Genomic DNA, 72,089 nt, shown 5'->3' on the forward strand with positions numbered 1-72,089 from the left:
GTCAGTTCAAACTGCCACAGGAAGGGTGAGTGTCTCTTCAAACTGTCACAGGACAGAGAATGTCAGTTCAAACCGTCAGAGGACAGGAGAGCATCCGTTCAAACTGTCTCAGGACAGGAGAGTGCCGGTTCAAACTGTCACAGGACGGAAGAGTGTCAGTTCAAACTGTCACAGTTCAGTAGAGTGTCAGTTCACTTGTCACAGAACGGGAGAGTGTCAGTTCATACTGTCACAGGATGGGAGATTGTCAGTTCAAACTGACACAGGATGGGAGAGTCTGAGTTCAACCAGTCACAGGACAGAGAGTGTCATTTCAAACTGTCACAGGACAGAGAGTGTAAGTTCAAACTGTCACAGGATGGGAGAGTTACAGAACAAACAGTCACATGATGGAGAGTGCCAGTTCAAACTGTCACAGAATGGGAGAGATTCAGTTCAAGCTGTCACAGGATGGGAGCGTGTGAGTTCAAACTGTTACAGGACGGGACAGTGTTACTTCAAAATGTCACAGCCCGGGAGATTGTCAGTTCAAACTGTCACAGGACAGAGAGTGTAAGTTCAAACTGTCACAGGACAGAGAGTGTCAGTTTGAACTGTCACAGGACGGGAGAGTGTAAGTTCAAATTGGCACAGGACAGAGAATGTCAGTTCAAACTGCCACATGACGGAGAGTATCAGCTCAAACAGTCACAGGATGGGAGGGAGTCAGTTCAATCTGTCACAGGATGGGAGCGTGTGAATTCAAACTGACACAGGACGGGAGAGTGTCAGTTCAAATAGTCACAGACGGGAGAGTGTCAGTTCAAACAATCACAGAATGGAGGAATGTCAGTTGAAACTGTCACAGGACAGGAGAGTGTCAGTTCAAACAGTCACAGGACGGGGGAGTGTCAGTTCAAACTGTCACAGGACGGGAGAGTGTCAGTTCGAACTGTCACAGGACGGGAGAGTGCGGAGCAAACTGTCACAGGACGGATGAGTGTCGGTTCAAACTGTCACAGGACAGTAGAATGTCAGTCCAAACTGTCACAGGACGGGAGAGTGTCAGTTCAAACTGTCACAGGACGGGAGAGTGTCAGTTCAAACTGTCACAGGACGGGAGAGTGTCAGATCAAACTGTCACAGGACAGAGAATGTCAGTTCAAACAGACACAGGATGGGAGAGTGTCAGTTCAAACTGTCACGGGATGGGAGAGTGTCACTTTAAACTGTCACAGGACGTTAGAGTCTCAGTTCAAACTGTCACAGGACGGGAGAGTGTCACTTCAAACTGTCACAGGATGGGAGAGAGTCAGTTCAAACTGTCACAGGACAGACAGTGTCATTTGAATCTGTCACTGGACAGCAGATCGTCAGTTTAAAATGTCACAGGACGGGTGAGTGTCAGGTCAAACTGTCACAGGACGGGAGAGTGTCAGTTCTAACTGCCACAGGAAGGGTGAGTGTCTCTTCAAACTGTCACAGGACAGAGAGTGTCAGTTCAAACCGTCAGAGGACAGGAGAGCGTCCGTTCAAACTGTCTCAGGACAGGAGAGTGCCGGTTCAAACTGTCACAGGATGGAAGAGTGTCGGTTCAAACTGTCACAGTTCAGTAGAGTGTCAGTTCACACTGTCACAGAACGGGAGAGTGTCAGTTCATACTGTCACAGGATGGGAGATTGTCAGTTCAAACTGACACAGGATGGGAGAGTCTGAGTTCAACCAGTCACAGGACAGAGAGTGTCATTTCAAACTGTCACAGGACAGAGAGTGTAAGTTCAAACTGTCACAGGATGGGAGAGTTACAGAACAAACTGTCACATGACGGAGAGTGTCAGTTCAAACTGTCACAGAATGGGAGAGATTCAGTTCAAGCTGTCACAGGATGGGAGCGTGTGAGTTCAAACTGTTACAGGACGGGACAGTGTTACTTCAAAATGTCACAGCCCGGGAGATTGTCAGTTCAAACTGTCACAGGACAGAGAGTGTAAGTTCAAACTGTCACAGGACAGAGAGTGTCGGTTTGAACTGTCACAGGACGGGAGAGTGTAAGTTCAAATTGGCACAGGACAGAGAATGTCAGCTCAAACTGCCACATGACGGAGAATATCAGTTCAAACTGTCACAGGATGGGAGGGAGTCAGTTCAAGCTGTCACAGGATGGGAGCGTTTGAGTTCAAACTGACACAGGACGGGAGAGTGTCAGTTCAAATAGTCACACACGGGAGAGTGTCAGTTCAAACTGTCACAGAATGGGAGAATGTCAGTTGAAACTGTCACAGGATGGGAGAGTGTCAGTTCAAACTGTCACAGGACGGGAGAGTGTCAGATCAAACAGTCACAGGACAGAGACTGCCAGTTCGAACTGACACAGGACGGGAGAGTGTCAGTTCAAAATGTCACAGGACGGGAGACAGTCAGTTCAAGCTGTCACAGGATGGGAGCGTGTGAGTTCAAACTGTCACAGGACGGGAGAGTGTTACTTCAAACTGTCACAGGACGGGAGATTGTCAATTCAACTGTCACAGGATGGGAGAGTGTCAGTTCAAACTGTCACAGGACAGAGTGTCAGTTGAAACTGTCACAGGGCAGAGAGAGTCAGTTCAAATTGTCACAGGACGGGAGCATGCCGTTTCAGTCTGTCATATGGCGGGAGAATGTCAGTTGAAAGTGTCACAGGAAGGAAGAATGTCGGACCAAACTGCCACAGGACAGTAGACTGTCAGTTCAAACTCTCACAGAACGGGAGAGTGTCAGCTCAAACTGTCACAGGATGGGAGAGTGTCAGTTCAAATAGTCACAGACGGGAGATTGTCAGTTCAAACTGTCACAGGACGGGAGAGTGCCGGTCTAAACTGTCACAGGACAGGAGAGTGTCACTTCAAACTGTCACAGGACAGAGAGTGTCAGTTCAAACTGTCACAGGACAGGAGAGTGTCAGTTCAAACTCTCACACGATGTGTGAGTGACAGTTCAAAGTGTCACTGGACGGGAGGGTGTCAGTTCATACAGTCACAGGAGGGGAGAGAGTCAGTTGAAAATGTCACAGGACGGGAGAGTATCAGACCAAACTGTCACATGCCAGAGAGTGTCAGTTCCAACTGTCACAGTACAGAGAGTGTCAGGTCAAACTGTCACAGGACGGGAGAGTGTCTGTTCAAACTTTCACAGAACAGAGAGTGTCAGTTCAAACTGTCACAGGACAGAGAGTGTCAGGTCAAACTGTCACACGCCGGGAGCGTGCCGGGTCAGACTGTCACAGGATGGGAGAGTGTCAGTTGAAACTGTCACAGGATGGGAGAATGCTGGATCAATCTGTCACAGGATGGAAGAGTGACAGTTCAATCTGTCACAGGACAGTAGAACGTCAGTTCAAACTGTCACAGGACGGGAGAGTGTCAGTTCAAACTGTCACAGGACGGGGGAGTGTCAGTTCAAACTTTCACAGGACGGGAGAGTGTCAGATCAAACTGTCACAGGACAGAGAGTGTCAGTTCCAACTGTCATAGAACAGAGAGTGTCAGGTCAAACTGTCAAAGGACTGGAGAGTGTTTGTTCAAAATTTCAAAGGACAGAGAGTGTCAGTTCAAACTGTCACAGGACAGAGAGTGTCAGGTCAAACTGTCCCAGGACAGAGAATGTCAGTTCAAACTGACACAGGACGGGAGAGTGTCAGTTCAAACTGTCACGGGACGGGAGAGAGTCACTTTAAACTGTCACAGGACGTTAGAGTCTCAGTTCAAACTGTCACAGGACGGGAGAGTGTCACTTCAAACTGTCACAGGATGGGAGAGAGTCAGATCAAACTGTCACAGGATGGGAGTGTGTCAGTTCAAACTTTCACAGGACGGTTGAGTGTCAGTTCCATCTGTCACAGGACAGACAGTGTCATTTGAATCTGTCACTGGACAGCAGATCATCAGTTCAAAATGTCACAGGATGGGTGAGTGTCAGTTCAAACTGTCACAGGACAGGAGAGTGTCGGTTCAAACTGCCACAGGACAATAGAGTGTCAGTTCAAACTGTCACAGGACGGGAGAGTGTCAGTGCAAACTGTCACAGGACGGGAGAGTGTCAGTTCAAATCGACACAGGATGGCAGAGTCTCAGTTCATACCGTAACAGGACAGAGTGTGTCAGTTCAAACTGTCACAGGACAGAGAGTGTCAGTTCAAACTGTCACAGGACGGGAGAGTGTAAGGTCAAACTGTCACAGGATGGGAGAGTGTAAGTTCAAACTGTCACAGGACGGGAGAGTGTCAGTTCGAACTGTCACAGGACAGAGAATGTCAGTCCAAACTGTCACATGATGGAGAGTGTCAGTTCAAACTGTCACAGGATGGGAGACAGTCAGTTCAAGCTGTCACAGGATCGTAGCGTGTGAGTTCAAACTGTCACAGGACGGGAGAGTGTCACTTCAAACTGTCACAAGATGGGAGATTGTAAATTCAAACTGTCACAAGATGGGGGAGTGTCAGATCAAGCTGTTACAGGATAGAGAGTGTCAGTTCACATTGTCACAGGACAGAGAGTGTCAGATCAAATTTTCACAGGACAGGAGCATGCCGGTTCAGACTGTCAGAGGACGGGAGAGTGTCAGTTGAAACTGTCACAGGATGGGAGAGTGCCGGATCAAACTGTCACTGGACGGAAGAGTGTCGGTTCAAACTGTCACAGGTCAGTAGACTGTCAGTTCAAACTGTCACAGGACGGGAGAGTCTCATGTCAAACTGTCACAGGATGGGAGCGTGTGAGTTCAAACTGTCACAGAACGGGACAGATTTACTTCAAACTGTCACAGAATGGGAGATTGTCAGTTCAAACTGTCACAGGATGGGAGAGTGTCAGTTTGAACTGTCACAGGACGGGAGAACTTCAGTTCAAACTGTCACTGCACGGAGATTGCCAGTTAAACTGTCACAGGACGGGAGAGTGTCAGTTCAAACTGTCACAGGACAGGAGAATGTCAGTTCAAACTGTCACAGGATGTGTGAGTGACAGTTCAAACTGTCACTGGACGGGAGAGTGTCAGATCAAACTATCACAGGATGGGAGAATGTCAGTTCAAACTATCACTGGACGGGAGAGTGTCAGATCAAACTCTCACAGGACAGAGAGTGTCAGTTCCAACAGTCACAGTACAGAGAGGGCAGTTCAAAGTGACACATGACGGAGAGTGGCAGTTCAAACTGTCACAGGATGGAAGAGAGTCAGTTCAAACTGTCACAGGACGGGAGAGTGCGGAGCACACTGTCACAGGACGGAAGAGTGTTGGTTCAAACTGTCACAGGACAGTAGAATGTCAGTCCAAACAGTCACTGGACGGGAGATTGTCAGTTCAAACTGTCACAGGACGGGAGACTGTCAGTTCAAACTGTCACAGGATGGGAGAGTCTCACTTCAAACTGTCACAGGACAGAGTGTGTCAGTTCAAACTGTCGCAGCACAGAGAGTGTCAGTTCAAACTGTCACAGGATGGGAGAGTTTAAGTTCAAACTGTCACAGGATGGGACAGTGTCAGTTCGAAATGTCACAGGACGGGAGAGTGTAAGTTTGAACTGTCACAGGACAGAGAATGTCAGTTCAAACTGTCACATGATGGAGATTGTCAGTTCAAACTTCCACAGGATGGGAGAGAGTCAGTTGAAGCTATCACAAGATGGGAGCGTGTCAGTTCAAACTGTCACAGGACGTGAGAGTGTCACTTCAAACTTGCACAGGATGGGAGGGCGTCAGTTCAAACTGTCACAGCACAGAGAGTGCCGGTCTAAACTGTCACAGGATGGCAGAGTGTCAGTTCCAACTGTCACAGGACAGAGAGTGTTAGTTCAAACTCTCACAGAACAGGAGAATGTCAGTTAAAACTGTCACAGAATGGGAGAATGTCAGTTCAAACAGTCACAGGACGGGAGAGTGTCAGTTCAAACTGTCACAGGACAGGAGAGTGCGGAGCAAACTGTCACAGGACAGAAGAGTGTTGGTTCAAACTGTCACAGGACAGTAGAATGTCAGTCCAAACTGTCACAGGACGGGAGAGTGTCAGTTCAAACTGTCACAGGACGGGAGAGTCTCAGTTCAAACTGTCACAGGACGGGAGAGTGTCACTTCAAACTGTCACAGGATGGGAGAGAGTCAGATCAAACTGTCACAGGATGGGAGAGTGTCAGTTCAAACTTTCACAGGACGGGTGAGTGTCAGTTCCATCTGTCACAGGACAGACAGTGTCATTTGAATCTGTCACTGGACAGCAGATCGTCAGTTCAAAATGTCACAGGATGGGTGAGTGTCAGTTCAAACTGTCACAGGATGGGAGAGTGTCAGTTCAAACTGCCACAGGAAGGGTGAGTGTCTCTTCAAACTGTCGCAGGACGGGAGAGTGTCAGATCAAAGTGTCACAGGATGGGAGAGTATCAATTCAAACTGTCGCAGGAAAGGAGAGTGTCAGTTCAATCTGTCACAGGACAGAGAGTGTCAGTTCAAACCATCACAGGACAGGAGAGCGTCCGTTCAAACTGTCTCAGGACAGGAGAGTGCCGGTTCAAACTGTCACAGGACGGAAGAGTGTCGGTTCAAACTGTCACAGTTCAGTAGACTGTCAGTTCACACTGTCGCAGGACGGGAGAGTGTCAGTTCAAACTGTCACTGGATGGGAGATTGTCAGTTCAAACTGACACAGGATGGGAGAGTCTCAGTTCAACCAGTCACAGGACAGAGAGTGTCATTTCAAACTGTCAAAGGACAGAGAGTGTCAGTTCAAACTGTCACAGGATGGGAGAGCTACAGAACAAACTGTCATATGACGGAGAGTGTCAGTTCAAACTGTCACAGAATGGGAGAGAGTCAGTTCAAGCTGTCACAGGATGGGAGCGTTTGAGTTCAAACTGTCACAGGACGGGACAGAGTTACTTCAAACTGTCACAGACCGGGAGATTGTCAGTTCAAACTGTCACAGGACAGAGAAGGTCAGTTCAAACTGTCACAGGACAGAGAGTGTCAGTTCGAACTGTCACAGGACGGGAGAGTGTAAGTTCAAATTGGCACAGGACAGAGAATGTCAGTTCAAACTGCCACATGACGGAGAGTATCAGTTCAAACTGTCACAGGATCGGAGGGAGTCAGTTCAAGCTGTCACAGGACGGGAGCGTGTGAGTTCAAACTGTCACAGGACGGGAGAGTGTCAGTTCAAATAGTCACAGACGGGAGAATGCCAGTTCAAACTGTCACAGAATGGGAGAATGTCAGTTGAAACTGTCACAGGACGGGAGAGTGTCAGTTCAAACTGTCACAGGACAGAAATTGTCAGTACCAACTGTCACAGGACGGGAGAGGTGCAGTTCAAATTGTCACAGGACGGGAGAGTGTCAGTTCAAACTGTCACAGGACAGAGACTGCCAGTTGGAACTGACACAGGACGGGAGAATGTCAGTTCAAACTGTCACAGGACGGGAGACAGTCAGTTCAAGCTGTCACAGGATGGGAGCGTGTGAGTTCAAACTGTCACAGGACGGGAGATTGTCAGTTCAAAGTGTCACAGGACGGGAGAGTCTCAATTCATACTGTCACAGGACAGAGTGTGTCAATTCAAACTGTCGCAGGACAGAGAATGTCAGTTCAAACTGTCACAGGATGGGAGAGTGTAAGTTCAAAATGTCACAGGATGGTGGAGTGTCAGTTCGAACTGTCACAGGACGCAAGAGTGTAAATTCAAACTGTCACAGGACAGAGAATGTCAGTTCAATCTGTCACAGTAGAGAGAGTGTCAGGTCAATCTGTCACAGGACAGAGAGTGCCAGGTCAAACTGTCACAGGACAGGAGCGTGCCGGTTGAGACTGTCACAGGATGGGAGAGTGTCAGTTGAAACTGTCACAGGACGGGAGAGTGTCCGTTGTAACTGTCACAGGATGGGAGAGTGTCAGTTCAAACTGAAACAGGACGGGAGAATGTCAGTTCATACTGTCACAGTAGGGGAGAGAATCAGTTGAAACTGTCACAGGACGGGAGAGGTTCAGTTCAAACTGACACAGGACGGGAGAGTGTCAGTTCATACTGTCACACGAGGGGAGAGAGTCAGTTCAAACTTTCACAGGACGGGAGAGTGTCAGATCAAACTGTCACAGGACAGAGAGTGTCAGGTCAAACTGTCACAGGATGGGAGACAGTCAGTTCAAGCTGTCACAGGATCGTAGCGTGTGAGTTCAAACTGTCACAGGATGGGAGAGTGTCACTTCAAACTGTCACAGGATGGGAGATTGTAAATTCAAACTGTCACAAGATGGGGGAGTGTCAGATCAAGCTGTTACAGGATAGAGAGTGTCAGTTCACATTGTCACAGGACAGAGAGTGTCAGATCAAACTTTCACAGGACAGGAGCATGCCGGTTCAGACTGTCAGAGGATGGGAGAGTGTCAGTTGAAACTGTCACAGGATGGGAGAGTGCCGGATCAAACTGTCACTGGACGGAAGAGTGTCGGTTCAAACCGTCACAGGTCAGTAGACTGTCACTTCAAACTGTCACAGGACGGGAGAGTCTCATGTCAAACTGTCACAGGATGGGAGCGTGTGAGTTCAAACTGTCACAGAACGGGACAGATTTACTTCAAACTGTCACAGAATGGGAGATTGTCAGTTCAAACTGTCACAGGATGGGAGAGTGTCAATTTGAACTGTCACAGGACGGGAGAACTTCAGTTCAAACTGTCACTGCACGGAGATTGCCGGTCTAAACTGTCACAGGACGGGAGAGTGTCAGTTCAAACTGTCACAGGACAGGAGAATGTCAATTCAAACTGTCACAGGATGTGTGAGTGACAGTTCAAACTGTCACTGGACGGGAGAGTGTCAGATCAAACTATCACAGGACGGGAGAATGTCAGTTCAAACTATCACTGGACGGGAGAGTGTCAGATCAAACTATCACAGGACAGAGAGTGTCAGTTCCAACTGTCACAGTACAGAGAGGGCAGTTCAAAGTGACACATGACGGAGAGTGGCAGTTCAAACTGTCACAGGATGGGAGAGAGTGAGTTGAAGCTGTCACAGGATGGGAGTGTATCAGTTCAAACTGTCACAGGACGGGAGTGTGCGGAGCACACTGTCACAGGACGGAAGAGTGTCGGTTCAAACTGTCACAGGACAGTAGAATGTCAGTCCAAACAGTCACAGGACGGGAGAGTGTCAGTTCAAACTGTCACAGGACGGGAGACTGTCAGTTCAAACTGTCACAGGATGGGAGAGTCTCACTTCAAACTGTCACAGGACAGAGTGTGTCAGTTCAAACTGTCACAGCACAGAGAGTGTCAGTTCAAACTGTCACAGGATGGGAGAGTTTAAGTTCAAACTGTCACAGGATGGGACAGTGTCAGTTCGAAATGTCACAGGACGGGAGAGTGTAAGTTTGAACTGTCACAGGACAGAGAATGTCAGTTCAAACTGTCACATGATGGAGAGTGTCAGTTCAAACTTCCACAGGATGGGAGAGAGTCAGTTGAAGCTAGCACAAGATGGGAGCGTGTCAGTTCAGAATGTCACAGGACGTGAGAGTGTCACTTCAAACTTGCACAGGATGGGAGCGTGACAGTTGAAATAGTCACAGGACGGGAGAGTGTCAGTTCAAACTGTCACAGGATGGGAGGGCGTCAGTTCAAACTGTCACAGCACAGAGAGTGCCGGTCTAAACTGTCACAGGATGGCAGAGTGTCAGTTCCAACTGTCACAGGACAGAGAGTGTTAGTTCAAACTCTCACAGAACAGGAGAATGTCAGTTAAAATTGTCACAGAATGGGAGAATGTCAGTCCAAACAGTCACAGGACGGGAGAGTGTCAGTTCAAACTGTCACAGGACAGGAGAGTGCGGAGCAAACTGTCACAGGACAGAAGAGTGTCGGTTCAAACTGTCACAGGACAGTAGAATGTCAGTCCAAACTGTCACAGGACGGGAGAGTGTCAGTTCAAACTGTCACAGGATGGGAGAGTGTCAGTTCAAACTGTCACGGGACGGGAGAGAGTCACTTTAAACTGTCACAGGATGTTAGAGTCTCAGTTCAAACTGTCACAGGACGGGAGAGTGTCACTTCAAACTGTCACAGGATGGGAGAGAGTCAGATCAAACTGTCACAGGATGGGAGAGTGTCAGTTCAAACTTTCACAGGACGGGTGAGTGTCAGTTCCATCTGTCACAGGACAGACAGTGTCATTTGAATCTGTCACTGGACAGCAGATCGTCAGTTCAAAATGTCACAGGATGGGTGAGTGTCAGTTCAAACTGTCACAGGACGGGAGAGTGTCAGTTCAAACTGCCACAGGAAGGGTGAGTGTCTCTTCAAACTGTCGCAGGACGGGAGAGTGTCAGATCAAAGTGTCACAGGATGGGAGAGTATCAATTCAAACTGTCGCAGGAAAGGAGAGTGTCAGTTCAAACTGTCACAGGACAGAGAGTGTCAGATCAAACTTTCACAGGACAGGAGCATGCCGGTTCAGACTGTCAGAGGACGGGAGAGTGTCAGTTGAAACTGTCACAGGATGGGAGCGTGCCGGATCAAACTGTCACTGGACGGAGGAGTGTCGGTTCAAACTGTCACAGGTCAGTAGACTGTCAGTTCAAACTGTCACAGGACGGGAGAGTGTCATGTCAAACTGTCACAGGATGGGAGCGTTTGAGTTCAAACTGTCACAGAACGGGACAGATTTACTTCAAACTGTCACAGAATGGGAGATTGTCAGTTCAAACTGCCACAGGATGGGAGAGTGTCAGTTTGAACTGTCACAGGACGGGAGAACTTCAGTTCAAACTGTCACTGCACGGAGATTGCCGGTCTAAACTGTCACAGGACGGGAGAGTGTCAGTTCAAACTGTCACAGGACAGGAGAATGTCAGTTCAAACTGTCACAGGATGTGTGAGTGACAGTTCAAACTGTCACTGGACGGGAGAGTGTCAGATCAAACTATCATAGGACAGGAGAATGTCAGTTCAAACTATCACTGGACGGGAGATTGTCAGATCAAACTGTCACAGGACAGAGAGTGTCAGTTCCAACTGTCACAGTACAGAGAGGGCAGTTCAAAGTGACACATGACGGAGATTGGCAGTTCAAACTGTCACAGGATGGGAGAGAGTCAGTTCAAGCTGTCACAGGATGGGAGTGTGTCAGTTCAAACTGTCACAGGACGGGAGAGTGCGGAGCAAACTGTCACAGGACGGAAGAGTGTCGGTTCAAACTGTCACAGGACAGTAGAATGTCAGTCCAAACAGTCACAGGACGGGAGACTGTCAGTTCAAACTGTCACAGGACGGGAGACTGTCAGTTCAAACTGTCACAGGATGGGAGACTGTCAGTTCAAACTGTCACAGGATGGGAGAGTCTCACTTCAAACTGTCACAGGATGGGAGAGTCTCACTTCAAACTGTCACAGGACAGAGTGTGTCAGTTCAAACTGTCGCAGCACAGGGAGTGTCAGTTCAAACTGTCACAGGATGGGAGAGTTTAAGTTCAAACTGTCACAGGATGGGACAGTGTCAGTTCGAACTGTCACAGGACGGGAGAGTGTAAGTTTGAACTGTCACAGGACAGAGAATGTCAGTTCAAACTGTCACATGATGGGAGAGAGTCAGTTGAAGCTATCACAAGATGGGAGCGTGTAAGTTCAAACTGTCACAGGACGGGAGAGTGTCAGTTCAAATAGTCACAGACGGGAGAGTGCCAGTTGAAACTGTCACAGAATGGGAGAATGTCAGTTGAAACTGTCACAGGACGGGAGAGTGTCAGTTCAAACTGTCACAGGACAGAGAGTGTCAGTACCAACTGTCACAGGACGGGAGAGGTGCAGTTCAAATTGTCACAGGACGGGAGAGTGTCAGTTCAAACTGTCACAGGACAGAGACTGCCAGTTGGAACTGACATAGGACGGGAGAATGTCAGTTCAAACTGTCACAGGACGGGAGACAGACAGTTCAAGCTGTCACAGGATGGGAGCGTGTGAGTACAAACTGTCACAGGACGGGAGATTGTCAGTTCAAAGTGTCACAGGACGGGAGAGTCTCAATTCAAACTGTCACAGGACAGAGTGTGTCAGTTCAAACTGTCACAGGACAGAGAGTGTCAGTTCAAACTGTCACAGGACGGGAGAGTGTAAGGTCAAACTGTCACAGGATGGGAGAGTGTCAGTTCAAACTGTCACAGGACGGGAGAGTGTCAGTTCGAACTGTCACAGGACAGAGAATGTCAGTTCAAACTGTCACATGATGGAGAGTGCCAGTTCAAACTGTCACAGGATGGGAGACAGTCAGTTCAAGCTGTCACAGGATCGTAGCGTGTGAGTTCAAATTGTCACAGGACGGGAGAGTGTCACTTCAAACTGTCACAGGATGGGAGATTGTAAATTCAAACTGTCACAAGATGGGGGAGTGCCAGTTCAAGCTGTTACAGGATAGAGAGTGTCAGTTCACATTGTCACAGGACAGAGAGTGTCAGATCAAACATTCACAGGACAGGAGCATGCCGGTTCAGACTGTCAGAGGACGGGAGAGTGTCAGTTGAAACTGTCACAGGATGTGAGCGTGCCGGATCAAACTGTCACTGGACGGAAGAGTGTCGGTTCAAACTGTCACAGGTCAGTAGACTGTCAGTTCAAACTGTCACAGGACGGGAGAGTGTCATGTCAAACTGTCACAGGATGGGAGCGTCTGAGTTCAAACTGTCACAGAACGGGACAGATTTACTTCAAACTGTCACAGAATGGGAGATTGTCAGTTCAAACTGTCACAGGATGGGAGAGTGTCAGTTTGAAATGTCACAGGACGGGAGAACTTCAGTTCAAACTGTCACTGCACGGAGATTGCCGGTCTAAACTGTCACAGGACGGGAGAGTGTCAGTTCAAACTGTCACAGGATGTGTGAGTGACAGTTCAAACTGTCACTGGACGGGAGAGTGTCAGATCAAACTTATCACAGGACGGGAGAATGTCACTTCAAACTATCACTGGACGGGAGAGTGTCAGATCAAACTGTCACAGGACAGAGAGTGTCAGTTCCAACTGTCACAGTACAGAGAGGGCAGTTCAAAGTGACACATGACGGAGAGTGGCAGTTCAAACTGTCACAGGATGGGAGAGAGTCAGTTCAAGCTGTCACAGGATGGGAGTGTGTCAGTTCAAACTGTCACAGGACGGGAGAGTGCGGAGCAAACTGTCACAGGACGGAAGAGTGTCGGTTCAAACTGTCACAGGACAGTAGAATGTCAGTCCAAGCAGTCACAGGACGGGTGACCGTCAGTTCAAACTGTCACAGGACGGGAGACTGTCAGTTCAAACTGTCACAGGACGGGAGAGTCTCACTTCAAACTGTCACAGGACAGAGTGTGTCAGTTCAAACTGTCGCAGCACAGAGAGTGTCAGTTCAAACTGTCACAGGATGGGAGAGTTTAAGTTCAAACTGTCACAGGATGGGACAGTGTCAGTTCGAACTGTCACAGGATGGGAGAGTGTAAGTTTGAACTGTCACAGGACAGAGAATGTCAGTTCATACTGTCACACGAGGGGAGAGTGTCAGTTCAAACTTTCACAGGACGGGAGAGTGTCAGATCAAACTGTCACAGGACAGAGAGTGTCAGTTCCAACTGTCATAGAACAGAGAGTGTCAGGTCAAACTGTCACAGGACGGGAGAGAGTTTGTTCAAACTTTCACAGGACTGAGAATGTCAGTTTAAACTGTCACAGGACAGAGAGTGTCAGGTCAAACTGTCACAGGATGGGAGTCTGCCGGATCAAACTGTCACAGGATGGAAGAGTGTCGGTTCAATCTGTCACAGGACAGTATAATGTCAGTTCAAACTGTCACAGGACGGGAGAGTGTCAGTTCAAACTGTCACAGGACGGGAGAGTATCAGCTCAAACTGTCACAGGGTGGGAGAGTCTCACTTCAAACTGTCACAGGACAGAGTGTGTCAGTTCAAACTGTTGCAGGACAGAGAGTGTCAGTTCAAACTGTCACAGGACGGGAGAGTGTAAGTTCAAACTGTCACAGGACGGGAGAGTGTCAGTTCGAACTGTCACAGGACAGAGAATGTCAGTTCAAACTGTCACATGATGGAGAGTGTCAGTTCAAACTGTCACAGGATGGGAGACAGTCAGTTCAAGCTGTCACAGGATCGTAGCGTGTGACTTCAAACTGTCACAGGATGGGAGATTGTAAATTCAAACTGTCACAAGATGGGGGAGTGCCAGTTCAAGCTGTTACAGGATAGAGATTGTCAGTTCACATTGTCACAGGACAGAGAGTGTCAGATCAAACATTCACAGGACAGGAGCATGCCGGTTCAGACTGTCAGAGGACGGGAGAGTGTCAGTTGAAACTGTCACAGGATGGGAGCGTGCCGGATCAAACTGTCACTGGACGGAAGAGTGTCGGTTCAAACTGTCACAGGTCAGTAGTCTGTCAGTTCAAACTGTCACAGGACGGGAGAGTGTCATGTCAAACTGTCACAGGATGGGAGCATGTGAGTTCAAACTGTCACAGAACGGGACAGATTTACTTCAAACTGTCACAGAATGGGAGATTGTCAGTTCAAACTGTCACAGGATGGGAGAGTGTCAGTTTGAACTGTCACAGGACGGGAGAACTTCAGTTCAAACTGTCACTGCACGGAGATTGCCGGTCTAAACTGTCACAGGACGGGAGAGTGTCAGTTCAAACTGTCACAGGACAGGAGAATGTCAGTTCAAACTGTCACAGGATGTGTGAGTGACAGTTCAAACTGTCACTGGACGGGAGAGTGTCAGATCAAACTTATCACAGGACGGGAGAATGTCACTTCAAACTATCACTGGACGGGAGAGTGTCAGATCAAACTGTCACAGGACAGAGAGTGACAGTTCCAACTGTCACAGTACAGAGAGGGCAGTTCAAAGTGACACATGACGGAGAGTGGCAGTTCAAACTGTCACAGGATGGGAGAGAGTCAGTTCAAGCTGTCACAGGATGGGAGTGTGTCAGTTCAAACTGTCACAGGACGGGAGAGTGCGGAGCAAACTGTCACAGGACGGAAGAGTGTCGGTTCAAACTGTCACAGGACAGTAGAATGTCAGTCCAAACAGTCACAGGACGGGAGACTGTCAGTTCAAACTGTCACAGGATGGGAGACTGTCAGTTCAAACTGTCACAGGATGGGAGAGTCTCACTTCAAACTGTCACAGGACAGAATGTGTCAGTTCAAACTGTCGCAGCACAGAGAGTGTCAGTTCAAACTGTCACAGGATGGGAGAGTTTAAGTTCAAACTGTCACAGGATGGGACAGTGTCAGTTCGAACTGTCACAGGATGGGAGAGTGTAAGTTTGAACTGTCACAGGACAGAGAATGTCAGTTCAAACTGTCACATGATGGAGAGTGTCAGTTCAAACTTCCAAAGGATTGGAGAGAGTCTGTTGAAGCTATCACAAGATGGGAGCGTGTGAGTTCAAACTGTCACAGGACGGGAGAGTGTCAGTTCAAATAGTCACAGATGGGAGAGTGCCAGTTCAAACTGTCACAGAATGGGAGAATGTCAGTTGAAACTGTCACAGGACGGGAGAGTGTCAGTTCAAACTTTCACAGGACAGAGAGTGTCAGTACCAACTGTCACAGGACGGGAGAGGTGCAGTTCAAATTGTCACAGGACGGGAGAGTGTCAGTTCAAACTGTCACAGGACAGAGACTGCCAGTTGGAACTGACACAGGACGGGAGAATGTCAGTTCAAACTGTCACAGGACGGGAGACAGTCAGTTCAAGCAGTCACAGGATGGGAGCGTGTGAGTTCAAACTGTCACAGGATGGGAGATTGTCAGTTCAAAGTGTCACAGGACGGGAGAGTCTCAATTCAAACTGTCACAGGACAGAGTGTGTCAATTCAAACTGTCGCAGGACAGAGAATGTCAGTTCAAACTGTCACAGGACGGGAGAGTTCAAGTTCAAACTGTAACAGGATGGTGGAGTGTCAGTTCGAACTGTCACAGGACGGGAGAGTGTAAATTCAAACTGTCACAGGACAGAGAATGTCAGTTCAATCTGTCACAGTAGAGAGAGTGTCAGGTCAATCTGTCACAGGACAGAGAGTGCCAGGTCAAACTGTCACAGGACAGGAGCGTGCCGGTTGAGACTGTCACAGGATGGGAGAGTGTCAGTTGAAACTGTCACAGGATGGGAGAGTGTCAGTTCAAACTGAAACAGGACGGGAGAATGTCAGTTCATACTGTCACAGTAGGGGAGAGTGTCAGTTGAAACTGTCACAGGACGGGAGAGGTTCAATTCAAACTGACACAGGACGGGAGAGTGTCAGTTCATACTGTCACAGGACAGAGAGTGTCAGTTCCAACTGTCATAGAACAGAGAGTGTCAGGTCAAACTGTCACAGGACGGGAGAGAGTCTGTTCAAACTTTCACAGGACTGAGAATGTCAGTTTAAACTGTCACAGGACAGAGAGTGTCAGGTCAAACTGTCACAGGATGGGAGTGTGCCGGATCAAACTGTCACAGGGTGGAAGAGCGTCGGTTCAATCTGTCACAGGACAGTATAATGTCAGTTCAAACTGTAACAGGACGGGAGAGTGTCAGTTCAAACTGTCACAGGACGGGAGAGTATCAGTTCAAACTGTCACAGGGTGGGAGAGTCTCACTTCAAACTGTCACAGGACCGAGTGTGTCAGTTCAAACTGTTGCAGGACAGAGAGTGTCAGTTCAAACTGTCACAGGACGGGAGAGTGTAAGTTCAAACTGTCACAGGATGGGGGAGTGTCAGTTCGAACTGTCACAGGACGGGAGAGTGTAAATTCAAACTGTCACAGGACAGAGAATGTCAGTTCAAACTGTTATATGATGGAGAGTGGCAGTTCAAACTGTCACAGGATGGGAGAGAGTCAGTTCAAACTGTCACAGGACGGGAGACTGTCAGTTCAATCTGCCACAGGACGGGAGAGTCTCACTTCAGACTGTCACAGGACAGAGTGTGTCAGTTCAAACTGTCGCAGCACAGAGAGTGTCAGTTCAAACTGTCACAGGATGGGAGAGTTTAAGTTCAAACTGTCACAGGATGGGACAGTGTCAGTTCGAACTGTCACAGGACGGGAGAGTGTAAGTTTGAACTGTCACAGGACAGAGAATGTCAGTTCAAACTGTCACATGATGGAGAGTGTCAGTTCAAACTTCCACAGGATGGGAGAGAGTCAGTTGAAGCTATCACTAGATGGGAGCGTGTCAGTTCAAACTGTCACAGGACGGGAGAGTGTCAGTTCAAACTGTCACAGGATGGGAGGGCGTCAGTTCAAACTGTCACAGCACAGAGAGTGCCGGCCTAAAGAGTCACAGGTTGGCAGAGTGTCAGTTCCAACTGTCACAGGACAGAGAGTGTTAGTTCAAACTGTCACAGAACAGGAGAATGTCAGTTAAAACTGTCACAGAATGGGAGAATGTCAATTCAAACAGTCACAGGACGGGAGAGTGTCAGTTCAAACTGTCACAGGACAGGAGAGTGCGGAGCAAACTGTCACAGGACAGAAGAGTGTCGGTTCAAACTGTCACAGGACAGTAGAATGTCAGTCCAAACTGTCACAGGACGGGAGAGTGTCAGTTCAAACTGTCACAGGATGGGAGAGTGTCAGTTCAAACTGTCACAGGACGGGAGAGTCTCACTTCAAACTGTCACAGGACAGAGTGTGTCAGTTCAAACTGTCGCAGTACAGAGAGTGTCAGTTCAAACTGTCACAGGATGAGAGAGTTTAAGTTCAAACTGTCACAGGATGGGACAGTGACAGTTCGAACTGTCACAGGACGGGAGAGTGTAAGTTTGAACTGTGACAGGACAGAGAATGTCAGTTCGAACTGACACATGATGGAGAGTGTCAGTTCAAAATTTCACAGGATGGGAGGGAGTCAGTTGAAGCTGTCACAGGACGGGAGCGTGTCAGTTCAAACTTGCACAGGATGGGAGCATGACAGTTCAAATAGGCACAGACGGGTGAGTGTCAGTACAAACTGTCACAGGTCGGGGGAGCGTCAGTTCAAACTGTCACAGCACAGAGAGTGCCGGTCTAAACTGTCACAGGATGGCAGAGTGTCAGTTCCAACTGTCATAGGACAGAGAGTGTTAGTTCAAACTGTCACAGAACAGGAGAGTGTCAGTCATAACTGTCACAGAATGGGAGATTGTCAGTTCAAACTGTCACAGGATAGAGTGTTTCAGTTCCAACTGTGACAGGACGGGAGAGGTTCAGTTCAAACTGTCACAGGACGGGAGAGTGTCAGTTCAAACTGTCACAGGACGGGAGAGTGTCAGTTCGAACTGTCACAGAACAGAGAATGTCAGTTCAAACTGTCACATGATGGAGAGTGTCAGTTCAAAATTTCACAGGATGGGAGGGAGTCAGTTGAAGCTGTCACAGGACGGGAGCGTGTCAGTTCAAACTTGCACAGGATGGGAGCATGACAGTTCAAATAGGCACAGACGGGTGAGTGTCAGTACAAACTGTCACAGGTCGGGGGAGCGTCAGTTCAAACTGTCACAGCACAGAGAGTGCCGGTCTAAACTGTCACAGGATGGCAGAGTGTCAGTTCCAACTGTCATAGGACAGAGAGTGTTAGTTCAAACTGTCACAGAACAGGAGAGTGTCAGTCATAACTGTCACAGAATGGGAGATTGTCAGTTCAAACTGTCACAGGATAGAGTGTTTCAGTTCCAACTGTGACAGGACGGGAGAGGTTCAGTTCAAACTGTCACAGGACGGGAGAGTGTCAGTTCAAACTGTCACAGGACGGGAGAGTGTCAGTTCGAACTGTCACAGAACAGAGAATGTCAGTTCAAACTGTCACATGATGGAGAGTGTCAGTTCAAACTGTCACAGGATGGGAGACAGTCAGTTCAAGCTGTCACAGGATCACAGCGTGTGAGTTCAAACTGTCACAGGACGGGAGAGTGTCACTTCAAACTGTCACAGGATGGGAGATTGTTTGTTCAAACTGTCACAAGATGGGGGACTCTCAGTTCAAGCTGTTACAGGACAGAGAGTGTCAGTTCAAATTGTCACAGGACAGAGAGTGTCAGATCAAACTTTCACAGGACTGGAGCATGCTGGTTCAGACTGTCAGAGGACGGGAGAGTGTCAGTTGAAACTGTCACAGGATGGGAGAATGCCGGATCAAACTGTCACTGGACGGAAGAGTGTTGGTTCAAACTGTCACAGGTCAGTAGACTGTCAGTTCAAACTGTCACAGGACGGGAGAGTGTCATGTCAAACTGTCACAGGATGGGAGCGTGTGAGTTCAAACTGTCACAGGACGGGACAGATTTACTTCAAACTGTCACAGGATGGGAGAGTGTCAGTTTGAACTGTCACAGGACGGGAGAGCTTCAGTTCAAACTGTCACTGCATGGAGATTGCCTGTCTAAACTGTCACAGGACGGGACAGTGTCAGTTCAAACTGTCACAGGACAGGAGAATGTCAGTTCAAACTGTCACAGAATGTGTGAGTGACAGTTCAAACTGTCACTGGATGGGAGAGTGTCAGATCAAACTATCACAGGACGGGAGAATGTCAGTTCAAACTATCAATGGACGGGAGAGTGTCAGATCAAACTGTCACAGGACAGAGAGTGTCAGTTCCAACTGTCACAGTACAGAGAGGGCAGTTCAAAGTGTCACATGACGGAGAGTGGCAGTTCAAACTGTCACAGGATGGGAGAGAGTCAGTTCAAGCTGTCACAGGATGGGAGTGTGTCGGTTCAAACTGTCACAGGACGGGAGAGTGCGGAGCAAACTGTCACAGGACGGAAGAGTGTCAGTTCAAACTGTCACAGGACAGTAGAATGTCAGTCCAAACAGTCACAGGACGGGAGAGTGTCAGTTCAAACTGTCACAGGACGGGAGACTGTCAGTTCAAACTGTCACAGGACGGGAGAGTCTCACTTCAAACTGTCACAGGACAGAGTGTGTCAGTTCATACTGTCGCAGTACAGAGAGTGTCAGTTCAAACTGTCACAGGATGGGAGAGTTTAAGTTCAAACTGTCACAGGATGGGACAGTGTCAGTTCGAACTGTCACAGGACGGGAGATTGTAAGTTTGAACTGTCACAGGACAGAGAATGTCAGTTCAAACTGTCACATGATGGAGAGTGTCAGTTCAAACTTCCACAGGATGGGAGAGAGTCAGTTGAAGCTATCACAGGATGGGAGCGTGTCAGTTCAAACTGTCACAGGACGGGAGAGTGTTACTTTAAATTGTCACAGGAAGTGAGAGTGTCACTTCAAACTTGCACAGGATGGGAGTGTGACATTTGAAATAGTCACAGACGGGAGAGTGTCAGTACAAACTGTCACAGGACGGGAGAGTGTCAGTTCAAACTGTCACAGGATGGGAGGGCGTCAGTTCAAACTGTCACAGCACAGAGAGTGCCGGTCTAAACTGTCACAGGATGGCAGAGTGTCAGTTCCAACTGTCACAGGACAGAGAGTGTTAGTTCAAACTGTCACAGAACAGGAGAATGTCAGTTAAAACTGTCACAGAATGGGAGAATGTCAGTTCAAACAGTCACAGGACGGGAGAGTGTCAGTTCAAACTGTCACAGGACAGGAGAGTGCGGAGCAATTTGTTACAGGATGGAAGAGTGTCGGTTCAAACTGTCACAGGACAGTAGAATGTCAGTCCAAACTTTCACAGGACGGGAGAGTGTCAGTTCAAACTGTCACAGGACGTGAGAGTGTCAGTTCAAACTGTCACAGGACGGGAGAGTCTCACTTCAAACTGTCACAGGACAGAGTGTGTCAGTTCAAACTGTCGCAGTACAGAGAGTGTCAGTTCAAACTGTCACAGGATGGGAGAGTTTAAGTTCAAACTGTCACAGGATGGGACAGTGTCAGTTCGAACTGTCACAGGACGGGAGAGTGTAAGTTTGAACTGTGACAGGACAGAGAATGTCAGTTCAAACTGTCACATGATGGAGAGTGTCAGTTCAAACTTTCACAGGATGGGAGAGAGTCAGTTGAAGCTGTCACAGGACGGGAGCGTGTCAGTTCAAACTTGCACAGGATGGGAGCATGACAGTTCAAATAGTCACAGACGGGAGAGTGTCAGTACAAACTGTCACAGGTCAGGGGAGTGTAAGTTCAAACTGTCACAGGATGGGAGAGCGTCAGTTCAAACTGTCACAGCACAGAGAGTGCCGGTCTAAACTGTCACAGGATGGCAGAGTGTCAGTTCCAACTGTCACAGGACAGAGAGTGTTAGTTCAAACTGTCACAGAACAGGAGAGTGTAAGTCAAAAATGTCACAGAATGGGAGATTGTCAGTTCAAACTGTCACAGGATAGAGTGTTTCAGTTCCAACTGTGACAGGACGGGAGAGGTTCAGTTCAAACTGTCACAGGACGGGAGAGTGTCAGTTCAAACTGTCACAGGATGGGAGAGTGTCAGTTCGAACTGTCACAGGACAGAGAATGTCAGTTCAAACTGTCACATGATGGAGAGTGTCAGTTCAAACTGTCACAGGATTGGAGACAGTCAGTTCAAGCTGTCACAGGATCATAGCGTGTGAGTTCAAACTGTCACAGGACGGGAGAGTGTCACTTCAAACTGTCACAGGATGGGAGATTGTAAATTCAAACTGTCACAAGATGGGTGACTGTCAGTTCAAGCTGTTACAGGACAGAGAGTGTCAGTTCAAATTGTCACAGGAAAGAGAGTGTCAGATCAAACTTTCACAGGACAGGAGCATGCCGGTTCAGACTGTCAGAGGACGGGAGAGTGTCAGTTGAAGCTGTCACAGGATGGGAGAGTGCCGGATCAAACTGTCACTGGACGGAAGTGTGTCGGTTCAAACTGTCACAGGTCAGTAGACTGTCAGATCAAACTGTCACAGGACGGGAGAGTGTCATGTCAAACTGTCACAGGTCAGTAGACTGTCAGATCAAACTGTCACTGGACGGGAGAGTGTCAGATCAAACTGTCACAGGACAGAGAGTGTCAGTTCCAACTGTCACAGTACAGAGAGGGCAGTTCAAAGTGACACATGACGGAGAGTGGCAGTTCAAACTGTCACAGGATGGGAGAGAGTCAGTTCAAGCTGTCACAGGATGGGAGTGTGTCAGTTCAAACTGTCACAGGACGGGAGAGTGCGGAGCAAACTGTCACAGGACGGAAGAGTGTCGGTTCAAACTGTCACAGGACAGTAGAATGTCAGTCCAAGCAGTCACAGGACGGGTGACCGTCAGTTCAAACTGTCACAGGACGGGAGACTGTCAGTTCAAACTGTCACAGGACGGGAGAGTCTCACTTCAAACTGTCACAGGACAGAGTGTGTCAGTTCAAACTGTCGCAGCACAGAGAGTGTCAGTTCAAACTGTCACAGGATGGGAGAGTTTAAGTTCAAACTGTCACAGGATGGGACAGTGTCAGTTCGAACTGTCACAGGATGGGAGAGTGTAAGTTTGAACTGTCACAGGACAGAGAATGTCAGTTCATACTGTCACACGAGGGGAGAGTGTCAGTTCAAACTTTCACAGGACGGGAGAGTGTCAGATCAAACTGTCACAGGACAGAGAGTGTCAGTTCCAACTGTCATAGAACAGAGAGTGTCAGGTCAAACTGTCACAGGACGGGAGAGAGTTTGTTCAAACTTTCACAGGACTGAGAATGTCAGTTTAAACTGTCACAGGACAGAGAGTGTCAGGTCAAACTGTCACAGGATGGGAGTCTGCCGGATCAAACTGTCACAGGATGGAAGAGTGTCGGTTCAATCTGTCACAGGACAGTATAATGTCAGTTCAAACTGTCACAGGACGGGAGAGTGTCAGTTCAAACTGTCACAGGACGGGAGAGTATCAGCTCAAACTGTCACAGGGTGGGAGAGTCTCACTTCAAACTGTCACAGGACAGAGTGTGTCAGTTCAAACTGTTGCAGGACAGAGAGTGTCAGTTCAAACTGTCACAGGACGGGAGAGTGTAAGTTCAAACTGTCACAGGACGGGAGAGTGTCAGTTCGAACTGTCACAGGACAGAGAATGTCAGTTCAAACTGTCACATGATGGAGAGTGTCAGTTCAAACTGTCACAGGATGGGAGACAGTCAGTTCAAGCTGTCACAGGATCGTAGCGTGTGACTTCAAACTGTCACAGGATGGGAGATTGTAAATTCAAACTGTCACAAGATGGGGGAGTGCCAGTTCAAGCTGTTACAGGATAGAGATTGTCAGTTCACATTGTCACAGGACAGAGAGTGTCAGATCAAACATTCACAGGACAGGAGCATGCCGGTTCAGACTGTCAGAGGACGGGAGAGTGTCAGTTGAAACTGTCACAGGATGGGAGCGTGCCGGATCAAACTGTCACTGGACGGAAGAGTGTCGGTTCAAACTGTCACAGGTCAGTAGTCTGTCAGTTCAAACTGTCACAGGACGGGAGAGTGTCATGTCAAACTGTCACAGGATGGGAGCATGTGAGTTCAAACTGTCACAGAACGGGACAGATTTACTTCAAACTGTCACAGAATGGGAGATTGTCAGTTCAAACTGTCACAGGATGGGAGAGTGTCAGTTTGAACTGTCACAGGACGGGAGAACTTCAGTTCAAACTGTCACTGCACGGAGATTGCCGGTCTAAACTGTCACAGGACGGGAGAGTGTCAGTTCAAACTGTCACAGGACAGGAGAATGTCAGTTCAAACTGTCACAGGATGTGTGAGTGACAGTTCAAACTGTCACTGGACGGGAGAGTGTCAGATCAAACTTATCACAGGACGGGAGAATGTCACTTCAAACTATCACTGGACGGGAGAGTGTCAGATCAAACTGTCACAGGACAGAGAGTGACAGTTCCAACTGTCACAGTACAGAGAGGGCAGTTCAAAGTGACACATGACGGAGAGTGGCAGTTCAAACTGTCACAGGATGGGAGAGAGTCAGTTCAAGCTGTCACAGGATGGGAGTGTGTCAGTTCAAACTGTCACAGGACGGGAGAGTGCGGAGCAAACTGTCACAGGACGGAAGAGTGTCGGTTCAAACTGTCACAGGACAGTAGAATGTCAGTCCAAACAGTCACAGGACGGGAGACTGTCAGTTCAAACTGTCACAGGATGGGAGACTGTCAGTTCAAACTGTCACAGGATGGGAGAGTCTCACTTCAAACTGTCACAGGACAGAATGTGTCAGTTCAAACTGTCGCAGCACAGAGAGTGTCAGTTCAAACTGTCACAGGATGGGAGAGTTTAAGTTCAAACTGTCACAGGATGGGACAGTGTCAGTTCGAACTGTCACAGGATGGGAGAGTGTAAGTTTGAACTGTCACAGGACAGAGAATGTCAGTTCAAACTGTCACATGATGGAGAGTGTCAGTTCAAACTTCCAAAGGATTGGAGAGAGTCTGTTGAAGCTATCACAAGATGGGAGCGTGTGAGTTCAAACTGTCACAGGACGGGAGAGTGTCAGTTCAAATAGTCACAGATGGGAGAGTGCCAGTTCAAACTGTCACAGAATGGGAGAATGTCAGTTGAAACTGTCACAGGACGGGAGAGTGTCAGTTCAAACTTTCACAGGACAGAGAGTGTCAGTACCAACTGTCACAGGACGGGAGAGGTGCAGTTCAAATTGTCACAGGACGGGAGAGTGTCAGTTCAAACTGTCACAGGACAGAGACTGCCAGTTGGAACTGACACAGGACGGGAGAATGTCAGTTCAAACTGTCACAGGACGGGAGACAGTCAGTTCAAGCAGTCACAGGATGGGAGCGTGTGAGTTCAAACTGTCACAGGATGGGAGATTGTCAGTTCAAAGTGTCACAGGACGGGAGAGTCTCAATTCAAACTGTCACAGGACAGAGTGTGTCAATTCAAACTGTCGCAGGACAGAGAATGTCAGTTCAAACTGTCACAGGACGGGAGAGTTCAAGTTCAAACTGTAACAGGATGGTGGAGTGTCAGTTCGAACTGTCACAGGACGGGAGAGTGTAAATTCAAACTGTCACAGGACAGAGAATGTCAGTTCAATCTGTCACAGTAGAGAGAGTGTCAGGTCAATCTGTCACAGGACAGAGAGTGCCAGGTCAAACTGTCACAGGACAGGAGCGTGCCGGTTGAGACTGTCACAGGATGGGAGAGTGTCAGTTGAAACTGTCACAGGACGGGAGAGTGTCAGTTGAAACTGTCACAGGATGGGAGAGTGTCAGTTCAAACTGAAACAGGACGGGAGAATGTCAGTTCATACTGTCACAGTAGGGGAGAGTGTCAGTTGAAACTGTCACAGGACGGGAGAGGTTCAATTCAAACTGACACAGGATGGGAGAGTGTCAGTTCATACTGTCACAGGACAGAGAGTGTCAGTTCCAACTGTCATAGAACAGAGAGTGTCAGGTCAAACTGTCACAGGACGGGAGAGAGTCTGTTCAAACTTTCACAGGACTGAGAATGTCAGTTTAAACTGTCACAGGACAGAGAGTGTCAGGTCAAACTGTCACAGGATGGGAGTGTGCCGGATCAAACTGTCACAGGGTGGAAGAGCGTCGGTTCAATCTGTCACAGGACAGTATAATGTCAGTTCAAACTGTAACAGGACGGGAGAGTGTCAGTTCAAACTGTCACAGGACGGGAGAGTATCAGTTCAAACTGTCACAGGGTGGGAGAGTCTCACTTCAAACTGTCACAGGACCGAGTGTGTCAGTTCAAACTGTTGCAGGACAGAGAGTGTCAGTTCAAACTGTCACAGGACGGGAGAGTGTAAGTTCAAACTGTCACAGGATGGGGGAGTGTCAGTTCGAACTGTCACAGGACGGGAGAGTGTAAATTCAAACTGTCACAGGACAGAGAATGTCAGTTCAAACTGTTATATGATGGAGAGTGGCAGTTCAAACTGTCACAGGATGGGAGAGAGTCAGTTCAAACTGTCACAGGACGGGAGACTGTCAGTTCAAACTGCCACAGGACGGGAGAGTCTCACTTCAGACTGTCACAGGACAGAGTGTGTCAGTTCAAACTGTCGCAGCACAGAGAGTGTCAGTTCAAACTGTCACAGGATGGGAGAGTTTAAGTTCAAACTGTCACAGGATGGGACAGTGTCAGTTCGAACTGTCACAGGACGGGAGAGTGTAAGTTTGAACTGTCACAGGACAGAGAATGTCAGTTCAAACTGTCACATGATGGAGAGTGTCAGTTCAAACTTCCACAGGATGGGAGAGAGTCAGTTGAAGCTATCACTAGATGGGAGCGTGTCAGTTCAAACTGTCACAGGACGGGAGAGTGTCAGTTCAAACTGTCACAGGATGGGAGGGCGTCAGTTCAAACTGTCACAGCACAGAGAGTGCCGGCCTAAAGAGTCACAGGTTGGCAGAGTGTCAGTTCCAACTGTCACAGGACAGAGAGTGTTAGTTCAAACTGTCACAGAACAGGAGAATGTCAGTTAAAACTGTCACAGAATGGGAGAATGTCAATTCAAACAGTCACAGGACGGGAGAGTGTCAGTTCAAACTGTCACAGGACAGGAGAGTGCGGAGCAAACTGTCACAGGACAGAAGAGTGTCGGTTCAAACTGTCACAGGACAGTAGAATGTCAGTCCAAACTGTCACAGGACGGGAGAGTGTCAGTTCAAACTGTCACAGGATGGGAGAGTGTCAGTTCAAACTGTCACAGGACGGGAGAGTCTCACTTCAAACTGTCACAGGACAGAGTGTGTCAGTTCAAACTGTCGCAGTACAGAGAGTGTCAGTTCAAACTGTCACAGGATGAGAGAGTTTAAGTTCAAACTGTCACAGGATGGGACAGTGACAGTTCGAACTGTCACAGGACGGGAGAGTGTAAGTTTGAACTGTGACAGGACAGAGAATGTCAGTTCGAACTGTCACATGATGGAGAGTGTCAGTTCAAAATTTCACAGGATGGGAGGGAGTCAGTTGAAGCTGTCACAGGACGGGAGCGTGTCAGTTCAAACTTGCACAGGATGGGAGCATGACAGTTCAAATAGGCACAGACGGGTGAGTGTCAGTACAAACTGTCACAGGTCGGGGGAGCGTCAGTTCAAACTGTCACAGCACAGAGAGTGCCGGTCTAAACTGTCACAGGATGGCAGAGTGTCAGTTCCAACTGTCATAGGACAGAGAGTGTTAGTTCAAACTGTCACAGAACAGGAGAGTGTCAGTCATAACTGTCACAGAATGGGAGATTGTCAGTTCAAACTGTCACAGGATAGAGTGTTTCAGTTCCAACTGTGACAGGACGGGAGAGGTTCAGTTCAAACTGTCACAGGACGGGAGAGTGTCAGTTCAAACTGTCACAGGACGGGAGAGTGTCAGTTCGAACTGTCACAGAACAGAGAATGTCAGTTCAAACTGTCACATGATGGAGAGTGTCAGTTCAAAATTTCACAGGATGGGAGGGAGTCAGTTGAAGCTGTCACAGGACGGGAGCGTGTCAGTTCAAACTTGCACAGGATGGGAGCATGACAGTTCAAATAGGCACAGACGGGTGAGTGTCAGTACAAACTGTCACAGGTCGGGGGAGCGTCAGTTCAAACTGTCACAGCACAGAGATTGCCGGTCTAAACTGTCACAGGATGGCAGAGTGTCAGTTCCAACTGTCATAGGACAGAGAGTGTTAGTTCAAACTGTCACAGAACAGTAGAGTGTCAGTCATAACTGTCACAGAATGGGAGATTGTCAGTTCAAACTGTCACAGGATAGAGTGTTTCAGTTCCAACTGTGACAGGACGGGAGAGGTTCAGTTCAAACTGTCACAGGACGGGAGAGTGTCAGTTCAAACTGTCACAGGACGGGAGAGTGTCAGTTCGAACTGTCACAGAACAGAGAATGTCAGTTCAAACTGTCACATGATGGAGAGTGTCAGTTCAAACTGTCACAGGATGGGAGACAGTCAGTTCAAGCTGTCACAGGATCACAGCGTGTGAGTTCAAACTGTCACAGGACGGGAGAGTGTCACTTCAAACTGTCACAGGATGGGAGATTGTTTGTTCAAACTGTCACAAGATGGGGGACTCTCAGTTCAAGCTGTTACAGGACAGAGAGTGTCAGTTCAAATTGTCACAGGACAGAGAGTGTCAGATCAAACTTTCACAGGACTGGAGCATGCTGGTTCAGACTGTCAGAGGACGGGAGAGTGTCAGTTGAAACTGTCACAGGATGGGAGAATGCCGGATCAAACTGTCACTGGACGGAAGAGTGTTGGTTCAAACTGTCACAGGTCAGTAGACTGTCAGTTCAAACTGTCACAGGACGGGAGAGTGTCATGTCAAACTGTCACAGGATGGGAGCGTGTGAGTTCAAACTGTCACAGGACGGGACAGATTTACTTCAAACTGTCACAGGATGGGAGAGTGTCAGTTTGAACTGTCACAGGACGGGAGAGCTTCAGTTCAAACTGTCACTGCATGGAGATTGCCTGTCTAAACTGTCACAGGACGGGACAGTGTCAGTTCAAACTGTCACAGGACAGGAGAATGTCAGTTCAAACTGTCACAGAATGTGTGAGTGACAGTTCAAACTGTCACTGGATGGGAGAGTGTCAGATCAAACTATCACAGGACGGGAGAATGTCAGTTCAAACTATCAATGGACGGGAGAGTGTCAGATCAAACTGTCACAGGACAGAGAGTGTCAGTTCCAACTGTCACAGTACAGAGAGGGCAGTTCAAAGTGTCACATGACGGAGAGTGGCAGTTCAAACTGTCACAGGATGGGAGAGAGTCAGTTCAAGCTGTCACAGGATGGGAGTGTGTCGGTTCAAACTGTCACAGGACGGGAGAGTGCGGAGCAAACTGTCACAGGACGGAAGAGTGTCAGTTCAAACTGTCACAGGACAGTAGAATGTCAGTCCAAACAGTCACAGGACGGGAGAGTGTCAGTTCAAACTGTCACAGGACGGGAGACTGTCAGTTCAAACTGTCACAGGACGGGAGAGTCTCACTTCAAACTGTCACAGGACAGAGTGTGTCAGTTCAAACTGTCGCAGTACAGAGAGTGTCAGTTCAAACTGTCACAGGATGGGAGAGTTTAAGTTCAAACTGTCACAGGATGGGACAGTGTCAGTTCGAACTGTCACAGGACGGGAGATTGTAAGTTTGAACTGTCACAGGACAGAGAATGTCAGTTCAAACTGTCACATGATGGAGAGTGTCAGTTCAAACTTCCACAGGATGGGAGAGAGTCAGTTGAAGCTATCACAGGATGGGAGCGTGTCAGTTCAAACTGTCACAGGACGGGAGAGTGTTACTTTAAATTGTCACAGGACGTGAGAGTGTCACTTCAAACTTGCACAGGATGGGAGTGTGACATTTGAAATAGTCACAGACGGGAGAGTGTCAGTACAAACTGTCACAGGACGGGAGAGTGTCAGTTCAAACTGTCACAGGATGGGAGGGCGTCAGTTCAAACTGTCACAGCACAGAGAGTGCCGGTCTAAACTGTCACAGGATGGCAGAGTGTCAGTTCCAACTGTCACAGGACAGAGAGTGTTAGTTCAAACTGTCACAGAACAGGAGAATGTCAGTTAAAACTGTCACAGAATGGGAGAATGTCAGTTCAAACAGTCACAGGACGGGAGAGTGTCAGTTCAAACTGTCACAGGACAGGAGAGTGCGGAGCAATTTGTTACAGGATGGAAGAGTGTCGGTTCAAACTGTCACAGGACAGTAGAATGTCAGTCCAAACTTTCACAGGACGGGAGAGTGTCAGTTCAAACTGTCACAGGACGTGAGAGTGTCAGTTCAAACTGTCACAGGACGGGAGAGTCTCACTTCAAACTGTCACAGGACAGAGTGTGTCAGTTCAAACTGTCGCAGTACAGAGAGTGTCAGTTCAAACTGTCACAGGATGGGAGAGTTTAAGTTCAAACTGTCACAGGATGGGACAGTGTCAGTTCGAACTGTCACAGGACGGGAGAGTGTAAGTTTGAACTGTGACAGGACAGAGAATGTCAGTTCAAACTGTCACATGATGGAGAGTGTCAGTTCAAACTTTCACAGGATGGGAGAGAGTCAGTTGAAGCTGTCACAGGACGGGAGCGTGTCAGTTCAAACTTGCACAGGATGGGAGCATGACAGTTCAAATAGTCACAGACGGGAGAGTGTCAGTACAAACTGTCACAGGTCAGGGGAGTGTAAGTTCAAACTGTCACAGGATGGGAGAGCGTCAGTTCAAACTGTCACAGCACAGAGAGTGCCGGTCTAAACTGTCACAGGATGGCAGAGTGTCAGTTCCAACTGTCACAGGACAGAGAGTGTTAGTTCAAACTGTCACAGAACAGGAGAGTGTCAGTCAAAAATGTCACAGAATGGGAGATTGTCAGTTCAAACTGTCACAGGATAGAGTGTTTCAGTTCCAACTGTGACAGGACGGGAGAGGTTCAGTTCAAACTGTCACAGGACGGGAGAGTGTCAGTTCAAACTGTCACAGGATGGGAGAGTGTCAGTTCGAACTGTCACAGGACAGAGAATGTCAGTTCAAACTGTCACATGATGGAGAGTGTCAGTTCAAACTGTCACAGGATTGGAGACAGTCAGTTCAAGCTGTCACAGGATCATAGCGTGTGAGTTCAAACTGTCACAGGACGGGAGAGTGTCACTTCAAACTGTCACAGGATGGGAGATTGTAAATTCAAACTGTCACAAGATGGGTGACTGTCAGTTCAAGCTGTTACAGGACAGAGAGTGTCAGTTCAAATTGTCACAGGAAAGAGAGTGTCAGATCAAACTTTCACAGGACAGGAGCATGCCGGTTCAGACTGTCAGAGGATGGGAGAGTGTCAGTTGAAGCTGTCACAGGATGGGAGAGTGCCGGATCAAACTGTCACTGGACGGAAGTGTGTCGGTTCAAACTGTCACAGGTCAGTAGACTGTCAGATCAAACTGTCACAGGACGGGAGAGTGTCATGTCAAACTGTCACAGGATGGGAGCGTGTGAGTTCAAACTGTCACAGGACGGGACAGATTTACTTCAAACTGTCACAGAATGGGAGACTGTCAGTTCAAACTGTCACAGGATGGGAGAGTGTCAGTTGGAACTGTCACAGGACGGGAGAGCTTCAGTTCAAACTGTCACTGCACGGAGATTGCCAGTCTAAACTGTCACAGGACGGGAGAGTGTCAGTTCAAACTGTCACAGGACAGGAGAATGTCAGTTCAAACTGTCACAGGATGTGTGAGTGACAGTTCAAACTGTCACTGGACGGGAGAGTGTCAGATCAAACTATCACAGGACGGGAGAATGTCAGTTCAAACTATCACTGGACGGGAGAGTGACAGATCAAACTGTCACAGGACAGAGAGTGTCAGTTCCAACTGTCACAGTACAGAGAGGGCAGTTCAAAGTGTCACATGACGGAGAGTGGCAGTTCAAACTGTCACAGGATGGGAGAGAGTCAGTTCAAGCAGTCACAGGATGGGAGTGTGTCGGTTCAAACTGTCACAGGACGGGAGAGTGCGGAGCAAACTGTCACAGGACGGAAGAGTGTCAGTTCAAACTGTCACAGGACAGTAGAATGTCAGTCCAAACAGTCACAGGACGGGAGAGTGTCAGTTCAAACTGTCTCAGGACGGGAGACTGTCAGTTCAAACTGTCACAGGACGGGAGAGTCTCACTTCAAACTGTCACAGGACAGAGTGTGTCAGTTCAAACTGTCGCAGTACAGAGAGTGTCAGTTCAAACTGTCACAGGATGGGAGAGTTTAAGTTCAAACTGTCACAGGATGGGACAGTGTCAGTTCGAACTGCCACAGGACGGGCGATTGTAAGATTGAACTGTCACAGGACAGAGAATGTCAGTTCAAACTGTCACATGATGGAGAGTGTCACTTCAAACTTCCACAGGATGGGAGAGAGTCAGTTGAAGCTATCACAGGATGGGAGCGTGTCAGTTCAAACTGTCACAGGATGGGAGAGTGTTACTTTAAATTGTCACAGGACGTGAGAGTGTCGCTTCAAACTTGCACAGGATGGGAGTGTGACATTTGAAATAGTCACAGACGGGAGAGTGTCAGTACAAACTGTCACAGGACGGGAGAGTGTCAGTTCAAACTGTCACAGGATGGGAGGGCGTCAGTTCAAACTGTCACAGCACAGAGAGTGCCGGTCTAAATTGTCACAGGATGGCAGAGTGTAAGTTCCAACTGTCACAGGACAGAGAGTGTTAGTTCAAACTGTCACAGAACAGGAGAATGTCAGTTAAAACTGTCACAGAATGGGAGAATGTCAGTTCAAACAGTCACAGGACGGGAGAGTGTCAGTTCAAACTGTCACAGGACAGGAGAGTGCGGAGCAAACTGTCACAGGACGGAAGAGTGTCGGTTCAAACTGTCACAGGACAGTAGAATGTCAGTCCAAAATTTCACAGGACGGGAGAGTGTCAGTTCAAACTGTCACAGGACATGGGAGAGTCAGTTCAAACTGTCACAGGACGGGAGAGACTCACTTCAAACTGTCACAGGACAGAGTGTGTCAGTTCAAACTGTCGCAGTACAGAGAGTGTCAGTTCAAACTGTCACAGGATGGGAGAGTTTAAGTTCAAACTGTCACAGGATGGGACAGTGTCAGTTCGAACTGTCACAGGACGGGAGAGTGTAAGTTTGAACTGTGACAGGACAGAGAATGTCAGTTCAAACTGTCACATGATGGAGAGTGTCAGTTCAAACTTTTACAGGATGGGATAGAGTCAGTTGAAGCTGTCACAGGACGGAAGCGTGTCAGTTCAAACTTGCACAGAATGGGAGCATGACAGTTCAAATAGTCACAGACGGGAGAGTGTCAGTACAAACTGTCACAGGTCGGGGGTGTGTAAGTTCAAACTGTCACAGGATGAGAGAGCGTCAGTTCAAACTGTCACAGCACAGAGAGTGCCGGTCTAAACTGCCACAGGATGGCAGAGTGTCAGTTCCAACTGTCACAGGACAGAGAGTGTTAGTTCAAACTGTCACAGAACAGGAGAGTGTCAGTCAAAACTGTCACAGAATGGGAGATTGTCAGTTCAAACTGTCACAGGATAGAGAGTTTCAGTTCCAACTGTGACAGGATGGGAGAGGTTCAGTTCAAACTGTCACAGGACGGGAGAGTGTCAGTTCAAACAGTCACAGGACAGAGAATGTCAGTTCAAACTGACACAGGACGGGAGAGTGTCAGTTCAAACTGTCACGGGACGGGAGAGAGTCACTTTAAACTGTCACAGGACGTTAGAGTCTCAGTTCAAACTGTCACAGGATGGGAGAGTGTCACTTCAAACTGTCACAGGATGGGAGAGAGTCAGATCAAACTGTCACAGGATGGGAGAGTGTCAGTTCAAACTTTCACAGGACGGGTGAGTGTCAGTTCCATCTGTCACGGGACAGACAGTGTCATTTGAATCTGTCACTGGACAGCAGATCGTCAGTTCAAAATGTCACAGGACGGTTGAGTGTCAGTTCAAACTGTCACAGGACGGGAGAGTGTCAGTTCAAACTGCCACAGGAAGGGTGAGTGTCTCTTCAAACTGTCGCTGGACGGGAGAGTGTCAGATCAAAGTGTCACAGGAAGGGAGAGTATCAATTCAAACTGTCGCAGGAAAGGAGAGTGTCAGTTCAATCTGTCACAGGACAGAGAGTGTCAGTTCAAACCGTCAAAGGACAGGAGAGTGTCAGTTCAAACTGTCACAGAATGGGAGAGAGTCAGTTCAAGCTGTCACAGGATGGGAGCGTTTGAGTTCAAACTGTCACAGGACGGGACAGAGTTACTTCAAACTTTCACAGACCGGGAGATTGTCAGTTCAAACTGTCACAGGACAGAGAAGGTCAGTTCAAACTGTCACAGGACAGAGAGTGTCAGTTCGAACTGTCACAGGACGGGAGAGTGTAAGTTCAAATTGGCACAGGACAGAAAATGTCAGTTCAAACTGCCACATGACGGAGAGTATCAGTTCAAACTGTCACAGGATGGGAGGGGGTCAGTTCAAGCTGTCACAGGACGGGAGCGTGTGAGTTCAAACTGTCACAGGCCGGGAAAGTGTCAGTTGAAATAGTCACAGACGGGAGAGTGTCAGGTCAAACTGTCACATAATGGGAGAATGTCAGTTGAAACTGTCACAGGACGGGAGAGTGTCAGTTCAAACTGTCACAGGACAGAGAGTGTCAGTACCAACTGTCACAGGACGGGAGAGGTGCAGTTCAAACTGTCACAGGACAGAGACTGCCAGTTGGAACTGACACAGGACGGGAGAATGTCAGTTCAAACTGTCACAGGACGGGAGACAGTCAGTTCAAGCTGTCACAGGATGGGAGCATGTGAGTTCAAACTGTCACAGGACGGGAGAGAGTTACTTCAAACTGTCACAGGACGGGAGATTGTCAATTCAACTGTCACAGGATGGTAGAGTGTCAGTTCAAACTGTCACAGGACAGAGTGTCAGTTCAAACTGTCACAGGGCCGAGAGTGTCAGTTCAAATTGTCACAGGACGGGAGCATGCCGTTTCAGTCTGTCATATGACGGGAGAATGTCAGTTGAAACTGTCACAGGAAGGAAGAGTGTCGGTCCAAACTGCCACAGGACAGTAGACTGTCAGTTCAAACTCTCACAGAACGGGAGAGTGTCAGTTCAAACTGTCACAGGATGGGAGAGTGTCAGTTCAAATAGTCACAGACGGGAGATTGTCAGTTCAAACTGTCACAGGACGGGAGAGTGCCGGTCTAAACTGTCACAGGACGGAAGAGTGTCAGTTCAAACTGTCACAGGACAGAGAGTGTCAGTTCAAACTGTCACAGGACAGGTGAGTGTCAGTTCAAACTCTCACACGATGTGTGAGTGACAGTTCAAATTGTCACTGGACGGGAGGGTGTCAGTTCATACAGTCACAGGAGGGGAGAGTGTCAGTTGAAAATGTCACGGGACGGGAGAGTATCACACCAAACTGTCACAGGCCAGAGAGTGTCAGTTCCAACTGTCACAGTACAGAGAGTGTCAGGTCAATCTGTCACAGGACGGGAGCGTGCCTGGTCAGACTGTCACAGGATGGGAGAGTGTCATTTGAAATTGTCACAGGACGGGAGAATGCCGGATCAATCTGTCACAGGACGGAAGAGTGTCAGTTCAACTGGTCACAGGAGAGTAGAACGTCAGTTCAAACTGTCACAGGACGGGAGAGTGTCAGTTCAAACTGTCACAGGACGGGAGAGTCTCATTTCAGAATGTCACAGGACAGAGTGTGTCAGTTCAAACTGTCGCAGGACAGAGAGTGTCAGTTCAAACTATCACAGGATGGGAGTGTGTAAGTTCAAACTGTCACAGGATGGGAGAGTGTCAGTTCAATCTGTCACAGGACAGAGAGTGTCAGTTCAAACCGTCACAGGACAGGAGAGCATCCGTTCAAACTGTCTCAGGACAGGAGAGTGCCGGTTCAAACTGTCACAGGACGGAAGAGTGTCGGTTCAAACTGTCACAGTTCAGTAGACTGTCAGTTCACACTGTCACAGGACAGGAGAGTGTCAGGTCAAACTGTCACTGGATGGGAGATTGTCAGTTCAAACTGACACAGGATGGGAGAGTCTCAGTTCAACCAGTCACAGGACAGAGAGTGTCATTTCAAACTGTCACAGGACAGAGAGTGTCAGTTCAAACTGTCACAGGATGGGAGAGTTACAGAACAAACTGTCATATGATGGAGAGTGTCAGTTCAAACTGTCACAGAATGGGAGAGAGTCAGTTCAAGCTGTCACAGGATGGGAGCGTTTGAGTTCAAACTGTCACAGGACGGGACCGAGTTACTTCAAACTGTCACAGACCGGGAGATTGTCAGTTCAAACTTTCACAGGACAGAGAAGGTCAGTTCAAACTGTCACAGGACAGAGAGTGTCAGTTCGAACTGTCACAGGACGGGAGAGTGTAAGTTCAAATTGGCACAGGACAGAGAATGTCAGTTCAAACTGCCACATGACGGAGAGTATCAGTTCAAACTGTCACAGGATGGGAGGGGGTCAGTTCAAGCTGTCATAGGACGGGAGCGTGTGAGTTCAAACTGTCACAGGACGGGAAAGTGTCAGTTGAAATAGTCACAGACGGGAGAGTGTCAGTTCAAACTGTCACAGAATGGGAGAATGTCAGTTGAAACTGTCACAGGACGGGAGAGTGTCAGTTGTAACTGTCACAGGACAGAGTGTGTCAGTACCAATTGTCACAGGACGGGAGAGGTGCAGTTCAAACTATCACAGGACAGAGACTGCCAGTTGGAACTGACACAGGACGGGAGAATGTCAGTTCAAGCTGTCACAGGATGGGAGCATGTGAGTTCAAACTGTCACAGGACTGGAGAGAGTTACTTCAAATTGTCACAGGACGGGAGATTGTCAATTCAACTGTCACAGGATGGGAGAGTGCAGGGACAGCCAGACAGAGTGAATACACACGCTGAAGATGGGCTGCTGAATTTTTAGTGTTTTTAGTGTTTAAAGTGGGGGAAAAAAAGGTTCATTTCAAGTTTAAAAAGGTTTTGAAGTTAAATTTAGTTCTAGTTAAGTTAGTTTAGTTTGTTTAGTTAAGTTTAAGTTTAGTTTAGTCTAGATTATGTAAGGAAGGAAAAGACCACCAAAGAGACCACCAAAGGAAAAAAAAACCAGAGGAAATTAGAAAAAAAAAGCCAAAGAAAAAAAAAGAAATAAGGGAAAAAAAAAATATACAAACCAAAGAACAGCGGCCGCACGGGGCCACAGCAGCAGCAGAAGCGAGGTGACTCGGCCGCATCGGGAACCGAGGCGCGAAGGCCGCACGGAGACGCAGCGGCAGCCGGAGCGAGGAGACTCGGGGAGGCCGCTTCGGGAAACGAGGCGAATCGGGGAGGCCGCACGGAGACACAGCAGCAGCTGGAACGAGGTGACTCGGGGAGCCCGAGCGGCGAACGAGACACGGCCCGATCGGCGGCCGCAGTCCAGCACCCGAGCGACGACCGCAGTCCAGCACCCGAGCGACGGCCGCAGTCCAGCACCCGAGCGACGACCGCAGTCCAGCACCCGAACGGCGAACGAGGCACAGCCCGAGCGGCGGCTGGGCTAGAAAGCCCGGGAAAGGCCCGAGGAGCCAGGCCCAGAGACCTCTGAGGAGAAGGGGATCAACCAGAAGGCTTCCAGAAGCAAACCAAGACTGTGAGTACAGGGCCCAGGGAGGGAGACTGAAGCCAGGGAAAGGCCCGAGGAGCCAGGCCGAGACAGAGGCACAGAGGCCTCTGAGGGGGAGGGGAACAGCCCGAAGGCACCGGGAAACAGCGGCTCACAGACCCAGACCTGAGAAGGGTGAACCCAGAAGCCGAGGCCCAGGGACCACGGGGTCGGAGAGGGGGACCGGGAAAGTTCGCGAACAGGGAGAGGGAAACACCAAACCCGTGGCCCCAGAAAAGCTTATTCTAAGATCAACAATACTTTACCAAAAATGAGCGAATCAGAAGATCCACAACAGCCCCGCTTCCAGATTCCCCCCAACACCGCAAAAAAAGCTATAAAAGCGATCAAGCATGAGCAGATGAGAGAAAAACCAGAAACACTTTTTGCTGACTGTTACAACAATGGGACAAAAAGTAACCTCATTTTCTACTCAGATCAGCCAGTGGCTTGGATCACAGCAATAAAATCACACTATACCAATGTTAAGCTAGAAAATACCGCAAATGGGTCCATAATGAAAATTAACACACCAGGAGACAGTTCAACTACGACGGTCAACGCGTACAATACCGGAACAATATTAGTGCAAGGCAACCTCGACAAATTTGCAACGGCCTTCAGGACACTGAAAAAATTAACTAAGGGGGGAAGGAACAGCCCCAGAGTGGCCCGCACTCCCCCCAACATTGACAACTTACCAGGAGAAAATCTGCCTGGTCAGGAGGTGAACGAGCCACACAGTTCAAACCAGACACTAACCCCGGGGAACCACAGCCACACGATACAACTGACAAACCCCAGCATAACTACCAGGGAGGAAGCCACACATAGTCCCCCTACCATTCCCAGCTCACCAAGAGAAGAGCAGCATAGCCAGGAAGTGAGTGAGCCCTCCAGGGCCGACCAGCCTAGCCAGGAAGTGAGTGAGCCTTCCAGGGCTGACCAGACACATACCCCGGGATCACACAGCCAGATACGACCAAAAGATAAATTTAATCAATTAGAGATAGAGGTGGTTAAACTTAGAGAGGACTTCCTCAAAATGAATGACTATCAAAATCAGGAGAGGGAGAGACACAAGAGAGAGCTGAAGCTACTTGAGAACCAGGTGAATCTACTTAGGAATCAGGTGAAAGAGCTGCAGGAAAAAGAAGAGAGCCATAGAGGAGAGATAACACCATTAGACCAGCAACCAGAGGCTAGAGATAAGACAAGACAGAGCCGGACGGAACGGCTGCACTCCCACACGGAACAAAAGCAACAGACACACAATACAAGGGGTGCCACACAGACCGACCAGCATACTGATTCGCAATCTTCCCCCACCACCGTGGAACCACAAGCGGGCCGCTCACAAGAGGTACGCACACACCAGACACCCCAGCCCAGCACACACACTATGAGTCCAAGCGAAAGCCACCAGACAGTAAACACAAACAAGGCTGACGTCGTAATACTCATAGACTCAAATGGGAAATTTCTATGGGAGAAAAAGCTATTCCCTAGAAGTAAAGTAGAAAAGATCTGGTGCCCAACAACAAACAGAGCCATGGGATGGCTGACCAAAGCCAGATTAGGCTCCCCCCAACACATAATAATACACACGGGCACAAATGACCTAAAGACCCAACAGAAAGAAGTAGCAACATCGCTCAGAGCAATGATTAGGAAAGCAAGCAGTACATTTCCAAACACTAGAATCACTGTTTCCACAATATTGCCGAGAACAGACTTCAACAACAACACAATTCATGAGATAAATGCCAGCATAGCAAGAGACTGCGAATCAAACCACAACGTACACCTGGCCCAACACCCCACCCTCGATGAGGAATGTCTTTACGACCACGTCCACATCCAAAGGCAAAGAATATCGATCTTTGCTAAAGCCCTGAAGGACGTCGCTTTTAACCGGGTCCATACCCAGACTCCAAGAGGACCCCCCCCCGACCACCAGAGATCAGCGGGGTACATATCAGGAACACTACAAGGACCACCAACACACCAACCGAGACCAGAGAGGATCCCCATGCAAAACAACAATATCAGACCTGCACCACTTCTGTCCCACAGGGGAATAGGACTGCTCCCAGCCAGACAGAGGGAGAGATGCACAGGACGTACGCAATACCTCAGACAGAAACAATCCATTAAGAGACAATAAGCAGATGTGCAGCAGCATCTACTTCCGCCTTATGGATCAAGGACTAATTAATAGAAAGAACTGTAACCAAATTGTATTAACTTTTGTAGACAACTGATGTGATCTTTTTTTTCCCACACTTAGACACGACAAACACGTACCACTCTTTAACCTATCATAGTAAAAGATCAAACTTAACATGAAATCCTTATATATTTCGACCTGGAATATCCAAGGTCTACGCTCTTCACTGCGAGAAGTGAAAAGTAGGACCCCAGAGTTCATAGATGAAACTAAAGACCTAGATATTATCATTTTACAGGAAACTTGGTATAAAGGAAAAGGACACACTGGCTGTCCCCAAGGGTACACTGAGCTGGTGGTCCCCTCCAATAAATTACCAAGTGTAACCCAAGGCAGAGACTCCGGAGGCATACTGATCTGGTTTAAAACAGAACTTAAGAATTACATCAAATTTATAAAAAAGGGCGAAAACCATATGTGGCTCAAACTTGAGAGGGAGATTATCTCAAACACCCAAGATGTTTACATTTGCGCACTTTATATCCCTCCAATCGATTCCCCGTACTTTAAAGAGGACACCTTCTCCAACATGGAGGGGGAAATTATCCAATACCAGGCCCAGGGGAACGTGTTGATCTGTGGGGACCTCAATTCAAGAACGGGCGAAGAACCAGACTTCACCAATAATCAGGGAAACAATTACATTTTCGGGAATAACCACTTTGACATCCCTTCCCTTCCATACAGGCATAACTGCGACAAGCAGTCAAATACCAACGGAAAACAGCTACTACAGCTCTGTCGAAACCTGGGTCTGTACATTGTCAATGGTAGGTTCATAGGAGACCTCCTAGGAAGATCGACCTATTGCTCACCTCTTGGCTGCAGCGCAGTAGACTATATGATTACAGACTTAGACCCATCCTCTTTCAGAGCATTCACAGTCAAACCACAAACAACACTGTCAGATCACAATCAAATTACTATGTTCCTCAAAAAGACAGAAACAAACAACATAGAAACACAACCCAGTAAACTGTACAACACCAAAAAATCGTACAGATGGGCCAAAAACGACACGGAAAAATACCAGAAAACAATTAGCAATGCATCAACTCAAGCTCTCTTAGACACCTTTCTGGATAACATATACACTCACAATAAAGAAGGCGTAAACCGGGCAGTTAGTAAACTAAACAATATTTTTGATAATTTGGCAACAAATGCAAACTTGAAAGCTCGCAAGAACAAACCCAAAACAAAAAACTATGAAAAATGGTTTGACCGAGATTGCCATAACATGAGGAAAAAACTTAGAAAAATATCAAACCAAAAACACAGACATCCAGAAAACGAGGAACTACGCCTTACTTATTGTCAGACACTAACACAATACAGAAACACACTCAGAACCAAAAAAGAGCAATATATTAAGAATACACTCAGCTCCATGGAGGAATCCATTGATTCCAATTGTTTCTGGGAAAACTTGAAAACACTACACAAAAAACAACACGACGATTTGGCCATTCAAAATGGGGACACATGGGTAAACCACTTTGAAAAATTATACCAGAAAAACACACTAAGACCAGAGCAACACCAAATATGCAAAAAACTGGAAAAGCTAGAAATGGCCATAAAAGATAACCAAAACCCGCTGGACGCCATAATAACAGAAAAAGAACTTCTTGAAAAACTCAAGGTCCTGCGACCAGGAAAAGCCTGCGGGACAGACGGCATACTAAACGAGATGATTAAACACACAGACAACAAAATGAAACTGGCTATCCTAAAACTCTTCAACTTGGTTCTGAGTGTCGGTTATTTCCCTGATATCTGGAACAAAGGACTCATAACGCCCATATACAAAAGTGGGGACAAAATCGACCCAAACAACTATCGAGGCATCTGTGTAAACAGTAACCTGGGGAAGGTATTCTGTAGCATCATAAACAAAAGACTTATAAACTTCCTTGAGGAGCACAATGTCTTGAGTAAAAGCCAAATTGGATTCCTGCCAAACTATAGAACATCCGATCATATCTTCACCCTACAGACCCTAATTGACAAACACGTTCACCATAACAAAAGCAAAATCTACGCATGCTTTGTAGATTTCCAGAAGGCTTTCGACTCCATCTGGCATGACGGTTTATTCCTGAAACTTATCGAAAGTGGGGTAGGAGGGAAAACATATGATGTAATTAAATCAATGTATACAAACAACAAATGTGCAGTTAAAATTGGAGACAAACAAACAAAATACTTCCCACAGGGGCGGGGGGTGACGCAGGGCTCGCCAATCTCACCGACACTCTTTAATATTTACATAAATGGATTGGCAAAACTACTTGAACAATCTACAGCACCCGGCCTCACCCTATATGAATCCAAGGTTAAATTCCTCCTCTATGCAGACGACCTGGTTCTGCTGTCACCTACTAAAGAGGGGCTACAGCAAAACCTGGACCTGCTGGAGTCGTACTGCCAGACTTGGGCCCTGACAATAAATCCCCAAAAAACCAAAGTCCTTGTGTTCCAGCAAAGATCCAAACATCAGGGACCCAAAATAAATTTCACAGTAGGAACAACCAAAATTGAACAAACCACTAACTACACATACTTGGGCTTAAAAATCAGTTCTACGGGAAACTTCAAACTGGCTGTGAATGAACTGAAAGAGAAAGCAAGAAGGGCTTTCTATGCCATCAAAAAATCAATCCAAATAGAAATCCCAATTAGCATTTGGCTCAAAATTTTCAAATCAGTAATTGAACCAATTGCACTCTATGGCAGTGAAGTATGGGGACCGCTAACTCAACAAGAATTTGCAAAATGGGACAAACACCCAATTGAGATCCTACATGCAGAATTCTGTAAAAGTATCCTCCGAACTCAAAGGAAAACAGTAAACAATGCATGCAGGGCGGAACTAGGCCAATATCCATTAATAATCACTATCCAAAAAAGAGCCACCAAATTTTGGAATCACCTACAAATGAGCAATCCCCAATGCTATCACTACGACGCCCTGAAATGCCAAGAGCTGACCATAAAGAAGAATACCCTCAGTCAACTAGTCCTGGGACTCAGTGAAGTAACTACTAACAATACTAACAATAACCAGCCCCAGGACAGTGACAGGGTAACACAAAGAATTCGACCCAACACAATCGTCGCTAAGCAAAAGGAAAAATATCTGACATATTGGGCAGAAACAACAAAAACCCAAAGCAAACTCAATTGCTACTTGGCCCTAAACAGACAATACAACATAGCTGATTACCTGACCATGGTAAAGGATAACAAACTGAGAAGAACCTTGACAAGGTACAGACTTAGCGAACATAGCCTAGCGATCGAAAAAGGCAGACACAGGCAGACCAGGCAGCCAAGAGAGGACAGGATATGCTCTCACTGCAGTCAGGGAGTGGTGGAGACAGAGATGCACTTCCTCACAGCTTGTGGAAAATATCAGGGCATCAGGGAGAATTTCTACCAAAAATTCTCACAAATATGCCCTGATTTCAGAAATCTGAATGACAACCAAAAACTCCCATTCCTACTGGGAGAGGAGAGAAACTGTATAACACTGGCGGCACACTATGTTACAGCTTGCCATGAACAGAGGGACAACCAGTAAACTAAGAAAAGAATATATATAAACAATGCGAATGTATATTTATACACTCAGGGATATACCTGTTTATACACTGTATGAATAGAACTGCGTTTATGTGCTAAACCATAAATGTATTTTGATGCTTTGGCAACATAAGATGTAACTTATCATGCCAATAAAGCGATTTGAATTGTGAATTGTGAATTGTGAGAGTGTCAGTTCAAACTGTCACAGGACAGAGTGTCAGTTCAAACTGTCACAGGGCAGAGAGTGTCAGTTCAAATTGTCACAGGACGGGAGCATGCCGTTTCAGTCTGTCATATGACGGGAGAATGTCAGTTGAAACTATCACAGGAAGGAAGAGTGTCGGTCCAAACTGCCACAGGACAGTAGACTGTCAGTTCAAACTCTCACAGAACGGGAGAGTGTCAGTTCAAACTGTCACAGGATGGGAGAGTGTCAGTTCAAATAGTCACAGACGGGAGATTGTCAGTTCAAACTGTCACAGGACGGGAGAGTGCCGGTCTAAACTGTCACAGGACGGAAGAGTGTCAGTTCAAACTGTCACAGGACAGAGAGTGTCAGTTCAAACTGTCACAGGACAGGTGAGTGTCAGTTCAAACTCTCACACGATGTGTGAGTGACAGTTCAAACTGTCACTGGACGGGAGGGTGTCAGTTCATACAGTCACAGGAGGGGAGAGTGTCAGTTGAAAATGTCACAGGACGGGAGAGTATCAGACCAAACTGTCACAGGCCAGAGAGTGTCAGTTCCAACTGTCACAGTACAGAGAGTGTCAGGTAAATCTGTCACAGGACGGGAGCGTGCCTGGTCAGACTGTCACAGGATGGGAGAGTGTCATTTGAAATTGTCACAGGACGGGAGAATGCCGGATCAATCTGTCACAGGACGGAAGAGTGTCAGTTCAACCGGTCACAGGAGAGTAGAACGTCAGTTCAAACTGTCACAGGACGGGAGAGTGTCAGTTCAAACTGTCACAGGACGGGAGAGTCTCATTTCAAATTGTCACAGGACAGAGTGTGTCAGTTCAAACTGTCGCAGGACAGAGAGTGTCAGTTCAAACTATCACAGGATGGGAGTGTGTAAGTTCAAACTGTCACAGGATGGGAGAGTGTCAGCTCAAACTGTCACAGGACGGGAGAGTGTCAGTTCAAATTGTCACAGGACGGGAGAGTCTCATTTCAAATTGTCACAGGACAGAGTGTGTCAGTTCAAACTGTCGCAGGACAGAGAGTGTCAGTTCAAACTATCACAGGATGGGAGTGTGTAAGTTCAAACTGTCACAGGATGGGAGAGAGTCACTTCAAACTGTCACAGGATGTGAGAGAGTCAGATCAAACTGTCACAGGAAGGAAGAGTGTCAGTTCAAACTTTCATAGGACGGGTGAGTGTCAGTTCAAACTGTCACAGGACAGACAGTGTCATTTGAATCTGTCACTGGACAGCAGATCGTCAGTTCAAAATGTCACAGGATGGGTGAGTGTCAGTTCAAATTGTCACAGGACGGGAGAGAGTCAGTTCAAACTGCCACAGGAAGGGTGAGTGTCTCCTCAAGCTGTCACAGGACGGGAGAGTGTCAGATCAAAGTGTCACAGGATGGGAGAGTATCAATTCAAACTGTCGCAGGAAAGGAGAGAGTCAGTTCAATCTGTCACAGGACAGAGAGTGTCAGTTCCAACCGTCACAGGACAGGAGAGCGTCCGTTCAAACTGTCTCAGGACAGGAGAGTGCCGGTTCAAACTGTCACAGGACGGAAGAGTGTCGGTTCAAACTGTCACAGGACAGTAGAGTGTCAGTTCAAACTGTCACAGGATGGGAGAGTGTCAGTTCAAACTGTCACAGGATGGGAGAATGTCAGTTCAAACTGACACAGGACGGGAGAGTCTCAGTTCAAACAGTCACAGGACAGAGAGTGTCAGTCCAAACTTTCACAGGACAGAGAGTGTCAGTTCAAACTGTCACAGGATGGGAGAGTTACAGAACAAACTGTCACATGACGGAGAGTGTCAGTTCAAACTGTCACAGAATGGGAGAGAGTCAGTTCAAGCTGTCACAGGATGGGAGCGTGTGAGTTCAAACTGTCACAGGACGGGACAGTGTTACTTCAAACTGTCACAGCCCGGGAAATTGTCAGTTCAAACTGTCACAGGACAGAGAGTGTCAGTTCAAACTGTCACAGAATGGGAGAGAGTCAGTTCAAGCTGTCACAGGATGGGAGCGTGTGAGTTCAAACAGTCACAGGACGGGACAGTGTTACTTCAAACTGTCACAGCCCGGGAGATTGTCAGTTCAAACTGTCACAGGACAGAGAGTGTCAGTTCAAACTGTCACAGGACAGAGAGTGTCAGTTCGAACTGTCACAGGACGGGAGAGTGTAAGTTCAAATTGGCACAGGACAGAGAATGTCAGTTCAAACTGCCACATGACGGAGAGCGTCATTTCAAACTGTCACAGGACGGGAGAGTATCAGTTCAAATAGTCACAGGACAGAGAGTGTCAGTTCCAACTGTCACAGGACGGGAGAGGTTCAGTTAAAACGGTCACAGGATGGGAGAGTGTCAGTTCAAACTGTCACAGGACAGAGACTGCCAGTTCGAACTGACACAGGACAGGAGAGAGTCAGTTCAAACTGTCACAGGACGGGAGAGAGTCAGTTCAAGCTGTCACAGGATGGGAGCATGTGAGTTCAAACTGCCACAGAACGGGAGAGTGTTACTTCAAACTGTCACAGGACGGGTGATTGTCAATTCAACTGTCACAGGACGGGAGAGTGTCAGTTCAAACTGTCACAGGACAGAGTGTCAGTTCAAACTGTCACAGGGCAGAGAGTGTCAGTTCAAATAGTCACAGACGGGAGATTGTCAGTTCAAACTGTCACAGGACGGGAGAGTGCCGGTCTAAACTGTCACAGGATGGGAGAGTGTCAGTTCAAACTGTCACAGGACAGAGAGTGTCAGTTCAAACTGTCACAGGACAGGAGAGTGTCAGTTCAAACTCTCACACGATGTGCGAGTGACAGTTCAAACTGTCACTGGACGGGAGGATGTCAGTTCATACAGACACAGGAGGGGAGAGTGTCAGTTGAAAATGTCACAGTACAGAGAGTGTCAGGTCAAACTGTCACAGGACGGGAGAGTGTTTGTTCAAACTTTCACAGGACAGAGAGTGTCAGTTCCAACGGTCACAGGACAGAGAGTGTCAGGTCAAATTGTCACACGACGGGAGCGTGCCGGTTCAGACTATCACAGGACGGGAGAATGTCAGTTGAAAATGTCACAGGACGGGAGAATGCCGGATCAATCTGTCACAGGATGGAAGAGTGTCAGTTCAAACTGTCACAGGACAGTAGAACGTCAGTTCAAACTGTCACAGGACGGGAGAGTGTCAGTTCAAACTGTCACAGGACGGGAGACTCTCATTTCAAACTGTCACAGGACAGAGTGTGTCAGTTCAAATTGTCACAGGACAGAGAGTGTCAGTTCAAACTGTCACAGTACGGGAGTGTGTAAGTTCAAACTGTCACAGGATGGGAGAGTGTCAGTTCGAACTGTCACAGGACGGGAGAGTGTAAGTTCAAACATTCACAGGGCAGAGAATGTCAGTTCAAACTGTCACATGATGGAGAGTGTAAGTTCAAACTGTCAGAGGATGGGAGAGTGTCAGTTCGAACTGTCAGAGGATGGGATAGTGTAAGTTCAAACATTCACCGGACAGAGAATGTCAGTTCAAACTGTCACATGATGAAGAGTGTAAGTTCAAACTGTCACATGACGGAGAGTGTCAGTTCAAACCTTCACAGGATGGGAGAGAGTCAGTTGAAGCTGTCACAGGATGGGAGCATATGAGTTCAAACTGTCACAGGACGGGAGAGTGTTACTTGAAATTGTCACAGGACAAGAGAGTGTCACTTCAAACTGTCACAGGACGGGAGAGTGTCAGTTCAAACCGTCACAGGACGGGAGAGTGTCAGTTCAAACTGTCACAGGACGGGAGAGTGTCAGTTCAAACTGTCACAGGAGGAGAGAATTTCAGTTCAAACTGTCACATAACGGAGAGTGTCAGTTCAAACTTTCACAGGATGGGAGAGAGTCAGTTGAAGCTGTCACAGGGTGGGAGCGTGTCAGTTCAAACTGTCACAGGATGTGAGAGTGTTACATCAAATTGTCACAGGACGTGAGAGTGTCACTTCAAACTTGCACAGGATGGGAGCATGACAGTTCAAATAGTCACAGACGGGCGAGTGTCAGTTCAAACTGTCACAGGATGGGAGAGTGTCTGTTCAAACTGTCACAGGATGGGAGAGCGTCAGTTCAAACTGTCACAGCACAGAGAGTGCCGATCTAAACTGTCACAGGATGGCAGAGTGTCAGTTCCAACTGTCACAGGTCAGAGAGTGTTAGTTCAAACTGTCACAGAACAGGAGAGTGTCAGTTAAAACTGTCACAGAATGGGAGAATGTCAATTCAAACTGGCACAGGACGGGAGAATGTCAGTACAAATTGTCACAGGACAGAGAGTTTCAGCTCCAACTGTCACAGGACGGGAGAGGTTCAGTTCAAACTGTCACAGGGTGGGAGAGTGTCAGTTCAAACTGTCACAGGACAGAGAATGTCAGTTCAAACTGACACAGGACGGGAGAGTGTCAGTTCAAACTGTCCCAGGATGGGAGAGTGTCACTTTAAAATGTCACAGGACGTTAGAGTCTCAGTTCAAATTGTCACAGGATGGGAGAGTGTCACTTCAAACAGTCACAGGATGGGAGAGAGTCAGATCAAACTGTCACAGGATGGGAGAGTGTCAGTTCAAACTGTCACAGGATGGGAGAGTGTCAGTTCAAACTGTCACTGAACAGACAGTGTCATTTGAATCTGTCACTGGACAGCAGATCGTCAGTTCAAAATGTCACAGGACGGGTGAGTGTCAGTTCAAACTGTCACAGGACGGGAGAGTGTCAGTTCAAACTGCCACAGGAAGGGTGAGTGTCTCTTCAAACTGTCACAGGACTGGAGAGTGTCAGATCAAAGTGTCACAGGGTGGGAGAGTATCATTCAAACTGTCGCAGGAAAGGAGAGTGTCAGTTCAATCTGTCACAGGACAGAGAGTGTCAGTTCAAACCATCACAGGACAGGAGAGCGTCCGTTCAAACTGACTCAGGACAGGAGAGTGCCGGTCCAAACTGTCACAGGACGGAAGAGTGTCGGTTGAAACAGTCACAGGACAGTGGATTGTCAGTTCAAACTGTCACAGGACGGGAGAGTGTTAGTTCAAACTGTCACAGGATGGGAGATGCTCAGTTCAAACTGACACAGGACGGGAGAGTCTCAGTTCAAACAGTCACAGGACAGAGAGTGTCAGTTCAAACTGTCACAGGACAGAGAGTGTCAGTTCAAACTGTCAGAGAATGGGAGAGAGTCAGTTCAAGCTGTCACAGGACGGGAGCGTGTGAGTTCAAACTGTCACAGGACGGGACAGTGTTACTTCAAACTGTCACAGGCCGGGAGATTGTCAGTTCAAACTGTCACAGGAGAGAGAGTGTCAGTTCAAACTGTCACAGGACAGAGAGTGACAGTTCAAGCTGTCACAGGCCGGGATCATGCCGGTTCAGTCTGTCTTAGGATGGGTGAGTGTCAGTTGAAACTGTCACAGGACGGGAGAGTGCCGGTTCAAACTGTCACAGGATGGAAGAGTGTCTGTTCAAACTGTCACAGCACAGTAGAATGTCAGTTCAAACTTTCACAGGACGGGAGAGTGTTATTTCAAACTGTCACAGGAAGGGAGAGTGTCAGTTCAAAATGTTATAGGACGGGAGAGTCTCAGTTCAAACTGTCACAGGACAGAGAGTGTCAGTTCAAACTGTCACAGAATGGGAGAGTGTAAGTTCAAACTGTCACAGGATGGGAGAGTGTCAGTTCGAACTGTCACAGGATGGGAGAGTGTAAGTACAAATTGGCACAGGACAGAGAATGTCAGTTCAAACTGCCACATGACGGAGACTGTCAGTTCAAACTGTCACAGGATGGGAGGGAGCCAGTTCACACTGTCACAGGATGGGAGCGTGAGAGTTCAAACTGTCACAGGACAGAGAGTGTCAGTTCAAACTGTCACAGAACGGGAGAGTGTAAGTTCAAACTCTCACAGGATGGGAGAGTGTCAGTTCGAACTGTAACAGGACGGGAGAGTGTAAATTCAAATTGGCACAGGACAGAGAATGTCAGTTCACCAGCTACATGACGGAGAGTGTCAGTTCAAACTGTCACAGGATGGGAGGGAGTCAGTTCACGCTGTCACAGGATGGGAGCATGTGAGTTCAAACTGTCACAGGACGGGAGAGTGTCAGTTCAAACTGTCACAGGAGAGAGAGTGTCAGTTCAAACTGTCACAGGACAGAGAGAGTCAGTTCAAACTGTCACAGAATGGGAGAATGTCAGTTCAAACTGTCACAGGATAGAGAGTGTCAGTTCAAACTGTCACAGGACAGAGAGTGTCAGTTCAAACTGTCACAGGACGGTAGAGTGTAAGTTCAAACTGTCACAGGATGGGAGAGTGTCAGTTCGAACTGTCACAGGACGGGAGAGTGTAAGTTCAAACTTTCATAGGACAGAGAATGTCAGTTCAAATTGTCACATGATGGAGAGTATCAGATCAAACCTTCACAGCATGGGAGAGAGTCAGTTGAAGCTGTCACAGGATGGGAGCATGTGAGTTCAAACAGTCACAGGACGGGAGAGTGTTACTTGAAATTGACATAGGACGTGAGAGTGTCACTTCAAACTTTCACAGGACGGGAGATTGCTGGATCAAACTGTCACAGGACAGTAAAATGTCAGACCAAACTGTCACAGGACGGGAGATCGTCAGTTCAAACTGTCACAGGACGGGAGAGTGTCAGTTCAAACTGTCACAGGACGGGAGAGTGCCAGTTCAAACTGTCACAGGAGGAGAGAAAGTCAGTTCAAACTGTCACATGATGGAGAGTGTCAGTTCAAACTTTCACAGGATGGGAGAGAGTCAGTTGAAGCTGTCACAGGATGGGAGCGTGTCAGTTCAAACTGTCACAGGACGGGAGAGTGTTACATCAAATTGTCACAGGATGTGAGAGTGTCACTTCAAACTTGCACAGGTTGGGAGCATGACAGTTCAAATAGTCACAGACAGGAGAGTGTCAGTTCAAACTGTCACAGGATGGGAGAGTGTCAGTTCAAACTGTCACAGGATGGGACAGCGTCAGTTCAAACTGTCACAGCACAGAGAGTGCCGGTCTAAACTGTCACAGGACGGCAGAGTGTCAGTTCCAACTGTAACAGGTCAGAGTGTGTTAGTTCAAACTGTCACAGAACAGGAGAGTGTCAGTTAAAACTGTCACAGAATGGCAGAATGTCAGTTCAAACTGTCAAAGGATGGGAGAGTGTCAGTTCAAACTGTCACAGGACAGACAGTTTCAGTTCCAACTGTCACAGGACGGGAGAGGTTCAGTTCAAACAGTCACAGGACGGGAGAGTGTCAGTTCAAACTGCCACAGGACAGAGAATGTCAGTTCAAACTGACACAGGACGGGAGATTGTCAGTACAAACTGTCCCGGGACGGGAGAGTGTCACTTTAAAATGTCACAGGACGTTAGAGTCTCAGTTCAAACTGTCACAGGACGGGAGAGTGTCAGTTCAAACTGTCACAGGACGGGAGAGTGTCAGTTCAAACTGCCACAGAAAGGGTGAGTGTCTCTTCAAACTGTCTCAGGATGGGAGAGTGTCAGATCAAAGTGTCACAGGATGGGAGAGTATCAATTCAAACTGTCGCAGGAAAGGTGAGTGTCAGTTCAATCTGCCACATGACAGAGAGTGTCAGTTCAAACTGTCACAGGACAGGAGAGCATCCGTTCAAACTGTCTCAGGACAGGATAGTGCCGGTTCAAACTGTCACAGGACAGATGAGTGTCGGTTCAAAATGTCACAGGACAGTAGAGTGTCAGTTCAAACTGTCACAGGACGGGAGAGTGTCATTTCAAACTGTCACAGGATGGGAGATTGTCAGTTCAAACTGTCACATGACGGAGAGTGTCAGAGCAAACCTTCACAGGATGGGAGAGAGTCAGTTGAAGCTGTCACAGGATGGGAGTATTTCAGTTCAAACAGTCACAGGACGGGAGAGTGTTACTTGAAATTGTCACATGACGTGAGAGTGTCACTTCAAACCTTCACAGGATGGGAGACTGTCAGTTCAAGCTGTCACAGGATGGGAGTGTCAGTTCAAACTGTCACAGGACGGGAGAGTGCCGGATCAATATGTCACAGGACGGAAGAGTGTCGATTCAAACTGTCACAGGACAGTAAAATGTCAGACCAAACTGTCACAGGACGGGACAGTGTCAGCTCAAACTGTCACAGGACAGGAGAGTGTCAGTTCAAACTGTCACAGGGCGGGAGCATGACAGTTCAAATAGTCACAGACAGGAGAGTGTCAGTTCAAACTGTCACAGGACGGGAGAGTGTCAGTTCAAACTGTCACAGGATGGGACAGCGTCTGTTCAAACTGTCACAGCACAGAGAGTGCCGGTCTAAACTGTCACAGGACGGCAGAGTGTCAGTTCCAACTGTCACAGGTCAGAGTGTGTTAGTTCAAACTGTCACAGAACAGGAGAGTGTCAGTTAAAACTGTCACAGAATGGGAGAATGTCAGTTCAAACTGTCAAAGGATGGGAGAGTGTCAGTTCAAACTGCCACAGGACAGAGAGTTTCAGTTCCAACTGTCACAGGACGGGAGAGGTTCAGTTCAAACAGTCACAGGACGGGAGAGTGTCAGTTCAAACTGCCACAGGACAGAGAATGTCAGTTCAAACTGACACAGGACGGGAGATTGTCAGTACAAACTGTCCCGGGACGGGAGAGTGTCACTTTAAAATGTCACAGGACGTTAGAGTCTCAGTTCAAACTGTCACAGGACGGGAGAGTGTCACTTTAAACAGTCACAGGATGGGAGAGAGTCAGATCAAACTTTCAAAGGATGGGAGAGTGTCAGTTCAAACTGTCACAGGACGGGAGAGTGTCAGTTCAAACTGCCACAGAAAGGGTGAGTGTCTCTTCAAACTCTCTCACGACGGGAGAGTGTCAGATCAAAGTGTCACAGGATGGGAGAGTATCAATTCAAACTGTCGCAGGAAAGGTGGGTGTCAGTTCAATCTGTCACAGGACAGAGAGTGTCAGTTCAAACCGTCACAGGACAGGAGAGCATCCGTTCAAACTGTCTCAGGACAGGATAGTGCCGGTTCAAGCTGTCACAGGACAGATGAGTGTCGGTTCAAACTGTCACAGGACAGTAGAGTGTCAGTTCAAACTGTCACAGGACGGGAGAGTGTCAGTTCAAACGGTCACAGGATGGGAGATTGTCAGTTCAAACTGTCACATGACGGAGAGTGTCAGAGCAAACCTTCACAGGACAGTAGAGTGTCAGTTCAAACTGTCACAGGACAGAGAGAGTCAGTTCAAACTGTCGCAGAATGGGAGAATGTCAGTTCAAACTGTCACAGGACAGAGAGTGTCAGTTCAAACTGTCACAGAACAGAGAGTGTCAGTTCAAACTGTCAGAGAATGGGAGAATGTCCGTTCAAACTGTCACAGGACGGGAAAGTGTCAGTTCAAACTGTCACAGGACAGAGAGTGTCAGTTCGAACTGGCACAGGACGGGAGAGTGTTACTTCAAACTGTCACAGCACGGGAGATTGTCAATTCAACTGTCACAGGAGGAAAGAGTGTCAGTTTAAAATGTCACAGGACAGAGAGTGTCAGTTCAAACTTTCACAGGGCAGAGACTGTCAGTTCAAACTGTCACAGGACGGGAGCATGCTGTTTCAGCCTGTCACATGACGGGAGAATGTCAGTTGAAACTGTCACAGGACGGAAGAGTGTCAGTTCAAACTGCCACAGGACAGTAGCTGTCAGTTAAAACTCTCACAGCACGGAGATTGCCAGTTCAAACTGTCACAGGATGGGAGAGTGTAAGTTCAAATAGTCACAGACGGGAAATTGTCAGGTCAAACTGTCACAGGACGGGAGATTGCCGGTCTAAACTGTCACAGGACGGGAGAGTGTCAGTTGAAACTGTCACAGGACAGAGAGTGTCAGTTCAAACTGTCACAGGACAGGAGAGTGTCAGTTCAAACTCTCACACGATGTGTGAGTGACAGTTCAAACTGTCACTGGACGGGAGGGTGTCAGTTCCTACTGTCACAGGAGGGGAGAGTGTCAGTTGAAAATGTCACAGGACAGGAGAGTGTCAGATCAAACTGTCACAGGCCAGAGAGTGTCAGTTCCAACTCTCACAGTACAGAGAGTGTCAGGTCAAACTGTCACAGGACGGGAGAGTGTCTGTTCAAACTTTCACAGGACAGAGATTGTCAGGTCAAACTGTCACAGGACAGAGAGTGTCAGGTCAAACTGTCACACAACGGGAGCGTGCTGGGTCAGACTGTCACAGGACGGGAGAGTTTCAGTTGAAACTGTCACAGGATGGGAGAATGCCGGATCAATCTGTCACAGGACGGAAGAGTGTCTGTTCAAACTGTCACAGGACAGTAGAATGTCTGTTCAGACTGTCACAGGGCGGGAGAGTGTCAGTTCACACTGTCACAGGGCGGAGGAGTGGCAGTTCAAACTGTCACAGGTCGGGAGAGTCTCACTTCAAACTGTCACAGGACAGAGTGTGTCAGTTCAAACTGTCGCAGGACAGAGATTGTCAGTTCAAACTGTCACAGGATGGGAGAGTGTCAGTTCGAACTGTCACAGGACGGGAGAGTGTAAGTTCAAACTTTCACAGGACAGAGAATGTCAGTTCAAACTGTCACATGATGGAGAGTGTCAGTTCAAAGCTTCACAGGATGGGGAGAGTCAGTTGAAGCTGTCACAGGTTGGGAGCATGTGAGTTCAAACAGTCACAGGACGGGAGAGTGTTACTTGAAATTGTCACAGGACGTGAGAGTGTCACTTCAAACTTTCACAGGATGGGAGAGTGTCAGTTAAAACTGTTACAGGATGGGAGAGTGCCGGATCAAACTGTCACAGGACGGAAGAGTGTCGATTCAAACTGTCACAGGACAGAGTGTGTTAGCTCAAACTGTCACAGAACAGGAGACTGTCAGTTATAATTGTCACAGAATGGGAGAATGTCAGTTCAAACTGTCACAGGACGGGAGAGTGTCAGTTCAAAATGTCACAGGACAGAGAGTTTCAGTTCCAACTGTCACAGGACGGGAGAGGTTCAGTTCAAACTGTCACAGGACAGAGAATGTCAGTTCAAACTGACACAGGACGGGAGATTGTCAGTTCAAACTGTCACAGGATGGGAGAGTGTTACTTTAAACTGTCACAGGATGTTAGAGTCTCAGTTCAAACTGTCACAGGACGGGAGAGTGTCACTTCAAATTGTCACAGGATGGGAGAGTGTCAGATCAAACTGTCACAGGATGGGAGAGTGTCAGTTCAAACTTTCACAGGATGGGAGAGTGTCAGTTCAAACTGTCACAGGGCAGACAGTGTCATTTGAAACTGTCACTGGACAGGACATCGTCAGTTCAAAATGTCACAGGACGGGTGAGTGTCAGTTCAAACTGTCACAGGACGGGAGAGTGTCAGTTCAAACTGCCACAGGAAGGGTGAGTGTCTCTTCACACTGTCGCAGGACGGGAGAATGTCAGGTCAAAGTGTCACAGGATGGGAGAGTATCAACTCAAACTGTCACAGGAAAGGAGAGTGTCAGTTCAATCTGTCACAGGACAGAGAGTGTCAGTTCAAACCATCACAGGACAGGAGAGCGTCCGTTCAAACTGTCTCAGGACAGGAGAGTGCTGGTTCAAACTGTCACAGAACAGAAGAGTGTCAGTTCAACGGTCACAGGACAGGAGAGTGTCAGTTCAAACTGTCACAGGATGGAAGACTGTCAGTTCAAACTGACACAGGACGGGAGAGTCTCAGTTCAAACAGTCACAGGACAGAGAGTGTCAGTTCAAACTGTCACAAGACAGACAGTGTCAGTTCAAACTGTCACAGGATGGGAGAGTGTCAGATCAAACTGTCACATGATGGATAGTGTCAGTTCAAACGTTCGCAGAACTGGAGAGAGTCAGTTCAAGCTGTCACAGGATGGGAGCATGTGAGATCAAACTGTCACAGGACGGGACAGTTTTACTTGAAACTGTCACAGGACGGGAGATTGTCAGTTCAAACTGTCACAGGACAGAGAGTGTCAGTTGAAACTGTCACAGGACGGGAGAGTGTCAGTTCATAGTGTCACAGGAGGGGAGAGTGTCAGTTCAAACTGTCACAGGACGGGAGATTGTCAGAACAAACTGTCACAGGACAGAGAATGTCAGTTCCAACTGTCACAGTACAGAGAGTGTGAGGTCAAACTGTCACAGGACGGGAGAGTGTCTGTTCAAACTTTCACAGGACAGAGAGTGTCAGTTGAAACTGTCACAGGACAGAGAGTGTCAGGTCAAACTGTCACAGGACAGTAGAATGTCATTTCGAACTGTCACAGGATGGGAGAGCGTCAGTTCAAACTGTCACAGGATGGGAAAGTGTCAGTTGAAACTGTCACAGGACGGGGGAGTGTCAGTTCAAACTGTCACAGGACACTAGAATGTCATTTCGAACTGTCACAGGATGGGAGAGCGTCAGTTCAAACTGTCACAGGATGGGAAAGTGTCAGTTGAAACTGTCACAGGACGGGGGAGTGTCAGTTCAAACTGTCACAGGATGGGGGAGTGTCAGTTCAAACTGTCACAGGACAGAGAGTGTCAGTTCAAACTGTCACAGGACGGGAGAGTGTCAATTCATGGTGTCACAGGAGGGGAGAGTGTCAGTTGAAACTGTCACAGGACGGGAGAGTGTGAGTTCAAACTGTCACAGGCCGGGAGAGTGTCAGTTCAAACTGTCACAGGACAGAGAGTGTCAGTTCATAGTGTCACAGGAGGGGAGTGTGTCTTTTCAAACTTTCACAGGACAGAGAGTGTCAGTTCAAACTGTCACAGGACAGTGAATGTCAGGTCAAACTGTCACAGGATGGGAGCGTGCCAGGTCAGAAAGTCACAGGAAGAGAAATTGTCAGTTGAAACAGTCACAGGATGGGAGAGTGCCAGATCAAACTGTCACAGGACAGACGAGTGTCGGTTCAAACTGTCACAGGACAGTAGAATGTCAGTTCAAACTGTCACAGGACAGGAGAGTATCAGTTCAAACTGTCACAGGAATGGAGAGTGTCAGTTCAAACAGTCACAGGACGGGAGAGTCTCACTTCAAACTGTCACAGGACAGAGAGTGTCAGTTCAAACTGTCACAAGACAGACAGTGTCAGTTCAAACTGTCACAGGATGGGAGAGTGTCAGATCAAACTGTCACATGACAGAGAGTGTCAGTTCAAACTGTCACAGAATTGGAGAGAGTCAGATCAAGCTTTCACAGGATGGGAGCATGTGAGATCAAACTGTCACAGGACGGGACAGTTTTACTTCAAACTGTCACAGGATGGCAGATTGTCAGTTCAAACTGTCACAGGACAGAGAGTGTCAGTTCAAACTGTCACAGGACGGGAGAGTGTCAGTTCATAGTGTCACAGGAGGGGAAAGTGTCAGTTCAAACTGTCACAGGACGGGAGAGTGTCAGATCAAACCTTCACAGGACAGAGAGTGTCAGTTCCAACTGTCACAGTACAGAGAGTGTCAGGTCAAACTGTCACAGGACGGGAGAGTGTCTGTTCAAACTTTAACAGGACAGAGAGTGTAACTTCAAACTGTCACAGGACTGAGAGTGTCAGGTCAAACTGTTAGAGGACGGGAGCGTGCCAGTTCAGACTGTCACAGGACGGGAGAGTGTCGATTCAAACTGTCACAGGACAGTAGAATGTCAGTTCAAACTGTCACAGGACGGGAGAGTGTCAGTCCAAACTGTCACAGGATGGGAAAGTGTCAGTTGAAACTGTCACAGGATGGGGGAGTGTCAGTTCAAACTGTCACAGGACGGGGGAGTGTCAGTTCAAACTGTCACAGGGCAGAGAGTGTCAGTTCAAACTGTCACAGGACAGGAGAGTGTCAGCTCATAGTGTCACAGGAGGGGAGAGTGTCAGTTCAAACTGACACAGGACGGGAGAGTGTCAGTTCAAACTGTCACAGGACGGGAGAGTATCAGGTGAAACTGACACAGAACAGGAGAGTGTCATCTCAAACTGTCACAGGACGGGAGAGTGTCAGTTCAAACTATCACAGGACAGAGAGTGTGAGTTCCAACTGTCACAGCACAGAGAGTGTCAGGTCAAACTGTCAAAGGACGGGAGTGTGTCTGTTCATAGTGTCACAGGAGGAGAGAGTGTCAGTTCAAACTGTCACAGGACGGGAGAGTGTCAGGTCAAACTGTCACAGGACAGAGAGTGTCAGTTCCAACTGTCACAGTACAGAGAGTGTCAGGTCAACTGTCACAGGACGGGAGTGTGTCTGTTCAAACATTCACAGGACAGAGAGTGTCTGTTCAAACTGTCACAGGACAGAGAATGTCAGGTCAAACTGTCACAGGATGGGAGCTTGCCAGTTCAGACAGTCACAGGACGGGAGAGTGTCAGTTGAAACTGTCACAAGATGGGAAAGTGTCAGTTCAAACTGTCACAGGACGGGAGAGTCTCACTTCAAACTGTCACAGGACAGAGTGTGTCAATTCAAACTGTCACAGGACAGAGAGTGCCAGTTCAAACTGTCACAGGACGGGAGAGTGTAAGTTCAAACTGTCACAGGATGGGAGAGTGTCAGTTCAAACTGTCACAGGACAGAGAATGTCAGTTCAAACTTTCACAGGACGCGAGATTGTCACTTCAAACTTTCACAGGATGGGAGAGTGTCAGTTCAAATAGTCACAAACGGGAGAGTGTCAGTTCAAACTGTCACAGGACAGGAGCATGTCAGTTCAAACTGTCACAGGAAGGTAGAGCGTCTGTTCAAACTGTCACAGGACAGAGAGTGTTAGTTCAATCTGTCACAGGATGGGTGCGGGCCAGTTCAGACTGTCATAGGATGGGAGTGTGTCAGTTGAAAATGTCACAGGACAGGAGAGTGCCAGATCAAACTGTCACAGGACAGAAGAGTGTCGGTTCAAACTGTCACAGGACAGTAGAGTGTCAGTTCAAAATGTCACAGGACGGGAGAGTGTCAGTGCAAACTGTCACAGGGCGGGAGAGTGTCAGTTCAAACTGACATAGGACGGGAGAGTTTCAGTTCAAACTGTCAGAGGACAGAGAGTGTCAGTTCAAACTGTCACAGGACAGAGAGTGTCAGTTCAAACTTTCACATCACAGAGAGTGCCGGTCTAAACTGTCACAGGACGGGAGAGTGTCAGTTCCAACTGTCACAGGACAGAGAGTGTTAGTTCAAACTGTCACAGGACAGGAGAGTGTCAGTTAAAACTGTCACAGAATGGGAGAATGTCAGTTCAAACTGTCACAGGACGGGGGAGTGTCAGTTGAAACTGTCACAGGATGGGGGAGTGTCAGTTCAAACTGTCGCAGGACGGGGGAGTGTCAGTTCTAACTGTCACAGGACAGAGAGGGTCAGTTCAAACTGTCACAGGACGGGAGAGTGTCAGTTCATAGTGTCACAGGAGGGGAGAGTGTCAGTTGAAACTGTCACAGGACGGGAGAGTGTGAGTTCAAACTGTCACAGGACGGGAGAGTGTCAGTTCATAGTGTCACAGGAGGGGAGAGTGTCAGTTCAAACTGTCACAGGACGGGAGAGTGCCAGGTCAAACTGTCACAGGACAGAGAATGTCAGTTCCAACTGTCACAGTACAGAGAGTGTCAGTTGAAACTGTCACAGGACAGAGAGTGTCAGGTCAAATTGTCACGGGACGGGAGCGTGCCGGATCAAACTGTCACAGGACGGAAGTGTGTCGGTTCAAACTGTCACAGGACAGCAGAATGACATTTCGAACTGTCACAGGATGGGAGAGCGTCAGTTCAAACTGTCACAGGATGGGAAAGTGTCAGTTGAAACTGTCACAGGACGGGGGAGTGTCAGTTCAAACTGTCACAGGACAGTAGAATGTCATTTCGAACTGTCACAGGATGGGAGAGCGTCAGTTCAAACTGTCACAGGATGGGAAAGTTTCAGTTGAAACTGTCACAGGACGGGGGAGTGTCAGTTCAAACTGTCACAGGACGGGGGAGTGTCAGTTCAAACCGTCACAGGACAGAGAGTGTCAGTTCAAACTGTCACAGGACGGGAGAGTGTCAGTTCATGGTGTCACAGGAGGGGAGAGTGTCAGTTGAAACTGTCACAGGACGGGAGAGTGTGAGTTCAAACTGTCACAGGCCGGGAGAGTGTCAGGTCAAACTGTCACAGGACAGAGAGTGTCAGGTCAAACTGTCACAGGACAGGAGTGTGTCTTTTCAAACTTTCACAGGACAGAGAGTGTCAGTTCAAACTGTCACAGGACAGAGAATGTCAGGTCAAACTGTCACAGGATGGGAGCGTGCCAGGTCAGACAGTCACAGGATGGGAAAGTGTCAGTTGAAACTGTCACAGGATGGGAGAGTGCCAGATCAAACTGTCACAGGACGGACGAGTGTCGGTTCAAACTGTCACAGGATGGGAGACTGCCGGATCAAACTGTCACAGGACGGAAGAGTGTCGGTTCAAACTGTCACAGGACAGTAGAATGTCAGTTCAAACTGTCACAGGACTGGAGAGTGTCAGTCCAAACTGTCACAGGATGGGAAAGTGTCAGTTGAAACTGTCACAGGACAGGGGAGTGTCAGTTAAAACTGTCACAGGGCAGAAAGTGTCAGTTCAAAATGTCACAGGACAGGAGAGTGTCAGCTCATAGTGTCACAGGAGGGGAGAGTGTCAGTTCAAACTGACACAGGACGGGAGAGTGTCAGTTCAAACTGTCACAGGACGGGAGAGTATCAGGTGAAACTGACACAGAACAGGAGAGTGCCATCTCAAACTGTCTCAGGACGGGAGAGTGTCAGTTCAAACTATCACAGGACAGAGAGTGTGAGTTCCAACTGTCACAGCACAGAGAGTGTCAGGTCAAACTGTCAAAGGACGGGAGTGTGTCTGTTCATAGTGTCACAGGAGGGGAGAGTGTCAGTTCAAACTGTCACAGGACGGGAGAGTGTCAGTTCAAACTGTCACAGGACAGAGAGTTTCAGTTCAAACTGTCACAGGACAGAGAGAGTCAGTTCAAACTGTCGCAGAATGGGAGAAAGTCAGTTCAAACTGTCACAGGACAGAGAGTGTCAGTTCAAACTGTCACAGAACAGAGAGTGTCAGTTCAAACTGTCAGAGAATGGGAGAATGTCCGTTCAAACTGTCACAGGACGGGAAAGTGTCAGTTCAAACTGTCACAGGACAGAGAGTGTCAGTTCGAACTGGCACAGGACGGGAGAGTGTCAGCTCAAACTGTCACAGGATGGGAGAGAGTCCATTCAAGCTGTCACAGGATGGGAGTGTGTGAGTTCAAACTGTCACAGGACGGGAGAGTGTTACTTCAAACTGTCACAGCACGGGAGATTGTCAATTCAACTGTCACAGGAGGAAAGAGTGTCAGTTCAAACTGTCACAGGACAGAGAGTGTCAGTTCAAACTGTCACAGGATGGGAGCATGCCGTTTCAGCCTGTCACATGACGGGAGAATGTCAGTTGAAACTGTCACAGGACGGAAGAGTGTCAGTTCAAACTGCCACAGGACAGTAGCTGTCAGTTAAAACTCTCACAGCACGGAGATTGCCAGTTCAAACTGTCACAGGATGGGAGAGTGTAAGTTCAAATAGTCACAGACGGGAAATTGTCAGGTCAAACTGTCACAGGACGGGAGATTGCCGGTCTAAACTGTCACAGGACGGGAGTGGGTCAGTTCAAACTGTCACAGGACAGAGAGTGTCAGTTCAAACTGTCACAGGACAGGAGAGTGTCAGTTCAAACTCTCACACGATGTGTGAGTGACAGTTCAAACTGTCACTGGACGGGAGGGTGTCACTTCCTACTGTCACAGGAGGGGAGAGTGTCAGTTGAAAATGTCACAGGACAGGAGAGTGTCAGATCAAACTGTCACAGGCCAGAGAGTGTCAGTTCCAACTCTCACAGTACAGAGAGTGTCAGGTCAAACTGTCACAGGACGGGAGAGTGTCTGTTCAAACTTTCATAGGACAGAGAGTGTCAGGTCAAACTGTCACAGGACAGAGAGTGTCAGGTCAAACTGTCACACAACGGGAGCGTGCTGGGTCAGACTGTCACAGGACGGGAGAGTTTCAGTTGAAACTGTCACAGGACGGGAGAGTGTCAGATCAAACTGTCACAGGACAGAGAATGTCAGTTCCATCTGTCACAGTACAGAGAGTGTCAGGTCAATCTGTCACAGGACGGGAGAGTGTCTGTTCAAACTTTCACAGGACAGAGAGTGTCAGTTGAAACTGTCACAGGACAGAGAGTGTCAGGTCAAACTGTCACGGGACGGGAGCGTGCCGGATCAAACTGTCACAGGATGGAAGATTGTCGGTTCAAACTGTCACAGGACAGTAGAATGTCATTTCGAACTGTCACAGGATGGGAGAGCGTCAGTTCAAACTGTCACAGGATGGGAAAGTGTCAGTTGAAACTGTCACAGGACGGGGGAGTGTCAGTTCAAACTGTCACAGGATGGGGGAGTGTCAGTTCAAACTGTCACAGGACAGAGAGTGTCAGTTCAAACTGTCACAGGACGGGAGAGTGTCAATTCATGGTGTCACAGGAGGGGAGAGTGTCAGTTGAAACTGTCACAGGACGGGAGAGTGTGAGTTCAAACTGTCACAGGCCGGGAGAGTGTCAGGTCAAACTGTCACAGGACAGAGAGTGTCAGTTCATAGTGTCACAGGAGGGGAGTGTGTCTTTTCAAACTTTCACAGGACAGAGAGTGTCAGTTCAAACTGTCACAGGACAGTGAATGTCAGGTCAAACTGTCACAGGATGGGAGCGTGCCAGGTCAGAAAGTCACAGGAAGAGAAAGTGTCAGTTGAAACAGTCACAGGATGGGAGAGTGCCAGATCAAACTGTCACAGGACGGACGAGTGTCGGTTCAAACTGTCACAGGACAGTAGAATGTCAGTTCAAACTGTCACAGGACGGGAGAGTATCAGTTCAAACTGTCACAGGAATGGAGAGTGTCAGTTCAAACAGTCACAGGACGGGAGAGTCTCACTTCAAACTGTCACAGGACAGAGAGTGTCAGTTCAAACTGTCACAAGACAGACAGTGTCAGTTCAAACTGTCACAGGATGGGAGAGTGTCAGATCAAACTGTCACATGACAGAGAGTGTCAGTTCAAACTGTCACAGAATTGGAGAGAGTCAGTTCAAGCTTTCACAGGATGGGAGCATGTGAGATCAAACTGTCACAGGACGGGACAGTTTTACTTCAAACTGTCACAGGATGGCAGATTGTCAGTTCAAACTGTCACAGGACAGAGAGTGTCAGTTCAAACTGTCACAGGACGGCAGAGTGTCAGTTCATAGTGTCACAGGAGGGGAAAGTGTCAGTTCAAACTGTCACAGGACGGGAGAGTGTCAGATCAAACTTTCACAGGACAGAGAGTGTCAGTTCCAACTGTCACAGTACAGAGAGTGTCAGGTCAAACTGTCACAGGACGGGAGAGTGTCTGTTCAAACTTTAACAGGACAGAGAGTGTCACTTCAAACTGTCACGGGACTGAGAGTGTCAGGTCAAACTGTTAGAGGACGGGAGCATGCCAGTTCAGACTGTCACAGGACGGGAGAGTGTCAGTTGAAATTGTCACAGGATGGGAGACTACCGGATCAAACTGTCACAGGACGGAAGAGTGTCGATTCAAACTGTCACAGGACAGTAGAATGTCAGTTCAAACTGTCACAGGATGGGAGAGTGTCAGTCCAAACTGTCACAGGATGGGAAAGTGTCAGTTCAAACTGTCACAGGGCAGAGAGTGTCAGTTCAAACTGTCACAGGACAGGAGAGTGTCAGCTCATAGTGTCACAGGAGGGGAGAATGTCAGTTCAAACTGACACAGGACGGGAGAGTGTCAGTTCAAACTGTCACAGGACGGGAGAGTATCAGGTGAAACTGACACAGAACAGGAGAGTGTCATCTCAAACTGTCACAGGACGGGAGAGTGTCAGTTCAAACTATCACAGGACAGAGAGTGTGAGTTCCAACTGCCACAGCACAGAGAGTGTCAGGTCAAACTGTCAAAGGACGGGAGTGTGTCTGTTCATAGTGTCACAGGAGGAGAGAGTGTCAGTTCAAACTGTCACAGGACGGGAGAGTGTCAGGTCAAACTGTCACAGGACAGAGAGTGTCAGTTCCAACTGTCACAGTACAGAGAGTGTCAGGTCAACTGTCACAGGACGGGAGTGTGTCTGTTCAAACATTCACAGGACAGAGAGTGTCAGTTCAAACTGTCACAGGACAGAGAATGTCAGGTCAAACTGTCACAGGATGGGAGCTTGCCAGTTCAGACAGTCACAGGACGGGAGAGTGTCAGTTGAAACTGTCACAGGATGGGAAAGTGTCAGTTCAAACTGTCACAGGACGGGAGAGTCTCACTTCAAACTGTCACAGGACAGAGTGTGTCAATTCAAACTGTCACAGGACAGAGAGTGTCAGTTCAAACTGTCACAGGACGGGAGAGTGTAAGTTCAAACTGTCACAGGATGGGAGAGTGTCAGTTCAAACTGTCACAGGACAGAGAATGTCAGTTCAAACTTTCACAGGACGCGAGATTGTCACTTCAAACTTTCACAGGATGGGAGAGTGTCAGTTCAAATAGTCACAAACGGGAGAGTGTCAGTTCAAACTGTCACAGGACGGGAGCATGTCAGTTCAAACTGTCACAGGAAGGTAGAGCGTCTGTTCAAACTGTCACAGGACAGAGAGTGTTAGTTCAATCTGTCACAGGATGGGAGCGCGCCGGTTCAGACTGTCATAGGATGGGAGTGTGTCAGTTGAAACTGTCACAGGACAGGAGAGTGCCGGATCAAACTGTCACAGGACAGAAGAGTGTCGGTTCAAACTGTCACAGGACAGTAGAGTGTCAGTTCAAAATGTCACAGGACGGGAGAGTGTCAGTGCAAACTGTCACAGGGCGGGAGAGTGTCAGTTCAAACTGACACAGGACGGGAGAGTTTCAGTTCAAACTGTCAGAGGACAGAGAGTGTCAGTTCAAACTGTCACAGGACAGAGAGTGTCAGTTGAAACTTTCACATCACAGAGAGTGCCGGTCTAAACTGTCACAGGACGGGAGAGTGTCAGTTCCAACTGTCACAGGACAGAGAGTGTTAGTTCAAACTGTCACAGGACAGGAGAGTGTCAGTTAAAACTGTCACAGAATGGGAGAATGTCAGTTCAAACTGTCACAGGACGGGGGAGTGTCAGTTGAAACTGTCACAGGACGGGGGAGTGTCAGTTCAAACTGTCACAGGACGGGGGAGTGTCAGTTCAAACTGTCACAGGATGGGAGAGTGTCAGTCCAAACTGTCACAGGATGGGAAAGTGTCAGTTGAAACTGTCACAGGACGGGGCAGTGTCAGTTGAAACTGTCACAGGACGGAAGAGTGTCGATTCAAACTGTCACAGGACAGTAGAATGTCAGTTCAAACTGTCACAGGACGGGAGAGTGTCAGTCCAAACTGTCACAGGATGGGAAAGTGTCAGTTGAAACTGTCACAGGATGGGGGAGTGTCAGTTGAAACTGTCACAGGACGGGGGAGTGTCAGTTCAAACTGTCACAGGGCAGAGAGTGTCAGTTCAAACTGTCACAGGACAGGAGAGTGTCAGCTCATAGTGTCACAGGAGGGGAGAGTGTCAGTTCAAACTGACACAGGACGGGAGAGTGTCAGTTCAAACTGTCACAGGACGGGAGAGTATCAGGTGAAACTGACACAGAACAGGAGAGTGTCATCTCAAACTGTCACAGGACGGGAGAGTGTCAGTTCAAACTATCACAGGACAGAGAGTGTGAGTTCCAACTGTCACAGCACAGAGAGTGTCAGGTCAAACTGTCAAAGGACGGGAGTGTGTCTGTTCATAGTGTCACAGGAGGAGAGAGTGTCAGTTCAAACTGTCACAGGACGGGAGAGTGTCAGGTCAAACTGTCACAGGACAGAGAGTGTCAGTTCCAACTGTCACAGTACAGAGAGTGTCAGGTCAACTGTCACAGGACGGGAGTGTGTCTGTTCAAACATTCACAGGACAGAGAGTGTCTGTTCAAACTGTCACAGGACAGAGAATGTCAGGTCAAACTGTCACAGGATGGGAGCTTGCCAGTTCAGACAGTCACAGGACGGGAGAGTGTCAGTTGAAACTGTCACAGGATGGGAAAGTGTCAGTTCAAACTGTCACAGGACGGGAGAGTCTCACTTCAAACTGTCACAGGACAGAGTGTGTCAATTCAAACTGTCACAGGACAGAGAGTGTCAGTTCAAACTGTCACAGGATGGGAGAGTGTAAGTTCAAACTGTCACAGGATGGGAGAGTGTCAGTTCAAACTGTCACAGGACAGAGAATGTCAGTTCAAATTTTCACAGGACGCGAGATTGTCACTTCAAACTTTCACAGGATGGGAGAGTGTCAGTTCAAATAGTCACAAACGGGAGAGTGTCAGTTCAAACTGTCACAGGACGGGAGCATGTCAGTTCAAACTGTCACAGGAAGGTAGAGCGTCTGTTCAAACTGTCACAGGACAGAGAGTGTTAGTTCAATCTGCCACAGGATGTGAGCGCGCCGGTTCAGACTGTCATAGGATGGGAGTGTGTCAGTTGAAACTGTCACAGGACAGGAGAGTGCCGGATCAAACTGTCACAGGACAGAAGAGTGTCGGTTCAAACTGTCACAGGACAGTAGAGTGTCAGTTCAAAATGTCACAGGACGGGAGAGTGTCAGTGCAAACTGTCACAGGGCGGGAGAGTGTCAGTTCAAACTGACACAGGACGGGAGAGTTTCAGTTCAAACTGTCAGAGGACAGAGAGTGTCAGTTCAAACTGTCACAGGACAGAGAGTGTCAGTTCAAACTTTCACATCACAGAGAGTGCCGGTCTAAACTGTCACAGGACGGGAGAGTGTCAGTTCCAACTGTCACAGGACAGAGAGTGTTAGTTCAAACTGTCACAGGACAGGAGAGTGTCAGTTAAAACTGTCACAGAATGGGAGAATGTCAGTTCAAACTGTCACAGGGCGGGGGAGTGTCAGTTGAAACTGTCACAGGACGGGGGAGTGTCAGTTCAAACTGTCGCAGGACGGGGGAGTGTCAGTTCAAACTGTCACAGGACAGAGAGTGTCAGTTCAAACTGTCACAGGACGGGAGAGTGTCAGTTCATAGTGTCACAGGAGGGGAGAGTGTCAGTTGAAACTGTCACAGGACGGGAGAGTGTGAGTTCAAACTGTCACAGGACGGGAGAGTGTCAGTTCATAGTGTCACAGGAGGGGAGAGTGTCAGTTCAAACTGTCACAGGACGGGAGAGTGCCAGGTCAAACTGTCACAGGACAGAGAATGTCAGTTCCAACTGTCACAGGACAGAGAGTGTCAGTTGAAACTGTCACAGGACAGAGAGTGTCAGGTCAAATTGTCACGGGACGGGAGCGTGCCGGATCAAACTGTCACAGGACGGAAGAGTGTCAGTTCAAACTGTCACAGGACAGTAGAATGTCATTTCGAACTGTCACAGGATGGGAGAGCGTCAGTTCAAACTGTCACAGGATGGGAAAGTTTCAGTTGAAACTGTCACAGGACGGGGGAGTGTCAGTTCAAACTGTCACAGGACGGGGGAGTGTCAGTTCAAACCGTCACAGGACAGAGAGTGTCAGTTCAAACTGTCACAGGACGGGAGAGTGTCAGTTCATGGTGTCACAGGAGGGGAGAGTGTCAGTTGAAACTGTCACAGGACGGGAGAGTGTGAGTTCAAACTGTCAAAGGCCGGGAGAGTGTCAGGTCAAACTGTCACAGGACAGAGAGTGTCAGTTCATAGTGTCACAGGAGGGGAGAGTGTCAGTTCCAACTGTCACAGTACAGAGAGTGTCAGGTCAAACTGTCACAGGACAGGAGTGTGTCTTTTCAAACTTTCACAGGACAGAGAGTGTCAGTTCAAACTGTCACAGGACAGAGAATGTCAGGTCAAACTGTCACAGGATGGGAGCGTGCCAGGTCAGACAGTCACAGGACGGGAAAGTGTCAGTTGAAACTGTCACAGGATGGGAGAGTGCCAGATCAAACTGTCACAGGACGGACGAGTGTCGGCTCAAACTGTCACAGGATGATGACTGCCGGATCAAACTGTCACAGGACGGAAGAGTGTCGGTTCAAACTGTCACAGGACAGTAGAATGTCAGTTCAAACTGTCACAGGACGGGAGAGTGCCAGTCCAAACTGTCACAGGATGGGAAAGTGTCAGTTGAAACTGTCACAGGACGGGGGAGTGTCAGTTCAAACTGTCACAGGGCAGAAAGTGTCAGTTCAAAATGTCACAGGACAAGAGAGTGTCAGCTCATAGTGTCACAGGAGGGGAGAGTGTCAGTTCAAACTGACACAGGACGGGAGAGTGTCAGTTCAAACTGTCACAGGACGGGAGAGTATCAGGTGAAACTGACACAGAACAGGAGAGTGTCATCTCAAACTGTCTCAGGACGGGAGAGTGTCAGTTCAAACTATCACAGGACAGAGAGTGTGAGTTCCAACTGTCACAGCACAGAGAGTGTCAGGTCAAACTGTCAAAGGACGGGAGTGTGTCTGTTCATAGTGTCACAGGAGGGGAGAGTGTCAGTTCAAACTGTCACAGGACGGGAGAGTGTCAGTTCAAACTGTCACAGGACAGAGAGTGTCAGTTCAAACTGTCACAGGACAGAGAGAGTCAGTTCAAACTGTCGCAGAATGGGAGAATGTCAGTTCAAACTGTCACAGTACAGAGAGTGTCAGGTCAAACTGTCACAGGACGGGAGAGTGTCTGTTCAAACTTTAACAGGACAGAGAGTGTCACTTCAAACTGTCACAGGACTGAGAGTGTCAGGTCAAACTGTCAGAGGACGGGAGAGTGTCAGTTGAAATTGTCACAGGATGGGAGACTGCCGGATCAAACTGTCACAGGACGGAAGAGTGTCGGTTCAAACTGTCACAGGACGGGGGAGTGTCAGTTCAAACTGTCACAGGGCCGAGAGTGTCAGTTCAAAATGTCACAGGACAGGAGAGCGTCAGCTCATAGTGTCACAGGAGGGGAGAGTGTCAGTTCAAACTGACACAGGACGGGAGAGTGTCAGTTCAAACTGTCACAGGACGGGGGAGTGTCAGTTCAAACTGTCACAGGACGGGGGAGTGTCAGTTCAAACTGTCACAGGGCCGAGAGTGTCAGTTCAAAATGTCACAGGACAGGAGAGCGTCAGCTCATAGTGTCACAGGAGGGGAGAGTGTCAGTTCAAACTGACACAGGACGGGAGAGTGTCAGTTCAAACTGTCACAGGACGGGAGAGTATCAGGTGAAACTGACACAGAACAGGAGAGTGTCATCTCAAACTGTCACAGGACGGGAGAGTGTCAGTTCAAACTATCACAGGACAGAGATTGTGAGTTCCAACTGTCACAGCACAGAGAGTGTCAGGTCAAACTGTCAAAGGACGGGAGTGTGTCTGTTCATAGTGTCACAGGAGGAGAGAGTGTCAGTTCAAACTGTCACAGGACGGGAGAGTGTCAGGTCAAACTGTCACAGGACAGAGAGTGTCAGTTCCAACTGTCACAGTACAGAGAGTGTCAGGTCAACTGTCACAGGACGGGAGTGTGTCTGTTCAAACATTCACAGGACAGAGAGTGTCAGTTCAAACTGTCACAGGACAGAGAATGTCAGGTCAAACTGTCACAGGATGGGAGCTTGCCAGTTCAGACAGTCACAGGACGGGAGTGTGTCAGTTGACACTGTCACAGGATGGGAAAGTGTCAGTTCAAACTGTCACAGGACGGGAGAGTCTCACTTCAAACTGTCACAGGACAGAGTGTGTCAATTCAAACTGTCACAGGACAGAGAGTGTCAGTTCAAACTGTCACAGGACGGGAGAGTGTAAGTTCAAACTGTCACAGGATGGGAGAGTGTCAGTTCAAACTGTCACAGGACAGAGAATGTCAGTTCAAACTTTCACAGGACGCGAGATTGTCACTTCAAACTTTCACAGGATGGGAGAGTGTCAGTTCAAATAGTCACAAACGGGAGAGTGTCAGTTCAAACTGTCACAGGACGGGAGCATGTCAGTTCAAACTGTCACAGGAAGGTAGAGCGTCTGTTCAAACTGTCACAGGACAGAGAGCGTTAGTTCAATCTGTCACAGGATGGGAGCGCGCCGGTTCAGACTGTCATAGGATGGGAGTGTGTCAGTTGAAACTGTCACAGGACAGGAGAGTGCCGGATCAAACTGTCACAGGACAGAAGAGTGTCGGTTCAAACTGTCACAGGACAGTAGAGTGTCAGTTCAAAATGTCACAGGACGGGAGAGTGTCAGTGCAAACTGTCACAGGGCGGGAGAGTGTCAGTTCAAACTGACACAGGACGGGAGAGTTTCAGTTCAAACTGTCAGAGGACAGAGAGTGTCAGTTCAAACTGTCACAGGACAGAGAGTGTCAGTTCAAACTTTCACATCACAGAGAGTGCCGGTCTAAACTGTCACAGGACGGGAGAGTGTCAGTTCCAACTGTCACAGGACAGAGAGTGTTAGTTCAAACTGTCACAGGACAGGAGAGTGTCAGTTAAAACTGTCACAGAATGGAAGAATGTCAGTTCAAACTGTCACAGGACGGGGGAGTGTCAGTTGAAACTGACACAGGACGGGGGAGTGTCAGTTCAAACTGTCACAGGACGGGAGAGTGTCAGTCCAAACTGTCACAGGATGGGAAAGTGTCAGTTGAAACTGTCACAGGACGGGGGAGTGTCAGTTCAAACTGTCACAGGGCAGAAAGTGTCAGTTCAAAATGTCACAGGACAGGAGAGTGTCAGCTCATAGTGTCACAGGAGGGGAGAGTGTCAGTTCAAACTGACACAGGACGGGAGAGTGTCAGTTCAAACTGTCACAGGACGGGAGAGTATCAGGTGAAACTGACACAGAACAGGAGAGTGTCATCTCAAACTGTCTCAGGACGGGAGAGTGTCAGTTCAAACTATCACAGGACAGAGAGTGTGAGTTCCAACTGTCACAGCACAGAGAGTGCCAGGTCAAACTGTCAAAGGACGGGAGTGTGTCAGTTCATAGTGTCACAGGAGGGGAGAGTGTCAGTTCAAACTGTCACAGGACGGGAGAGTGTCAGTTCAAACTGTCACAGGACAGAGAGTGTCAGTTCAAACTGTCACAGGACAGAGAGAGTCAGTTCAAACTGTCGCAGAATGGGAGAATGTCAGTTCAAACTGTCACAGTACAGAGAGTGTCAGGTCAAACTGTCACAGGACGGGAGAGTGTCTGTTCAAACTTTAACAGGACAGAGAGTGTCACTTCAAACTGTCACAGGACTGAGAGTGTCAGGTCAAACTGTCAGAGGACGGGAGCGTGCCAGTTCAGACTGTCACAGGACGGGAGAGTGTCAGTTGAAATTGTCACAGGATGGGAGACTGCCGGATCAAACTGTCACAGGACGGAAGAGTGTCGATTCAAACTGTCACAGGACAGTAGAATGTCAGTTCAAACTGTCACAGGACGGGAGAGTGTTAGTCCAAACTGTCACAGGATGGGAAAGTGTCAGTTGAAACTGTCACAGGACGGGGGAGTGTCAGTTCAAACTGTCACAGGACGGGGGAGTGTCAGTTCAAACTGTCACAGGGCCGAGAGTGTCAGTTCAAAATGTCACAGGACAGGAGAGTGTCAGCTCATAGTGTCACAGGAGGGGAGAGTGTCAGTTCAAACTGACACAGGACGGGAGAGTGTCAGTTCAAACTGTCACAGGACGGGAGAGTATCAGGTGAAACTGACACAGAACAGGAGAGTGTCATCTCAAACTGTCACAGGACGGGAGAGTGTCAGTTCAAACTATCACCGGACAGAGAGTGTGAGTTCCAACTGTCACAGCACAGAGAGTGTCAGGTCAAAATGTCAAAGGACGGGAGTGTGTCTGTTCATAGTGTCACAGGAGGAGAGAGTGTCAGTTCAAACTGTCACAGGACGGGAGAGTGTCAGGTCAAACTGTCACAGGACAGAGAGTGTCAGTTCCAACTGTCACAGTACAGAGAGTGTCAGGTCAACTGTCACAGGACGGGAGTGTGTCTGTTCAAACATTCACAGGACAGAGAGTGTCAGTTCAAACTGTCACAGGACAGAGAATGTCAGGTCAAACTGTCACAGGATGGGAGCTTTCCAGTTCAGACAGTCACAGGACGGGAGAGTGTCAGTTGAAACTGTCACAGGATGGGAAAGTGTCAGTTCAAACTGTCACAGGACGGGAGAGTCTCACTTCAAACTGTCACAGGACAGAGTGTGTCAATTCAAACTGTCACAGGACAGAGAGTGTCAGTTCAAACTGTCACAGGATGGGAGAGTGTAAGTTCAAACTGTCACAGGATGGGAGAGTGTCAGTTCAAACTGTCACAGGACAGAGAATGTCAGTTCAAACTTTCACAGGACGCGAGATTGTCACTTCAAACTTTCACAGGATGGGAGAGTGTCAGTTCAAATAGTCACAAACGGGAGAGTGTCAGTTCAAACTGTCACAGGACGGGAGCATGTCAGTTCAAACTGTCACAGGAAGGTAGAGTGTCTGTTCAAACTGTCACAGGACAGAGAGCGTTAGTTCAATCTGTCACAGGATGGGAGCGCGCCGGTTCAGACTGTCATAGGATGGGAGTGTGTCAGTTGAAACTGTCACAGGACAGGAGAGTGCCGGATCAAACTCTCACAGGACAGAAGAGTGTCGGTTCAAACTGTCACAGGACAGTAGAGTGTCAGTTCAAAATGTCACAGGACGGGAGAGTGTCAGTGCAAACTGTCACAGGGCGGGAGAGTGTCAGTTCAAACTGACACAGGACGGGAGAGTGTCAGTTCAAACTGTCACAGGACAGAGAGTGTCAGTTCAAACTTTCACATCACAGAGAGTGCCGGTCTAAACTGTCACAGGACGGGAGAGTGTCAGTTCCAACTGTCACAGGACAGAGAGTGTTAGTTCAAACTGTCACAGGACAGGAGAGTGTCACTT

This window comes from Somniosus microcephalus, chromosome 5 (assembly GCF_052327205.1).
Source record: "Somniosus microcephalus isolate GS21.2 chromosome 5, FLI_Smic_1.0, whole genome shotgun sequence".
NCBI lineage: Eukaryota > Metazoa > Chordata > Chondrichthyes > Squaliformes > Somniosidae > Somniosus > Somniosus microcephalus.